This window comes from Oryctolagus cuniculus, chromosome 8 (assembly GCF_964237555.1).
Source record: "Oryctolagus cuniculus chromosome 8, mOryCun1.1, whole genome shotgun sequence".
NCBI classification, from domain to species: domain Eukaryota; kingdom Metazoa; phylum Chordata; class Mammalia; order Lagomorpha; family Leporidae; genus Oryctolagus; species Oryctolagus cuniculus.
The window spans coordinates 139,855,255-139,927,343 of record NC_091439.1 but is presented as its reverse complement, the minus strand read 5'-3'; the positions used below and the strand labels follow the sequence as shown (position 1 = coordinate 139,927,343).

The following is a 72,089-nucleotide window of genomic DNA, read 5'->3' as shown; positions in this document are numbered from 1 at the left end:
GTGTACCAATGCCACTACTATCCCCAATGACTAGGCCAGTCATATTGAAAGATATTTAAAATTTTCTTAAGGTATAAAATTGGAAATATAGAATGCCAAACTCTGTGAAGGCAGTCCAAGATGGAAGTTGATAGCAATAAACATCCACACCAATACAAAGATTACAAAAAACTAGAGTTATACCTCTTATGATGCTTCTGAAAATATTCTTTGACTTATAAGAAGCAAAATATTTGTTAACAGGTAAAGGAACTTATTAGAAACATGAAAAAACAAATAATTTGAGAGGGCTTCATTTTAGATTCAATGAATGTCAATAATTTTTATGGTAGAGCAAAGGAAATACAGGATACATTTGATGAAGAGAAAGATGCCTTAAGGACAAGAAAAATTAAATGTTAAAAAATATAAATGAGTTGTAAGAAATAATTACCGGGGCCGGCACCATGGCATAGTAGGTTAATCCTCCGTCTGCAGTGCCAGCATCCCATATGGGTGCCCATTCTAGTCCTGGCTGCTCCTCTTCTGATCCAGCTCTCTGCTATGGCCTGGGAAAGCAGCAGAAAATGGTCCAAGCCCTTGGGCCCCTGAACCCACGTGGGAGACCAGGAAGAAGCACTTGGCTTCTGGCTTTGGATTGGTGTAGCTCCGACTGTTGTGGTCATTTGGGGAGTGAACCAGTGGATGGGGGACCTCTTTCTCTATCTTTCCCTCTCACTGTCTGTTGCTCTACCTCTCAAATAAATAAAATCTTTTAAAAAAATAATTACCAATGTAAAGTAAAAATTATGACATTTGTATTAAAGCATATCATTCTTGAGCTTAGAATTGGGTAAGTGTGCAAAATATGACACTACCATATTTTGTTTCTAATAACCAAGTAAATGAATATAATATTTAAAAACAGAATTATAGTTTGGAAAAAAGACTAGAGAAACAAACCAAAAATACAAAGAGAAAACAGGAGAGAAATCTATGTCATCAAATGAAATATAGGGGGACAAAAAGGAATTCAAATAAAGTAATATATAGGAAGAAATAAGCTAATAGCCCTGAATAAATTAGGTTGTGCATTAAGAATAAGAGATCCTCATAGAACTGGCATGATGATGCAGTGTGTTAAGCTAGTGCTTGGGACACCAGCCTCTTACATCAGAGTGCCTGGTTTGAGACCCAGACAAGACATTTCTCTGATACAGTTTCCTGCAAATGAACATGAAAGGCAGCAGACAATATTCAAATTCTTGGGTTTCTCTTGCCAATTCAGGAGACCTGAATGGAGCCTTTTGCTCCTGGCTTCAACCTGGCACAGCCCTGGCTGTTGCAGGTATTTCAGCATATATAATATATGTCTTTCCTTTTGTCTCCATCACTGTGCCTTTTAAGTAAATAAATCATTAAAAGACAAGTGATCTTCAGATATTATGAAAACCATATATAGTTATACAAATTCTAAAAGGGATCCCACAAAAATCACATTACAAGTAAGTGCACATACAGACATTTTGTTATGATTCATTTGTTGAAAATATACGATCAAAATTCCTGCTATCATTCAGTGACATAAAATTTGTTACAAGAAATCTGTAACTAATTCTTGTGTAATTAATTGTGATGTCATAATGGTGAATTGTAAAAACCATTGTGATATTATAAACCTACCACTGTGATGTAATAATTATGATGTCATGAACAACTATTATGGTGTCCTATTGATTATCATATTATAAAACTACCACTATGATTTCATAATCAATTGTGAAGCCATTGAACCAATATGTCATAATAAACCTACCATTGTGACATCATCATCAATTGTGATATGAACCTCCATGCAATATCAGAACCAAATATGAGACCATAAAATATTTACATCATAAAACAATATTGTAGTGTTATGAACATTCTGATGTCATAAATATTTTCATGTCACTAACTACCCTCATCATTTATAGTTAATTTTGATGTCATAGAAATTATTATTCTTTTTTAAAAAATACAGTGAACTTTTTTCCAAAATAAAAACAAATTTGAATTATGTCAGGGCCATATAATACAAGGCATTTGTTGGCATATGTCATCTTTAAACTGCATTGCACAGTCTATAGTTTTTTTGGAACATACAATAGAGTAACAAAGTCTTTTCTCTCTTTTTTATAAAAAGGGGTGAGTTTCCAAAGATCAGTGTGGAGTGTTACAGAAATAATTAAAGAAAAGGAAATCATAATCACAGAAGTTATAATGCTTGTTTGAGGCTCCATAATAATAATTTAAAAATAAAAAGCACTTGTTCCATGCTTATGGGTACACACCTTGGTGTGTTCTGTGAACACGTTTCAATATCAAACACAGAGTAAAACATTTAGTGCAGTCCGCATTATTCCTTTCATGACTTTCAACTTTTTTAGCATTCCTTTTTTTTAACTTTTAATAAATACAAATTTCTAAAGTACAACTTTGGGATTATAGCGGCTTTTCCCCCTCATAGCTTCCCTCCCACCCGCAACCATCCTATCTCCCACTTTGTGCAGGCTTCTGAAGATTGATTGGCCAAACAATGAACAACAAAGATTTTTTGAGAGAATGCAAGGTGGACTTTTCATCTTGTAAGTAAATACCAGTGGTATTGTTGGATGAAAATAATACTGTTATCTCAGTCTTTTAAATCAGCACTAATGTCTGTTTCCTTCCACTGACAGCTCTTCTAGTTTCACTGAAAAAAAGATGTTAGCATTTGCATCTTGGACACTCTTCTAGATCCTTAACCAGCTCCTTTTCTTTATATTCTGCCACATCCACCTCTAAACAGGAGTTGTCTTCCATTTGCCATGGTGCTTGAGATAATATCACCGGTTGTGAAAGAACTTGATGATGGTGTACTAGGGAAGGTCAAGTTGGGCAGACAGAGTCTGGATGACCTCTTATCAGGGTATAGGCTTACATCTTGGATGCACTGGAGGATTCCCAGGGCTTGTTTGTGGTTTTCCTGCTCTGACTCAGCAGACGAGGCTACTGTGGGCTGCCGTGCTGGGAGTGGGGGCCTGCCTGTGGCTGCTGCTGTGGTTGTGGGGGTGGCAGTGCTAGGCTACTGAATCCGCTCTGGTGGAGCATTGCTGAAGTGGGAGGGCCTGTCGCCATGGTGATGCACCCCATTGCTCTCCTGTTTATAAGCGGCATTCCATTCTGGCTGAGGAAGACTGAGGAACCTTCGGATCATGGAGAGGTTCTCCCACAAGGTCCTATTTTCTGGAGAAGCATCTTCTTTCCAGCATAACAGCTTACACACCATCCCTGGCTTTTGGTTGCCACAACCCTTGCAAACATTGCTTGGGGCACTGTGGCGCTTTCATTTCCTGGTGAATCTCATCATAAATGAAAGCATTAATGTTCATGGTATTGTTCTCTGGCTTCCCAATCCCCCTCCTCTCTCTTAAGATTTATTTATGGGGCCAGTGCTGTTGTGCAGTTGGTTAAAGCCCTGGCCTGCAACACCATCATCCCATATGGATGCTAGTTCGAGTCCTGGCTGCTCCACTTCACATCCAGCCCCCTGCTAATGTGCCTGGGAAAGCAGTAGAGGATGGCCTAAGCCCTTGAGCCCCTGTACCCATGTGGGAGACTTGGAAGAAGCTCCTTGCTTCAGATCAGCTCATGTCCAGCCCCACCCATTCATCTGGGGAGTGAACCAGCAGATGGAAGATCTCTCTGTCTATGTCTCTATTTCTCTGTAACTCTGACTTTCAAATAAATAAAATAAACCTTTTTTAAGATTTAATAAGATAAAAGATAAAAGACAAGATAAAAATAATAAATAAAATAAAATTTCATATATTTAATAAATAAAAATAAATCTTAAATCTTTTTTAAGATTTATTTGAAAGAGTTACACAAAGAGAGAGGGAGAGGGAGAGGGAGAGGGAGAGGGAGAGAGAGAGAGAGAGAGAGAGAAGTCTTCCATCCACTGGTTTACTCACCAATTGGCTGCATGGGCTGGAGCTGTGCTGATCCAAAGCCAGGAGCCAGGAGCCTCCTCCCAGTCTCCCACGTGGTTGCAGGGGCTCAAGGACTTGGGCCATCCTCTACTGCTTTCCTAGGCCAGAGCAGGGAGTTGGATCAGAAGTGGAGCAGCCTGGATTTGAACCAGTGTCCCTATGGGATGCTGGCACTGCAGGAGGCAGCTTTACCTTTCATGCCACAGTGCCCCCTTCCATTCCTCTCAGTAGCAATGGTATCTGTTTTCACCCAGAGAGGATGGCTGGGTGCTTATCAGGGGGCAGGACCCATGGCTGAGGCAGCATTCAAACGCCTTTCCCTCTCATCTTGGTGTATTTGGTTGCTTTCAGCTTCTGGTAACTGTAAGAAGTTCTGCATAGCCCCAGGGTTTACCAGCAAAGACTGGGATGCAATCTTGGGGTCCTCTTCCTTTTGGAGGATTTCTGAAAGCCAGCCCTGAGTTCTGTTAAAAGCCATACATGCAAATACTGCCTGGGAGTGTCCTGCACCTTCCAGTTCATCATGAACCCACTGGTAGATTTCAGAAAACACCTCTGTGTTGGTTGAAGCCTGTTGCTCCAAAGTCTTATTCATAGCTCTACTGACACGGAGGATGGTTCAAGTATTGTTGATTTAAGGACTGCTGGACTAACAGTCTAGTCACTGCATACTGCTGTTCAACAGTTGTGCCATCACCAGCTGATTGTTGATCAACTGAGGACTGATAGGTATTGATACAAGTCCTGGATGCAGGTTTGGAAGAGGGGTCTGGACAGAGGGTTGGCTGTCATTGGAAAGCTGTGTGGGGGACGCAGGCTGCTGGGCTGTGTTCCCTGACTGGCCACAGGCCAGAGTTCACATGGTTGGCACTTCCCTGGGATAGTTCAGAAAGACTATCCATGTTGACCATTTTATCTTTTGCTTGCTTGAAATGTTTGTACCACCTTCTAAATTCTTGACATTTGCTGCTGTTGAGACATTTGAACACAATGGAAGAAATCATACTCTATGAAAGGGGGCACGCCTTGGCCAATGAACTCTGATTCATGACTTTTAGCAAGCCCTTCAGACCATTCCTTATTGTGGTGTGTGACCATTGTTTGGGAGGCAAATCTAGTTTGGGGCGACTGAATTTTCAGTGTGACTACATGATACATGCCTTGAAGCGTATCTGCTACTGTGGTATCAGGGGCATCTGTCACATAAGAGAGTGGCCCTGATTCTACTTTCCAACCTGGGTGAGCCCTTTGGCCTGGGCATCAGAGCTTGGTAATGGCCTAGCGACAGCAATGCCAAAACAAAACAAAACGAAACAAAAACAGCCAGCAACAGACCTGAAGGTGACTTCCTCTGAAATTGTATTAGTTTCTCTTCCCCTACCCCCGCCCCCCTAAGCAGGGAAAGGACAGAAAAAAAATGTCTTAAAAGAGTAGTCATGGAGGGCAATTCGAAAAGCAACATACATGTCTTGTAAAATGTCTAATGTCAGGAGTCAGGGAGAGTGGGAAGGAGGGAGGAGGGAAGAAGATAAAATTGATCTGACAAATGATTCGTTGGGGGAAAATCTTAACAACAAACCAAAATCCGTTTTGAGCCAAACACGTTGGCGGTGCTGGGGAGGTGAGGTGGTGACTGAGGATTCTCTTCAAAAGTCGGGGGTGAGGGGGACAAGGACTGTGGACAAGGTCTCCAGGAAGGGACAAGGTCCCCTGGAGTCCATGCCTCTGTCCTGTGGGCCTGGGCAGCAGGCCGGAGAGAATGTCTACTAGGGGCTGTCAGTCGCAGCATTGTTCCCCCCAGCCTGGGGAACGCAGAGGGAAGCCCCGCGACCCCTCGCCGCTGCCCTCTCCCCCAACAACTGTGACTGCTATTAACAAGCCCCCAATTTCTCCCCACAGACTTGCACCCCTGACCACTGCATCTACCAGGGGATGGCGAGAGGGCCGGGCAGGGGGTCGCGAGCGCAGCCCCGGGAAGGCATGGAAATGCCACTTTTGATTCCACCTTCGCCAACCACAGCCTCACGGACCTTGTCCCTGCCCAAAGACGCGGGGCTGGAGCGTCCGGGTATCCTGGAGTGAGCACGGGGGAGGGAGGAGATAGAGGGCGGGAGGGTGTGTGAAGGCACCCCCAAACACCTTGCCTTCTTGGCAGCCCCCTCCCCGAAAGTCGCTCAGCCAGAGCCTGGGTCAACAAGGAGCAGCACAGTGGACTAGCACTTGGAGGGAGCGCAGCCCAGGAGAAGTTTCCCGAGCGGCTCTGTGGTGGGGTCGCCTGGCTCCGCCACGGCCCTGCGCCCAGGGCAATCGCTGTGCTGCTGAGTGGCGGCTGCTTGGCGGGCGGCCCAGGGCAGGTGTGCGCGCGTGTGTGTGTGCCTGTGAGCGGAGCCTCCGGACAGGGCCGCTGCTCGCTCGCTCGCGTGCCCCCTCGCTGCCACCTCTGCCCCCACTGAAGGGTCAGTGACTCATCCTGGCCGCCGGCGCCGCTGGCGCGCCCCAGGCCCCTCGCGTCCACCAGGGCTACAGTCCTCCGGGCCACTGCTGCCGCCCTTCCTCCTCCTCATTTTAATACTGGGAACACACTCCCAACCCCAGCCCAAACACACAGCCCCCTCCTGGCTGCCCGATGCTGCTTCCCGCAGCTTTCCCGCGGGCAGCTCCTCTGCTGCGCCCAGGAGTGGGAGTGAGCATGCGTGGTGGCAGTGGCAAGGTGGAAGGAGAAGGCAGCAGGGCAGGGTGCACCCTAAAAATTATTGTGATTACATGTAAAATCTGTGATTTTATAAAATTACCATTGTTATGGAATCAACCATATTATCATCAAAACCCTGTTGATGTCATAATCATTCAGGATTTCATAAGCCACCAGGGTGACATCATAAACCAACCACTATGATGTCAAATTATAAAAGTCATTGTGATGCCACAAATCCAATGTCGTTACATCATAATCAATTAAGATGTCCTAAACCACCATTGTGATACTATAATGAGTAATGATGTCATAAAACAATATGATGTCATAAATCAGGATTTTGTTGGCATAAAATATTGTACTGCAATAAAACTGCCTTTGATATGTCATAATTAATTGTGATGTCCCAAAAATACTTATAATGAAATAAACCAACCATTCTGGTATCATAAAACTACCATTGTGACATTATGGTCAATTGTAATTTCATAAACAACCCTAGTGATGTCATAGTGACCATTGTGATCTCATAAAACTACCACTGTGTTGTCAAAATCAGTTGTGAGGTCACTGAAATAATTGGGACACCCTAACCTTACCATTATGACATCATAATATCATTCAATTGTTAAATCATAAAAACCATTGTGATGTCATAAACCTATGATTATGATCTCTTAGTCAATTACTGTATCATAAATCATCACTGTTATGGCATTATCAACTGTGATGTCATAAAACACAAGATTGACATTATAATCAATTCTGATATTATGAAAAAACATTTTGATGTTATATAAAAATATTGTGCTGCCATAAATATGTAGTTCTAATATCATAGGTCAAACATTGTGTAGTCATGATGACAAATTAAAGCCATGAAAATCATTGTGATGTCCTAAATCTGCCATTGTGAGATAATAATCAATTGGATGTCATAAATAAGCACTGTGTGGACATGAATTTCCATTGTGATTCATCATTTGTGAAGTCATGAACCAATATTTTGATATTATAAGCCTCTATGTGATGTCATAAAACTGCCAATATGTTATAAAACATTGAGGTAATTAAAATAATTTTGAAGTCAAAAGCTGTTATGATATGAAAGACCATGTTATATATGACATAAAGCTATCAGTTAGTCATAATCAATTGTGATTTCATAAAAATCCTTGTAATTTCCTAATCAATAATATGTGATGATTATATACTTACCATTATGATGTCATAATCATCAATTAACATAAAAACCATTGTGATGTCATATCTACCAATATGAAGTCATAATCAGTTTGTGATGCCATAAACCACCATTGTGATAACATAATTAATTATAAACCATTTTGATGTCATCTCAATTGTGATGTTATAAACCATCATTATCATGGTGTAACTGTGATGTTGTAAAATCTATTGTGATGCCATAAGCCAATATTGTGATGGCATAACATACCGTTGTGTTGCCATAACATGACACTGTTATGTCATGATCAATTGTGATGTCACAAAATGCCATAAAAATCATTGTAATGTCATAAACCAACCATTTGATGTCATCAATATTGCAGGCTTAAAAGCCACTGTGATGTTATGAACCTATCATTGTGACATTATAATCAATTCTGATGTGAATAAAACAATATGATGTTATAAAGCTACCATTGTGATATCATAGTTGTGAACACATAAAAACCATTTGTGATGTCACAAATCTAACTTTAGGGAGTCATAATTGTGATGTGGTAAAATGCCATTGTGGTATGATAATCAGTTGTGACATCATGAAAACCATTGTTTGGCCACCAATATTATGATACAATGAACCAACAATTGTCGTGTCACAAACCAACCACTATGATGTCATAATTAACTGTGAAGCCATACATACTATTGTGACATTATAAACCTTGCATTGTGATGTCACATTCTGATTCCCTTGACCATCATTGTGATGTCATAATAAATTGTGATGTCATGAAAACCACTGTGATGACATAAACCAGTATTGTGATAAATACAAAATTGTGATCTCATAAACTAGCTACTATGTTGTCATTATTAATTGAACTTTGAAGCCATAAAAGCCATTGTGGCATAACAAACGTACCATTGTGATATAAAAATCAATTGTGATATCATAAACAATCATTGTGATGTTTTAAACTTCCATCGTGATGCCATAAAACCATTGTTGTGGTATTATAATCAATTACGATATCATAGAAATCATTGTGAAATCAAAATCTATTGTGATGCTGCAAAAGATTTTCATGCCCTAACCTACCATTGTTGGCTCATACTCAATTATGATGATATAAAAACCCTGGTGACATAATAATTAATTGAATGTAATAAACCACCATTGTTATATAATATTTTTTAATAAGTTACCAGGGGAGTGATGTTACATTTTTGGGCAATTTACATATGTGTGTGAATTTTAAGAAACATGACAACAGCAATGTTCCAGAAAACTTGAGTGTAAACCATATTTTAAATAACATCCAATTTTGAAGACTATGAGGGGTTTTTGGATCTTTTAATAAACACCTGTACCAAATTTTTCCTAAAATGAACATCTGTTTGTAAAATAAGTAATATCATCTGATTTGTCTCCTGAATAAGCTTCTTTTAACTTAAAGTTATCCTAAATCAAGATATCCTTGTAGATACCTTAGAATATTCTAAGGAGGAATGTGTCTATGTGATCCCCTAAACAGGCAATATGTTTCTGGGTCCCCAAACAGTGTACCTGAGTTATAAGATTCAAGCTGACCAGCAAGTATATTTCTGGACTTCATGTTTCTATCATTAAGAATGCTTGGGGTGAGGTTCTGAAATCTACCTATTGGATAATTTCTGTGTGTGAATCCTAAGCACACTAAAGTTTGGGAATCACTATCCTTAAAGATTTTGACACCCTGTCTTACTTCAATTCCAATACAGTTCCCTGGTAAGACATCTGCAAAAGTGGTGGAGGATGCATCAAACATTTGAGTCCAAGTCACCCACAAGGAGACCCAGATGGAGTTCCAGGCTTTGGCCTGGCCCAACCCTCCTGGCTGATGTCATCATTTGGGGAATGGATCTCTCTCTCTCTCTCTCTCTCTCTCTCTCTCTCTGTGTGTGTGTGTGTGTGTGTGTGTGTGTGAATCTCCTTCCCTGTATGTAACTCTGCCTATCAAATAAATAAATAAATCTTAAAATATAAAAATATAAAAAGCTATTATTTATTAATTGGAGAGGCAGAAAATGTATGAGTACCATAAGCTGTGACTCAAACCAAGTGGAGACAGAAGTATTTCTCCATAGCCGAGCAAATTGGTCTTTTGTAGCAAAGCTTAAATATTCATATAAAGTGTGAATAACAGAAGTACATCAATCCTCATATTAGGTCAATTTCACCACGAAGAGTTATTTGAAAAACTAGATTTCCTGGGCTTTAAACATTTATTTATTTTCATTTTTATTTTATTATTTATTTATTTAGAGAGAAATCTAGAGAGGTATTCCATCTTCTTTTTCACTCCCCAACTGCCCATGGCAGCTGTGAATGGGCTTATCCCCTAATGTACACTACAGCTAAGTTATGCTACAAGAAAGATCATCTGCTTCCATCAATGAGGTGTACCCAAAGTTCTTCAAATTCTGGAGGGTGGAGCCCAGATTACACTCTCTCTAGCCTGAGACTTATCTCTCTTCATTCCAGAATTCTTTCTCATGGATAATTTTTAGCATCTCAATGGCAGCATTTTAAAATCCTTATTTATTTATTTGACAAGCAGCATGGAAGAGAGAGACAGAGAAAGAGATAACTTCTATCTGCTAATCCAATCCCCAAGTGGCCACAACAGCAGAGACTTGGCCACACAGAGGTCAGGAAACTAGAACTTCATCTGGATCTTCCACATGAGTGACAGAGACCCAAGTACCCGAGGTATCATCCACTGCTTCCTGGGCACATCCACTGGAACCTGGACTGTAGCCAGAATTTGAATGACACTCCATTATGGGATTCATGCATCTCAAGCAGCACTTAAATCTGCTGCATCCTGATGCCTGTTCCCTGGGAGCAACTTTTTAAAGGTTCTGTTTATTTATTTATTTGAGTGGAAGAGTTATAGACAGAGAGGGAGAGACAGAAAGATCTTCCATTCGCTCATTCACTCCCAAAATGGCTGCATTGGCCACCGGAGCTGGGCTGATCCAAGCCAGGAGCCAGGAGCTTCCTCTGGGTCTTCCACACGGGTGCAGGGGCCCTAGCACTTGGGCCATCCTTCACTGCTTTTGCAGGCCATTAGCAGACAGCTGGATCAGAAGAGGAGCAGCTGAAACATGAACTGGCCCCCATATGGGACACTGGCACCCTAGGCAGAGGCCCAGCTAACTACGCTACAGCACCAGATCCTGGGGGAATCTTTTAATAGGTACACAGACATGGCAGCATTTCACCAAGGTCAAACTACACATCTTGCTGCCCTGATACCAGGTCATATGAATATGAATACTTTCACACAGAACTGATCATCACAGTCTCTGTAATTTAAATATAAAGACCCTAATAGGTGCTTGTATTTGGCTCTCATTAGCCAGAAGTCCCCAATGGTTAGAGTCAGCAGTCAGCTCTGGGACACAGCAACTCAGGTGGACAGCCTTCCTGTGACTTTGCATTAATGAAAAGGAGAGTGGCTCTTTCTCTCTGTCTCCTGATCTTTCTGTCTCTCTGTCTATCTCTCTCTTGATCTCTCTCTTATGCTCTCCTCTCTCTCTTTATCCTTATTTGCCCCTTCCCTGCAGTCTGTTGGATTTCCCCCAATAAACTCTTTCCCTTACAAAAAAAAAAAAAATAGAAAAGGAGAGTGGCTGCTAATTCCTCAAGGGGGTCTAGAAGAAAGGTGTCCCACTGAGAAGTTTTCTTTTTCTGGAATCCACAGTTCAGGAAAATGACAAGACAGGCACTCAAAATGCAACCACAAAAATTGGGCAACTTAGGTAGAGACAGAGAATAAGGGTGGAGTACAAAGACTTAGAGCCAGATTACGAGAAACTGAAAGTTTACCACGGCCCATCAGGGTGTACTGGGTAAGAAACATAAAGGAAGTATTTGACCTGGCCTTAGAGGCCAGCCTGACCAAATAAAAAAGAAGAGAAAAGCTAGGCATCCCTGACAACTTCCTGAACCACAGATGATAACAAGAATCTCAGTGCCTTGGAGGGATCCAAACCTTTGCTTTCTCATGGGATAAAACCGCCAAGGGGACTTAAACTTGCTAGTGCAGCCCTCCTCAGATTGGCTAATCAAACTAAATGCCAGGGCATTGCTTTATCTAGCTGGTGGGGGTCTTTAGATTCCAGAGGCCTGGGATGAGATGACTATTTCTAGACCACTCTGAGATATAACTAATAGCCACCGAATGGAGGTCAGTGGCTCTTACCTCTGCTGAGATTTCTTACAAGCAAAAATGCTCAGCGCAGCCACTAGGTATCTTTTTATAAAATTCTTACTTATTTATTTGAGAGGTAGAGTTACAGACATACAGAGGAATACACAGAGAGAAAGGTCTTCCACCCTCTGGTTGACTCCCCAAATGGCCGCAATGGCCGGAGCTGGGCTGATCCAAAGCCAGGAACCAGGAGCTTCTTCTGGGTCTCCTGGGTGGGTACAGGGACCCAAGCACTTGAGCATCTTCCACTGCTTTTGCAACTGGGTATCTTGAAGGGTACAGATACAGCACCAGTGGCAACAGCACCAAGGCAGGAGCTACCTCAGTGAGGCCTGAAACCCAACTCTGAGTAGCGTGAATGAGTTAGAATAGGCTCTCTGCTGCTGTCTTCTGGAGAATTAGAAGACTAGGACCTCTGAGGGAAGAGGTCCCATCTAGGCCACCAAATGTTACCTCGTCAAAATTTCAGTCCCAGTTTCCAATGTGTTCTAAGGACGGCACCAAGAGTTGTGAAGCAAAGTAATGTGTTGCAAATAAGACAGCCATGACAAATAATTTTTGAAGCCGCAATCTCCTGCGCAGGGGACACTGACATCTTTCAGGGAGAAATGAACATGTCAGGGAGGACATTCTTGTCATCACATATAAGGGTGTGTGCAAGCGCTGTGCAGCATCATGCCCCTGCATAGGCTGTGTGTTAGAGCATGGAGGCAGAATCGCTCCCTCAAAGGCAGAGCTCAACATTATCATGAAGAGGGATCACTGACATCATTGTGACCCATCTTCTCAGACTTTTCTTTTTCAGTGGGCTCTGGACCATTCCACAGTGGCTGCTGATTTCATGTCTTACTGCAATGTGATAGAAAAACTGAAGACAAGCTTGGAGATCATCAGGTGCTTTCACTGTTTAAACACTGAAAATAATCAAAATAAAAGATTTTGATCTGCTCAGAGCATTAGCCAGAGAAAGCACCCTGGTGCTATCTGCTTTTCTGTATTATAAGTCTGCAGGGGAACCTGAAACCTCAGAATTAGTGAAACTTTTCTTTAAGATACAGTCTCAACCTCACGCAAGGTATTGTGAGGCCAAATTCCAAATTCCATTTGTTGAAACTGTATGGATTCTTATGCTGGTGGAAATAAGCATAAGCAAGCCAGCATCTCATTAAGAACGCTGTGACTTTGTGCCTGGTTAGAGAGTCAGGCTCTAGATGTTCCTGGCAGTTGAGGGCAGTTGCAACTGTCAGGGAATGGCTTCCCTGGAAGCGTTTGCCCTACTGGCCGTGAGTAAAGAATGCATAATCAGGTTAAGTCACCACTTGCAATGCCAGCATTCCATAGGAGCATTGGTTCACATCCCAGCTGCTCCATTGCTGAGCTAACTCCCCACTAATGTACCTGGGACAGCAGCAGAAGAGGGCCTAAGTACTAAGCCCTTGTACCCATGTGAGTTTCACCCATTTGGGGAGTGAAACAGCAAATGGAAAATCTCTCTCTCCTCTTTCTCTTTCTCTGTCACTTTCTCCTCTTTCCCTCTCTAATTCTGCCTTTCAAATAATTAAAATGGTACTCAGAGGTCCTCCATCCACTGGTTTACTCTACAAATAGCTACAATGGCTGGAGCTAGGCCAGGCCAAAGTCAGGAGCCAGAAGCTTCCTCCAGGTCTCCCACATGGGTACAGGGGCACACACACTTGGGTTATCCTCTATTGCTTTCCCAGGGACATTAACAAAGAGATTAATCAGAAATAGAGCATCTGGGACTCAAACCAGTGCCCACATGACCTATCAGCATTGCAGGCAGCTGTTTAACCCACTATGCTACCACACTGGCTCTAATAAAACAAAATTTACGATAAAAGAACAAGAGACCCTGCTTGTCCTTCTCATGAATGAATGAATGTGTAAGTTTCTTATTTCATAGGTTTTCTTAGGCAATGATTATGCTGCATATTTACTGCATTGTGTGCATGGATTTAATATAGTAACATATCTACATCTCATTGGAAAATATGTATGCATATATAAATATACAATGGACATTCTTGTACCTATGGAATTAAAATTCCTGAATCTGAGGTGCCTCACCATATAAAATAAAGGAAGGTAATAAATACAGATTTATATGTAAATTTGTACCTACATAAAGACATATATTCCTTTGAAATAAATTATATTCATATAAAGAAATTATTATACTTTCCAGATATAAGCATAGAAAGAAAATATACAGTCTACAAAATGTACAATCACTATAACATAAAAAATAGAAACAAAAGCTAGCACAAAAAGTAAACTAAATTTGAAATAAACATGTTTGTTCATTTTGGAGAGGTGCCAGTGAGTTCTCTTGTCCTCTACTCATAGCCACCCTGTCAGGGAATATCCAGGAAGACTTTGCAGCTGACCTCTGATTGACAGAAACATCTAGGGACTGGACCTTTAACCAGGGCTACTAAAGGTACAACATTTCTAGTGGGTTTCTGGTCTCCTCTACACAGAGCTGCACCAGGATAATCACTCATCTTTTGAATAAGTACTAAGATTTGGAGTGTGGCCTTGTGATGCTGAGGGTGGAGCTCAGGCTTCACCCTGAGGAGAACTTGAGCTAAGTAGATGTTGCCAGGGTGCCCTAGAGATGGTAGGAAAACACAGGGGAGAAACTGTGGGAAAACACAGGAGCTTTAGCACGGAGGCAATCTTGCCAGGGTTTGTAGCATCTATGGCCTTTTGGAAACATCCTAGAGCCAGACTACAGGCCCCTAACTCTGGTGACTCTTCATCCTTGCTCTGATAGTTTCTGTCCATGTCCACAAGGATGCAATCATTCCTTGCTGAATGAGTGGTTGACCTGCTCATTATCTAGACTCCACAAAGCTGAGGATCAAGGGGCCTTAAAGGCTCTTTTTCAGGTGCCTTGCAGACCTGAGGATGGACTAGATGTCTTTGTGTTTAGCAACACTTTGATGGATCAAAATCAGTGGTTAAATTCAGAGTGTCAACACCACACCCCATCCCAAGGTAAATGAATGAATAGTATGTTTAATGAGGGCTTCCACATTTCTGCCCATGAGTTTCAGTCTCATGCATTTGAGGTGTGGTGAGGGGATGTTGCTGTGCATGCTCAAAGCAGTGGACATGTTGTGCATGCTCAAGGTTGTATAGTTTATAGCTAAAATTTAAATCATATGATTTGGTGGTCTGACTTCAATTTTTTAAATTAATTAATTAATTAATTTGACAGGTAGAGTTATATACAGTGAGAGAGAGAGAGAAAGGTCTTCCTTCTGTTGGTTTACTCCCCAAATGGCCACTAAGGCCGGCACTGTGCCGATCCAAAGCCAGGAGCCAGGTGCTTCTCCTGGTCTCCCATGCGGGTATAGGGCCCAAGCACTTGGGACATCCTCCACTGCCTTCCTGGGCCACAGAAGAGAGCCGGACTGGAAGAGGAGTAACAGGAACAGAATCCGGCATCCATATGGGATACCAGTGCTGCAGGTGGAGGATTAACCAAGTGAGCCATGGCGCCGGCCCCCCCGGGCTTCAGATTTGTGAAAGTGCATCAGTGGCCTGTGGTCCTCACTTTATTGTGAAGAATATCACAAATTCTTTCTGCTCCAATTAAAAATGAAACAAAACATAAAAACATAACAAAACAAAAACATGGTTCTTAGATTTCCAAGTTCTCTTTTGGTGGTCTTCCATTTTCATCTGTTTTCTCCATATATCCATCTTTGGACTTGAGAGTTGTATAGTATTCCACAGCATTTAGGAAATGCACTTGATGTGATTCCAATATTTTTCTCTTTTTTTAAAGGTTTATTTATTTTACTTGAAAGTCAGTTTGGGGCCAGCACTGTGGCACAGGGAGTTAACACCCAGGCCTGAAGCGCCGGCATCCCATATGAGCGCCGGTTCAAGACCTGGCTGTTCCACTTCCAATCCAGCTCTCTGCTGTGGCCTGGGAAAGCAGTAGAGGATGGCCCAAGTGCTTGAGCCCCTGCACCCATGTGGGAGACCCAGAAGAAGCTCCTGGCTCCTGGCTTCGGATCAGCACAGCTCTGGCTGTTGCACCCAATTTGGGAGTGAACCATTGGATGGAAGACCTCTCTCTCTCTGCCTCTCCTTCTCTGTGTAACTCTGACTTTCAAATGAATAAATAAATCTTATAAAAAGGTCAGTTTACAGAGAGGGAGGAAGGGAAGAAGGGAGAGAGGGAGGGAGGGAGAGAGAGAGGGAGGGAGAGAGAGAGAGAGAAAGAAAGTCTTCTATCTGCTGGTTCACTCCCCAAATGGCTGCAACAGCGGGCACTGCACTGATCTGAAGCCAGGAACCAGAAGCTTCTTCAAGGTATTCCATGTGGGTTCAGGGGCCCAAGGACTTGGTCCATCTTCTACTGCTTTCCCAGGCCATAGCAGAGAGCTGGACTGGAAGTGGAACAGCTGGGACTAGACCAGCTCCCATATGGGATGCCAGCACTGCTGGCTATGTCTTTACCTGCTATGCCACAGCGCTGGCCCTGATGATCCCAATTTTCTAAATCTGGTTGATAGTTATTTTCTGAACTAACAGATGATTCTACCTGAAAAACAGCAGTTAAGAATATGTATTCTGGGATTGGTGTGAAGTGGGTTAAGCCACCATCACTTCTGTTACAGTTCCCTTCTAATGCACCAGGGAAAGTAGCAGAATATGGCCCAAGTCTTTGGCCCCTGTATCCATGTGGTAGAACCAGGAGAAGCTCCTGGATCCTGGCCTCAGCTTGGTAAAGGTCTGGCTGTTGTGGTCATTTGGGGAGTGAACCAGCAGACAGAAGATCTCTGTCTCTGTAACTCTTCCTTTCAAATAAATTACTAAATAAAACTTTCTTTTAAAAAAGAACGTGTGTTTTGATGCTTTCGGATGAAAAGCTCTTTATATGACTGTCAAAGAAGTTGATCTACGGTGTTGATCAAATCTGCTGTTCCTTATTGATTTTCTTTCTAGATGTTTTCTCTTTTCTTGGAAGTCAAGTTTTGACACCGCCTTCACGTATTGCATTGCCGTCTGATTTCCCTTCTGATGTGTCAATATTTTTGCTGAGTATTATTCATCATAGCATAATTCACTACAGCCAAGATTTGGAAGGATGTCCACTCTAAAGATGAATTTGTGAGGAAAATGTGGTGCATGCATATTTTATGCATGTGATTTTATGCAGCTACTTTACTGTCATTCCTTGACAAGGATGAATTTTGAGGAGATTATGATACAGAAATAAGCCTATCAAAGAAAAATACTATACGATTCCACCCAAATAAAGTATTTAAAATAGCCAAAGTCCTAGAAAGTAGAAATGTGGTTATGGATTGCGTAAAGTGTTTACTTTTTAGCAAAATGAAGTTCTAGAGCTCTGTTATACAACAATGTGTTTTTGTTTATTTATTTATTATATATTATTTATTTATTTGAGAGGTAGAGTCACAGAAAGAAAGATCTTCCATCTGCTGGTTTACTCTCCAGATGGCCACAATGGCTGCAGCTGAGCTGATCCAAAGCCAGGAGACAGGAGCTTCTTCTGGGTCTCCCATGCAAGTGCAGGGACCCAAGTACTTGAGCCATCTTCTACTGCTTTCTCAGGCCATAGCAGAGAGCTAGATCAGAAGTGGAGCATCCAGGACTTGAACTAGTGTCCATATGGGATTCTGGCACCACAGATGGAGGCTCAGCCCACTATGCCACAGTGCTGGCCCAACAATGTGTTTATATATGTGTATATGTCTGTGTATCACCACTGACCTGTACATATAGTTGTTAAAGATGGTAAATTTAATATTATATACTTTTAGCATAATTGTAAATGAGGGATTATTTTCCTTGTGAGATGCAGCATCTATGTCCTCTTCTACCTTACCCTAAAAAGATGAGTCCCCTTGTGGTCTTAAGTCACTCTGAGATTGCAGGTGGGCAGGGCTGGTGGCAGGTCACTCCCAGGTGATCTATGAATGGTGTGTCCAGAAATGTTGAGAAGCACTGCAATCCAATGTCTGCTTTATCTTCCCCTTATCATGTCTACTTAATGATCAGAATGTCTTTGCATGAGATTACAAGAAGCCCCAGAGCTCTCTGCTGAGTTCATGACAACACACTGCAATGGAGCAGGAACTTGCTCTGTTTTAGGAATTGGCCCTCATTTGTCAGTAAATGGGCAGTTTCTTTATCTTGTTCTAGGACTTCTAATTGCACCCTGAAAATATTAATTCCATTTTTACTTCACTAGGACTCTGGTAGATGTATATAGCAGTGTAGAAAATAATCAATAATGTTAGGCTTCCCCAGATTTACATTAACAATTTATTATTAAGTAAGTTCTTGCATAGAAGGAACAGAAAGACTGAGATTTTTCTCTTCTAGCCTGGCCTTGGCAAAGATATCATCCACTCATTAACCATGGCAATGACTGCAGTGAGCTTAGTGTTTGATAAGCACAGGAGACAGGCTGAGTAAGATAGAAGTACATAGTACCCTTCAGAGGCAGAGGCTTCCTCTGTGAGTTCATTAAGTACAGTAGCAAAAAGGTGCTTGAAGAGGGCCATGCAATATTGATGGAGGATAAAGGAGAAAAGTTAAACCAGGTAAAAGGAAAAATCATAAGTTTATGTTTACCAATTTTATATTTGTAAAAACTTTTATGGGATTTAATGGAAAATTTTTGTAATTCTTAAAAACACAAATTGATCTTCCCTTATTTCCAACAAACCAGTTTCTCTCTTAACTAGCTTGGGTTACAATTAAAATATGGTTTTTAATATTTATTTATTCTATTTGAAAGGCAGAGTTACAGAGAGACAGAGTCAGAAGCAGAGAGAGAGAGAGAGAGAGAGAGAGAGAGGTATCTTCCATCCACTGGTTCACTCTCCAAATGGCTGCAATGGCTGGAGTTGGGCTGATCCAAAGCTAGGAGCCAGCAGCCTCTTCTAGATAATGCCACACAAGTGCAGGGGCCCAAGTACTTGGGCCATCTTCTATTGCTTTCCCAGGCCACAGCAGAGAGCTGAATGGATAATGGAGCAGCTGGGACTCAAATTGGCACCCATATGGGATGTGGCAATCAGTGGTTTACCCACTTTGCCACAGTGACATGGCCCAAGTTCTTGGGCCCCTGCAACTGCATGAGAGACCTTGAAGAAGCTCCTTATTCCTGGCTTCAGATTGGCTCAGCTCTGGCCATTGTAGCCATCGAGGAGTCAACCAGTGGATGGAACACCACTCTGTCTCTCCCTCTCTGTTTGTAACACTAACTCTCAAATAAATAAATAAATAAATGTTTTTAAGTGTTCATCTGGGGAGTCAGGATCAGTCCTTTTTCTTTTTTATAGCGCCACTGTTTTATTAATAGATAATTTTTATTTAATAACTATAAATTTCAAAAATGCAACTTTTGGATTATAGCAGTTCTTCCCCCCATAACCACCCTCCCACCCACAAACCATCCCACCTCCTACTCCCTCTCCCGTCCCATTCTAAATTAAGATTCATTTTTAATTATCTTTATATACAGAAGATCAACTCTATACTAAGTTTCAAACAGTACTTTTTACTTAGTGTGTCTGTGTGGGTGCAAACAGTTGAAATCTTTACTTATTCTTTTTTCTACAGATTTATTTACTTACTCGAAAGGCAGTTACAGAGAGGCAGAGACAGAGAAGAGACAGACAGACAGCCATCTTCCATTCACTGGTTCACTCCACAAAGGACCACAATAGCAGGAGCTGGGCCAATCCGAAGCCAGGATCCTTGAGCTTCTTCTGGGTTTTCCATTCTGGTGCAGGGATCCAAGGACTTGGGCCATCTTCTATGGCTTTCCCAGGCCACAACAAAGAGCCAAATCAGAGGTGGAGCAGCTGGAACTTGAACCAGCACCCATATGGGATGCTGGCACTGCAGGTGGTGGCTTTACCTGCTACACCATAGCAATGGCCCCTAAATAAATATTTTTTGAACAGATAAAAAAGGCAGAATGAAAACTGATGTTTGGAAGCTCCTAAGAAGAGAACAGGAGGGAAGAGTCATGTTAGGACCACCCTTTCTATAGAGTCTCAGGGATCCAGGCCTTTTTCTGGACTGTGCCTTGTTCATTACAGTGAACACATGGCTGGTGTAGAGATGAAGGAAGCTGCACCCAATGATCCCCATATTCTATATTTAGACCATTTAACCTTCAGGATGCTATACAATGCTTCCTCATCCTTTGCCACCTTAACAAAAATAGACAATGGTTGGGATGTCAAAATCCCGTATGGGAGTGCCAATTTGAGTCCCAGGCACTCTGCTTCTGATCTGAATTTCTGATAATATGTTTTGGAGGACACCAAATAATGGCCCAAGTGCTTGTGTCTCTGCTACCCACATGGGAGACCCAAATGGAGTCCTTGGCTTCTGATTTTGGCCTCGCCTACCCTCAACTTTTGCAAGTTTTGTAGAGTGAAGCAGCAGACGGGAGATATCTCTCTTTCTCTCTCTCCATTTCAGGTAGATGAAAAATAAACATAAAACCAAAGGCAATGCTTTAAAAATATATAATTTTATTCTGGGGGCCAACATTGGAAAGGTGTTACTTCATGCCTGGCGTATGTGCCAGGCCCTGGGCCTCTTGTTAGTCCCTAAACACTGGAACAGACAGTGACAAGACTCTGGTTATTTTTCCACTGGCCCTGTTTGAACAACTGTGTTTTTGCCAGGTGTTGCATTTCTATTGATAATACTTGTATGCATATGCTGTATAGTGATATATACATTGATTTGTATACTCCTGTTTGGGAGATCTGAAAGTTATGTATGTCTATATAACTCATTTGAAAGTAAGGTATTTCAGTATATATGAAAGTGTAACCATATGTTTGAAGTGAACTTATGGATGTCTTACAGAGTATAGTGAATCATCCATTGAGAAATATGTGTTTGAATAAACATGTATTTCATAGGCTTGTCATGTACATGTATTTTCATTGTAATGTGTATATTTGTTACATCCATCAATAATACTAAGAAAAATGCATGTACATGTTTGTATCTTTGCTTCTTACTAATTTACAATTGATTGTGGGTGAGTTATTTACCCAAGAAGACCACTATCACTGAAGTCCTGAGTGATGTCTAAAACCCTCCTAGGGCTGAGAGCCCAAGGGTCTCTGATGGGCTTGGAATTTGTTCATTCAACAAATGTTCATTGCTTGTCAGACACTGTTCTCAGTGTAAAGGATGGGGCACTGAGAGACACATGGTCTCTCAAAGACCAGGTCAAAACCAGATCTGAGTAGCTGAATGAAAATTCATCCTGAGGCAATTGTAACTGCTATAAAAATATGAGTCTGGATACAGAAAGGGCATATATAGAGAAGGTACTGTGGGTACTATTTGAACAGATCATTCCATGCTGACAGGCTCATCCACAGGTATCAAGTGACTGACACTGTCCAGCATCACATCTGTGTGCACACCTTCCCCTGGGATATATCTATCAGGGTCCATTCTTCCTAGAAGTCTGTAGCCACATCATAAATGTCACTGGTTTCTAAATCATCATTCTGTTTTGGACAGAAGCAAATACACAGAAAGTTTCAGTAGACATGCTAGTGCTGGAGAAGGGGGAGTTTGTACGTTAATCTGTCCCTGTGTCATAGATTCCAGGCACAGAGCCTGTCTTCCGTGCATATTCACAGTGAGGCACATATTCTGAACACAAAATAATTCCAATTGTATAGGGAATCACATTAGGGCTGGCTTAAACTTACTTTGTCACTATCATTATCAGCTACTGCTGATTTCCTGAGACATGACTTTAAAATTTGTACTTGGGGTATATTTCATAACTAACACCCCAGGCAATTTCCAGTTGCTTTAGAGACTCATTAACAGGCAGGTAATATCCTAACAAGCAATTTATATCATCTTCTGCTTACCAAGTGTGAAAATGAACAAAATACTCATTTGCTTCAACCTCAGGTTTCTAATCTGTAAAATAATTGTTATAGTTTTTTGAATATTACAGCCTTGAGTAAACACAATTGATGGACCTATTCTTCATAAAATGTCAGATCACCATGAAGCAATGTCTAGCTTCATCCAGGACTGAACAGGTTTCACACAGAGTTGGTAGAGCAGATGAAGACCAATGGGGTCACAATCTAACCCAGTGGCTCCAGAACTGCTATAATGAGAGAAGGTGATGACTGCATTCTTCTTTTGCTATTGGGCTGCCATTTCCTCTTGTTTTCTTTGGGACCTCATAATACCATTTTTTTGTCATCTCTTCAAGCTCTTAATCCTATGTCTCTGCTCACAAAATAACAGAGACCCTTGATGGGTTCAGATTTTTATTATTTACACATGATGTCTGTGCACCCTACAGTTTACTGTAACTACTATTGTATTTCTCCTAAAGACATACTCAATTTTTTTGGTTTCTAATTTGAATAAGTATTTAATACAAAGGGCCTTGATTGTCTTTTTTTATTAAATGAACACAAAGAATGAATACATGAATGCTAAGGATAATTTATCTTGTTTGGTGTTTTTAAAATATTAAGTATATTGTATCACAACTTTAATGCAGTTAAATTATAGAAAATAAAGTGTGAAAATAGTTGCATCACTCTGGTTGGCACTAACTCACAGAAGTACAAGTGTTCTTTGCTCCTCTCAAGTCTACAGATGTGCTTTCTTAAGCCCATTGCAGTCACTAACTGGATTACTTAAGTTCTTGTGCTTCCTAACAACATTGATCTAGTGTAAGACAAATTCTACATTCAAAATAACTTTATTAACTTAGAATGCATCAGTGTAAATGTTGGAATTTTGAGTGATTGTGAATCTATTTATGATCCACTGAGCAACAGGCATCTGTTGATAAGGGAAAGAGGAGTTTTTTCTTTCCTTCTGATTAATTCTATGATCTATTGTTCAACTAGGATTATGTTCAGTCTTAATGTATGCATATTTTCTATAATTTGCTAAGTTGTTAGTTTCAGCTTTATTCCATTGTGATAAGGAAAGACAGATGGCATGACTTTATTTATTTTTTTTAATTTATTGAGATTTGCTTTATGGCTTATTAGATGGCCTATACTACAGAAAGTTCTATGCACTGAGGCAAGGAATGTGTATTCTGCATCTGTGGAATGAAATGTTCTATGGATATCAATTGTTCAAAGTCTAGATTAGCTTTATTATTTCTTCATTGATTTGTCATCTAGTTGATCAGCCCATTGATGAAAGTGGGCTGCTGTAGTCCCCCATTATTATTGTACTGGAGTCCATGTTTTCCTTTAGATCTATTAACATTTGTTTTAAATAGCCACATAGTCTAGTATTGTGTGCATATACACATTATATATCACATCTTCATATTCCTATCATTTCAAATGCCCTTGCCTCTCTTAAATTTTTTTACTACTTTTCAGCCTTTTAGCTCAGATCAAGTATAAATTTTTTTGTGTGTGTGTTAAAGTCTATTTTCTCTAAAACTAGGATGGCTACTGATGCTTGTTTTTGCTTTCCCTTAGCATAGAATAGCTTTTTCCATACTTTCACTTTCAATCTGCATGTATCTGTTGGTGAGTTGCATTTCTTGTCAGCAGCAAATAAATGGGTACTTTTTATAGCTTCAGAAAGTCTGTATAATTAATTGGAGAATTTAGGCTATTTAAGTTCAAAATCACTGTTGATAAATAGCAACTTGGTCCCATTATTTTCCCATAAATATCCCTATAGTTTGTTTTGGATTTCCTTTGTACTTTTAGTGAGAGATTTTCTGCTTTAAAATTATTTCACAGATCAGGCAATCTTCTTCTGAGTCTATTTGTAGCACATTGCTAAATATCATTCATAAGTCTGAGTCAGTGAGTGGTGACAAATTCAATTTGTTTTGGAAGGTCTTTATTTCACTTTCATTTATAATTGAGAGGCCTCTTTTGTCCAGTATTATGAGATAACAGCTTTTTTTTTTCTTTTAGGATATGGCCTCTGTCTCTCCATTCTCTCCTACCTCATTGGATTTCTAATGAGAAATCAGCTCCCAGTTCAACTGGAGAACTTTTGAAGGTAACTGGCACTTCTCTTATGCACATTTTAGCATCTTTTCTTCATATTTATATTTGAAAGTTTGACTATAATGCATGGCAGTGAAGATATTTTCTGATCATTTCTATATAGACATTCTATGTGCTTGCTATACATTGATTGCTCTATCTCTCCAGATTAGTGAAATTTGCTGCTATTATTTCACATATGGTCATTACATAGTATCCCAAAAATCTCAAGCATTATTTTTAATTTTCCTATTTCTTCTCCTCCTTCTCCTTTCCTTTTTTTGTCTGACAGGTATTTTCAAAGATTTATGTCCTAGCTTGAATACGCTTTCTTTGCTCACTAGTTTGTTGTTAAGGTTTTCCATTGTATTTTTATCTGATATATTGAATTCTTCATTAATAATATTTCAGTTTGTGTTCTCTTCAATATCTCCATCTTCCAGTAGAATTTCTCATCCATTTCATGTATACATTTCTTTAACTCATGTATTTGCTTCTCTGTGTTTTTCTGTAATCTTATGATGGTTCTTTTGAATTCCTTTTCAGAAATTTAATACATCTGTTCGTCTTCACATTCTAATACTGAAGTGTTGTTTTGTTTCCATCAAGGAGTCATATTGTCTTCCACGTTCATGTTTCTTGTAATTATATTTTTATTTTAAGGCATTTATGAAAACACTGGTTGGTTTTTTCCTCTGATGGCTTTTAGTTTTGAAGTATGCCTCTATGGCTTAGTTAAGTGTCTGTTCATTCAGTAGATATCCAGAGATGTGTGTTGGGTGGAGCCAGGGAACTCTGCCCTGTGCTTGATAGATCTCCTTTATTGTCAGTAAAGGGGAGGGTATAACCACATCAACTGTCATGATCACCCCATGTCTGCCAAGGTGACCAACTCTGAGGGTGAGCCCACAGTGGCTCCACACCCCACCCATGCAGATACATCAACTGCACAAAGGAGCTGTGTGCATGGAGCCCCCTCTGATGACCCATCCCAGGCACTCAGGGAATTATGAGCCTCTCAAGCCAGACACAGTGATTACCCAGAGACCCAGCCACACCCCAGATCCTATCATACAGTCACAGGATTCTCATAGTTATAATGCACAGGTCTTCCATGGTCATAGGGAATTGGTATCCATGCTTAGTGTTGTGAGCCTCCCTGGCCATGGAGAGAGCTGAGGCATTCCCAGAGCCAGCTGCCTGCCTGAAAGAAATTTGTTGGTGCTCTGCCTTTGTAGATTGAGCCCAGGTGCCATGATAAAATGATAGTAGGAGAAAACTTCACAGGCCTAAGTTGGTGCCTTAAACCCACCAGTCCTCCAGACCACCCTCAAAAAGTCAGTGGGAACCATAGGTTTATCCCTATGGTAAAATACCCCAGTAATGTGCATGAGCCATAGTGATCTCCACTCATCTTAATAAAATGGTGTTTCCTCCCTGCTAGTCACCAGGTTATTCTGCTAATCTAGGTATAGATATCATTGTTTGTGTGAAAATGCTTATATATGAACATGAGTCATACAAACTATACTTGGTTCAAGTGTTTTCAGGATTCTTTCTCATGACCCCTGTTTTTTTTTTTTTTTTTTTTTGTAAAGAAAAAAACCCTCACAGACTTTATTTAGACAAACATAAATCTGTTTTTATACTTTCCATATTGGTTTTTAACTGCTCATAAAGCCACTGATAATTGAAGCTAATTTCATGTTTGGAATTTCTAACATGTAAAACTGTATCTTCGAAATATTTTTATACAACAATGAAAAAGCTCAACTGTGACGTCTGGTATAAATTCATACTACCACAAAGTTAAACAATTGATTGCCCATACTTCCCTCTTCAGCAACTGCTATACATATTTTTCTATATACTTTATAATTATTTTTATTAAAATCAATTTTCTAAATCACTTATGCAGGTTACAGAAAAAAAGATTTGTAGCAAGTGATCATTAAAATTACCTTCCACATAATTCTATACTACACTCAACCATCCCTGCCACCACCAAAAATACTACTAAAGTGAACAGTGATGCAATGTAGTATTACAGGAGGCTCAGAACAATCTGTAATCTTAACTTCCTAAATATTCAATGATTTCAACTTTTTGCCCATATAAACAAAGACTCAAGAATGCCACAGGCATGACCAAAATCAGCAAGAAGGATAAAAGGAGCTGTGAAGCAGGAACCTTCAAGGACCTGCAGGCCATCAAGGCCCCTAGGAGCAAGCAGAAGCAGAATCTGATTTCTGGGGAAGGTGGAGATTGTGTTGATTCCCAAGAAAATGCTTCTGTGACTTCCAAGGGGGAATCAAAGAGAGACAGTGAAAGTTGTAGTGGCAAAGAAAAAGTAAAAGGGTCACCTGACTTTCAAGTATCCAAGGGCAAGAAATTAAGGAATTGGGGATGGTGAAGATTGAGAATGGAGGTCAAAGCAACCTGTAAACAAAGAGAAGCAATGTAACAAGGAAAAACAAAATACAAGGTTAAAATGGAAAAAGAATAATAACCCTCATCTAAGGACCCCCAAGTCATCATTCAGAACAGGAGAATTAGTGATCATCCCCATGTCACTGACCTCTGTCCACCATGGGCTAGAACTACATTTTTTAGATGATTCATTCATTTGCCTATTTGAAAGGCAGAGTTAGAGAGAAAGATAGAGATGGAGATAGAGATAGAAGTGGAGAAATAGAGAGACAGAGAGAGATCTTTCATCTGCTGGCTCATTCCCCAAGTGGCTGCAATAGCCAGTGCTGGGCCAGGACAAAGTGAACAGCTTCTTCTGGACTTGGGCCACCTTTGCTCCTTTCACAGGCACATTAGCAGAAAGCTGGATAGGAAGTAGAGCAGCCAGGAGTCAAACCAGCGCTCATATGGGATTCTGGTGCTGTAGAAAATGGCTTAACCAACTGTGCCACAGTGCCAACCCCATGGAACTACATTTTTCACTTCCTCCCCTCATAGAAAATGTTTGTCAGCCCCAGGGGCTCCATGCTGGGGCAAGCTAGTGAGCTAATAGGGAAGCTGGTCCAATGAGGAAGTTGGCCCACATGCCCTGGGCTAACTCTACTTTTTCCTAACAAAGGACGCTTTGTATAGATATGTACAGTTTGTGTGTCTGTGTGCACATTTCAAAGCCAACATGCCCAAAGTCTTCAGGACTTTCTATCACCCTGCTCTGCAGAAACAGCAAAACCAGCCTGCAGCTCTTCCTGTTCTACTTGATCTCTGAGTGATCCTGAGATTCACTCTTTTTTCAGCTTTACTAGTTGTGTCTTATTTAAGAATTTGGAAATAAAGAATCAAAATAAAAATTTTCAATACACTTGTCTCACTGAACCTTAGAGCTCAACAACACAGCACACTGTAAAGGACCAGTTTTTTTGCACTTGTGAACATATAGCTGATCAAATCTGGGGCTTGCTGCCATTACCAAGCACTGTAAGAGAATATCGTGGCACAGAACGATATTCTAACAAAAGAACACAATTAAAGATGCAAGTATGGCTTCTATTGAATATGTATCACTTTTTCATCATCATAAAGTGGAAAAATCTTTAACCCTCTTAAAGTGAGAATTTTCTGAATTGCATTTATTTCTCTCTCCTTAAGCCTCATAGTCCTCCAAATCGAATGAGTGGAAGTATCATACCACTCATGGGGAAAATATTATTCCTATCTTATAAAGACTAATTCTGTGACCGTCATTTCAACCAAAGTCATTATTGTCCTATTCTACTTGATAATTCCTAGCTACCATATCCAAATTTTCTTTAAGTTTTCCTTCCTATAGTAATGTCAATAAAAATCATCTTTTAGCCCAATATCCAAACCTAGAAATCATATATCAGCATGGCATTTTCAGTAAGTTTTATGAGGTGTTTCTAATACATTGTGAGTGAAGTCAGGATCTCAATTTCTCTATTGTTACTTGCATGATTCAAGAGGTCATTACCCTCTCTTGCAAAACTTCTATTCTCTCTGTATCTTAGCATTTACTCATCACATCCTACTATCCAGTCTCAACAAGTGGTCCCTTCCAAACATACAGGAAAAAAAAAAACCTCCAAACTTAAAGCCTACCAATACAATAAGCTGGGGATATTTTAAAATTTCTTTTGGAAAGCCAGCATAACATTGATGATGATGCAAGCTGATCAGAACTTGAGCTAATTAAGTATAAGTATCTCTTTCAAAAACAGATACATATATTCTTAGTAAAGTATTACTATAATAAATGAAATCGCATATGAAACCATAATGAATAACAAGTGAGATACTAACAAAATGCAAGAGTGGTTAACTTTCACAGACAAACCATAGAACTTTTCCAGATAGGTGAAAATTCCAAGAGGAAAATCACATGATCATTTAGAATAAATGTTGAAATACAGTTTAAAAATTCAATATCTAGTTAAAAACTGCTAATAGTGTAGTAAAAAAGCAGTGGCTTTCTTATTCGGATCAAGGTTGCTTAAGAAGATCCTAGAACAAACAACACAATCAATACAAGATCATGGACAGCTTTTTCCTTGAAAGTAAACCTACACCAGGATGCCTCCAACTACTTACTGCAGGAGTAGTCAGGAGTGAAAAAGAGTTAAAAAAAAATAAGGTGTAAAGATAAATTTCTAAACAATAAATTAATATATTTAAGGTATTTTATATAGATAATCCATAATGTCTAAAAGCAAATGATGAATGAATTTAATTTGATTGCTGGAAAGATAAACATAAAATCCGGCTGGCACCACGGCTCAACAGGCTAATCCACTGCCTGTGGCGCTGGCACACCGGGTTCTAGTCCCGGTCGGGGCGCTGGATTCTGTCCTGGTTGCCCCTCTTCCAGGCCAGCTCTCTGCTGTGGCCCAGGAGTGCAGTGGAGGATGGCCCAAGTGCTTGGGCCCTGCACCCCATGGGAGACCAGGAAAAGCACCTGGCTCTTGGCTTCGGATCAGCGCGATGCGCCGGCCGCAGCACGCCAGCCGCGGCGGCCATTGGAGGGTGAACCAACGGCAAAAGGAAGACCTTTCTCTCTGTTTCTCTCTCTCTCACTGTCCACTCTGCCTGTCAAAACAAACAAACAAACAAACAAAAAAAACAAAAACCCATAAAATCCACTAGATTATCAAGTACCAGCATGAAACAAATAGAAAACATGAAAGGATAAAAGGCAGACTAGAAGAGAACTATCAACATGAGAAAAGAAAAGCAAAAGGATTAAATTATGTGACATTCTTCAAATCAATATTAAAAGTAACACAAAGAACCCAACAGAAAAATGACCAGAAATACGAGGAAAAAGAAATGCGCAGAAGCTGATAAATAGAACTGTACCTCACTAAGGCAGGTTACAGCGAGTTCCAGGGAGGACCCGCCAGGGAGAACTGGGGCTACACAGGGTGATACCAGCAGGTGGCAGCAGCACGGAGGGGAAAGGCCCTCCTGCTGTGGCGAGGTGGAGCCCAGGAGGAGGCAGTTTCTGACCTGAACCCAGGCCTGGCCTGCCGCTGTTCTCATCCAGCACCACCTGAACTGAGGGGTCCATGCTATGGAGAATGCTGATTGGCTGTGTCTTGTGTGACACTGGGTACGCTCACAGCCATGCAAATGGTCCAATCAGGAATGGTGATGCTCACACCAGGAAATCATGCAGGTTCTTGACGTCACAATCATCCTTCAGTTCCGCGGGGAAGAGAGGTCCTAGGAGACGCCTCTGCTGCCAGGAGGCTCCCAAGACAAGTCGGGCTCTGCTGTTCTCCATCCTTGCTCACCAGGGGATGCCGGGCACCTAGGAAGCCAAAAGCCACGACATGGTGAGTGTGTGGGCCCACGTGTGCAGAGAGGGGGAAGGTCGCCCTATGGAAGTCGCTGAAGGGCCCTGGAGCCATGGGCCTCCCATCTCTGGAATCTATGGGCACTATGTTGGAGCTGGCATAGGGCTTCCTGTGATCCCCTCAGACCCATGTGATGGGGACAGAACTGGCATCCGTGACCCCTGATGTCCTGCCGCTTCCCTGCTTGTAGCGACTTCTCGGCCCCATGGCCATCTCTGGGCAGCTGTGTGGCAGTGGCCCCGTGTTGCTCCCAATTGTGCAGTGGGGACTGGGTGGTCACTGGGGAGAATGCAGGCTTTGTTTATGGAGTTCACACTGGACAGGAGCTGTCAGTTCCTCCTCCCTTTCCCTGGGACCTGATTCCCCCAAGTTTTCTAAGTATGTGGGCTCCAGGGTCTTTTCCGGGACTCTGACCTCTTCACATTGCTGATTCTAGGGCGTCTTGCTCCACTTTCTGTTTCCAGTAACACAGTAACATAGATTGAGTAAAGTAAAACCAGAAGTTTTATTTGGCTCGGAGTTTTTATCCAGGTTTTAGAGGGGCAGGGGACCCCTGTAATTTGGTACTTGGGTATCATCGTACCCCTGACAATTTCTCCTGACAGGCTGCCATCTGTATTTGCACGTTCAAAATAGAATTTTGCCTACCAAATTTATGAGTGTTTTAAAAATTATTTCAGCTCCATGAAAGCCTTCCAGATCCTGAAGATACGTCTAGTTTACTCTTATTTTGAATTTATTTTTAATATAGGATCCTGTATCTTTTTGCTTGTTTTAATTTTTTCAAGATTGTTAGAATATGATAGAAAAAAATTGTGTATATTCAAGGTATATTCAAGGTATGTAACCTGGTGTTTTGATATTTGAGAGGACTTTGTTGTAGAAAAATTTTTTTCACATTATCTTTTTTTTTTTTTGACAGGCAGAGTGGACAGTGAGAGAGAGAGACAGAGAGAAAGGTCTTCCTTTGCCGTTGGTTCACCCTTCAATGGCCGCCGCGGTGATCTGATGGCAGGAGCCAGGTGCTTTTCCTGGTCTCCCATGGGGTGCAGGGCCCAAGCACCTGGGCCATCCTCCACTGCACTCCCTGGCCATAGCAGAGAGCTGGCCTGGAAGAGGGGCAACCGGGACAGAATCCGGGGCCCCAACAGGGACTAGAACCCAGTGTGCCGGCGCCGCTAGGTGGGGGATTAGCCTAGTGAGCCGTGGCGCCGGCTAACATTATCTTTTTTTAACATTTATTTTGAATATAAATTTCCAAAGTACGACTTACGGATTACAATGGCTTCCCCCCAATACCATCCCTCCCACCCACAACCCTCCCCTATCACACTCCCTCTCCCCTTCCATTCACATCAAGATTCATTTTCGATTATCTTAATATACAGATCAGCTTAGTATACATTCAGTAAGGATTTCAAGAGTTTGCTCCCACACAGAAACATAAAGTGAAAAATAATAGATGATTTTTTTAAATGATGATGAAATAAGATCAGACCTATTATCATGTTTAATCCAAGTGAGAGTCAATTTGGGAATTGATAATTTCTTTTTTCTTTTTCTTTTTTTTTTTGCAGATCAGTTTAGTATGCATTAAGTAAAGATTTCAACAGTTTGCACCCCCCATAGAAACACAAAGTGAATATACTGTTTGAGTACTCGTTATAGCATTAAGTCTCAATGTACAGCACATTAAGGACAGAGATCCTACATGAGGACTAAGTGTACAGTGACTCCTGTTGTTGACTTTACAAATTGGCACTCCTGTCTATGGCATCAGTAATCTCCCTATGCTCCAGTCATGAGTTTCCAAGGCTATGGAAGCTCCTTGAGTTCTCCGACTCTTATCTTGTTTAGACAAGGTCATAGTCAAAGTGGAGGTTCTCTCCTCCCTTCAGAGAATGGTACCTCCTTCTTTGAAGACCTATTCTTTCCACTGGGATCTCACTCACAGAGATCTTTTGCCAGAGTGTCTTGGCTTTCCATGCCTGAAATACTCTCATGGGCTTTTCAGTCAGATCCGAATGCCTTTAGGGCTGATTCTGAGGCCAGAGTGCTATTTAGGACATCTGCCATTCTATGAGTCTGCTGAGTATCTCGCTTCCCATGTTGGATCATTCCCCCCTTTATTTATTCTATCAGTTAGTGTTAGCAGGTACTAGACTTGTTTATGTGCTCCCTTTGACTCTTAGTCCTTTCATTATGATCAATTGTGAACTGAAATTGATCACTTGGAATAGTGAGATGGCATCGGTACATGCCACCTTGATGGGATTGAATTGGAATCCCCTGGTATGTTTCTAACTCTACCATTTGGGGCAAGTCAGCTTGAGCATGTCCCAAATTATACATCTCTTCCCTCTCTTATTCCCACTCTTATGTTTAACAGGGATCACATTTCAGTTAATTTTCAACATTTAAGAATAACTGTGTGATAATTACAGAATTAAACCAGTCATATTAAGTAGAACAGACAAAAAAAAACTACAAAGAGGGATAATGTATTAAGTTGTTCATTAACAGTCAGGGCTATGCTGATCAAGTCACCGTTTCCCATAGTGTCCATTTCACTTCAACAGGTTTCCTTTTTGGTGTTCAGTCAGTTGTCACCGATCAGGGAGAACATATGGTATTTGTCCCTTTGGGACTGGCTTACTTCACTCAGCATGATGTGTTCCAGATCCCTCCATTTTGTTGCAAATGACTGGATTTCATTGTTTCTTACTGAGGTATAGTATTCTAAAGAGTACAGATCCCATAATTTCTTTATCCAGTCTACCGTTGATGGGCATTTAGGTTGGTTCCAGGTCTTGGCTATTGTGAATTTTGCTGCGATAAACATTAGGGTGCAGACCGCTTTTTTGTTTGCCAATTGAAATTCCTTTGGATAAATTCCAAGGAGTGGGATGGCTGGGTCTAATGGTAGGGTTATCTTCAGGTTTCTGAGGAATCTCCAGACTGACTTCCATAGTGGCTTGACCAGTTTGCATTCCCACCAACAGTGGGTTAGTGTCCCTTTTTCCCCACATCCTCGCCAGCATCTGTTGTTGGTAGATTTCTGAATGTGAGCCATTCTAACCAGGGTGAGGTGAAACCTCATTGTGGTTTTGATTTGCATTTCCCTGATTGCTAATGACCTTGAACATTTTTTCATGTGCCTGTTGGCCATTTGGATTTCCTCTTTTGAAAAATGTCTATTGAAGTCCTTGGCCCATCTCTTAAGTGGGTTGTTGGTTTTGTTTTTGTGGAGTTTCTTGATTTCTTTGTAGATTCTGGTTATTAACCCTTTATCTGTTGCATAGTTTGCAAATATTTTTTCCCATTCTGTCGGTTGTCTCTTCACTCTCCTGACTGTTTCTTTTGCAGTACAGAAACTTCTCAATTTGATGCAATCCCAATAGTTGATTTAGGCTTTGACTGCCTGTGCCTCCCGGGTCTTTTCCAGAAACTCTTTTCCTGTGCCAATATCTTGAAGGGTTTCTCCAATGTTCTCTAATAACTTGGTGGTGTCAGGTCATAGATTTAGTTCTTTAATCCACGTTGAGTGGATTTTTGTGTAAGGTGTAAGGTAGGTGTCTTGCTTCCTGCTTCTGCATGTGGAAATCCAGTTTTCCCAGCACCATTTATTGAATAGTCTGTCCTTGCTCCAGGAATTGGTTTTAGATCCTTGGTCAAATATAAGTTGGCTGTAGATGTTTGGGTTGATTTCTGGTGTTTCAATTCTGTTCCATTGGTCTATCCATCTGTTTCTGTACAGTACCATGCTGTTTTGATTACAACTGCTCTGTAGTATGTCCTGAAATGTGGTATTGAGATGCCTCCGGATGCGCTGAAAGCTCATTTATTTGGTACCTTTCCAATTTCTTGATATAGGCACCTATTGCTATAAATTTGCCTCTCAATACTGCTTTTGCTGTATCCCATAAGTTTTGATATATTGTGTTGTTGTCTTCATTTACTTCCAGAAAGTTTTTCATTTCTCTTTTGATTTCTTGAATGACCCAGTGTTCATTCAGGAGCATGTTGTTCAGTCTCCATGTGTTTGCATACTTTCTGGGGTTTCCTGAGTTGCTAATTTCCAGCTTCATTCTGCTGTGGTCTGAGAAACTGCATGGTATGATTCTAATTCTTTTAAATTTGCTGAGACTTGCTTTATGGCCTAGTATGTGATCAATCCTAGAGAGGGTTCCATGCACTGCTGAGAAGAATGTGAAGTCTGTAGATGTAGGGTTGAAAGTTCTATAGATATCCGTTAGATACATTTGGGCAATAGTGTCAATTAAATCTTCTGTTTCCTTGTTGATCTTCTGTCCGGATGATCTGTCTATTTCTGAGAGTGGAGTATTGAAGTCCCCCAGTAATATTGTATTGGAATCTAAATCTCCCTTTAAGACCCTTAACATATCTTTTGAATATACTGGTGCCCTGTAATTAGGTGCATATACATTTATAACAGTTACATCTTCCTGTTGAATTGAACCGTTAATCATTATATAGTGTCCCTCTTTGTCTCTCTTAACAGTTTTTGTATTAAAGTTTATTTTGTCTGATATTAATATGGCTACACCTGCTTTTTTTTGGTTTCTGTTGGCATGGAATATCTTTTTCCAACCTTTCACTTTCAGTCTGCATGCCTCATTGTTAGAAAGATGTGTTTCTTGTAGGCAACAAATAGTTGGGTTGTGTTCTTTGAGCCAATCATCCAAACGGTGTCTTTTAACTGAAGAATTCAGACCATTAATGTTTAAAGTGATATTGAAACGTAGTGACTTTGCCCTGCCATTTTCCCAGAGATAATTTCTAGTATATGCTTTGAGCTTCCCATGCTCTTTTACTGGTAGGTGTTCTTCCTTTACCTTCTTTCATATTGATGGCCGTGTTTCTGTGTTTCTGAGTGTAGCACATCTTTAAGCATCTTTTGCAGGGCCAGACGAGTGGCCACAAAGTCTTTCAATTTCTGTTTGCTATGAAAGGTCTTTATTTCACCTTCATTCACAAATGAGAGCTTGGCAGGATATAATATTCTGGGTTGGCAATTTTTCTCTCTTAGCACCTGTGCTATGTCTCGCCATTCCCTCCTAGCCTGTAGTGTTTCTGATGAGAAGTCTGCTGTGAGTCTGATTGGAGATCCTCTGAGAGTAATCTGACGTTTCTCTCTTGCACATTTTAGGATCTTTTCTTTATGTTTCACTGTGGTAAGTTTAATTACCACGTGTCGTGGTGAGGATCTCCTTTGGTCATGTTTATTGGGGGTTCTATGAGCTTCCTGTACTAGGATGTCTCTGTCCTTCTCCAAACCCGGAAAGTTCTCTGCTAGTATCTCACTAAAAAGGCCTTCTAATCCTTTCTCTCTCTCCATGCCTTCATGAACTCCTAGAACTCGAATGTTGGTTTTTTTAATAGTATCCTGTAGATTCCCAACAATATTTTTTAGGTTTCTAATTGCCTCTTCTTTTCTTTGGTTTGACTGTATGTTTTCCTGTGCTCTATCTTCTAAGTCCGATATTCTCTCTTCTGCTTCACCCATTCTGTTTGTAAGGCTTTTAATGTGTTTGTCATTTGATCTATTGAGCTCTTCATTTCATTTTGATTTCTCTTTACTATCACACTTTCCTGTTCTACTAGTTTCTGCATTTCATATTGATTCTTCCTTAAAATTTCATTTTCACGAGAGAGATTTTCAATCCTGACCAATAAGGATTTCTGTAGTTCAAGGATTTGCTTTTGAAAACTTCTAAATGTTCTTATCATAAATTTTTTGAAATCTGTATCTTGCATTTCTTCTATCTCATCATCTTCATAATCTTGGCTTGGGGTGTTTTGTTTATTTGGAGGCATCATAGTGTCATCGTTGATCTTGTTCCCTCGATTTCTGTGTTTTTTGCTTGGCATAGTTAATTCTTCTTTCGTCACTGTGCGTTTTTTTTTTTTAATTTTTTTTTTTATTTTATACTATGTCCGTGTTAAGTGGACTGCCTGCTGTTGGAGGAGCCTTGGAGGCTTGAGATGAGTGCGGCCTGAGAGCTCTGCTTGGTTCTTCCTGGTTACGGGTGTGCAAAGTGACACCCTCAGGTTATGCGTGGTAAATCTCTCTTTATTTATTTATTTATTTATTTATTTATTTATTTATTTAATTTATTCTGGGGGTAAGTAATACCGCACAGCACAGCTGTGCAGAATTGATGGTAATTAGCTTCCAGTCTCTGGCTTCTACCCAAAGAGTCTTGTGTAGGCTTCATTTCTCCTCTGGACTCCCACTGGGTTGCCTAGGCTACTGAATTGTAGTGACTCAGTTCCTTAGCTCTCCCCTGTTGATATGTAAATCCAGAGAGGGGGCCAGCTCTTTGTCTCTTGGGAACTCTTCAAGCCTTGCAGCTTTGCAACCTTTGCAAGGTTGGTGGAGAGAGAAACCCCCAAGCTTTTTTTTTTCCTTCTTTCCAGTAGTGAGTCTGCTGCACTTTCCGGCTCCCTCTAGATTCTGACCCCCATTTCTCCGCCAATGTCTCGGGTTATTGAGCTCACCTCCCCTTCCAGCGCCGATGTGTGGACTCGTAGCCCTGGACGTCCCAACTCTCCCCGCTGGTGTCTGTGTGACATGCACTCCCCTTCCTGCACTGGCACGCAGACCCTGCAGCTCCCGCAGCCCCCGCAGCTCCCGCCGCTTGGCTTCCGCATGGTGGGCGACCTTGTTCTCCCAGTAGGTCCTCCGATTCACAGCCACTCAATCCAGAAGAGTTTCCTCTGCAATATTTTCCTCGTTCTTTTTTCTGAGGCTACCGTAACTCCCCTTTTATTAAACTAAATTTTCCCGGACTATCGGTGCGTGCCCTCACTATTCCGCCATCTTGGCTCCGCCTTCACATTATCTTTTAATGACACTTTTTCATAAATGTTTTGGAATGCTTGTACAATACACTATGCAATGGGGGGCAATTGGAAAAGAGAAGTAAGCACTCTGAAGTTAGCCAAACTCTATAATACTAAGTCCAAACTTCAAATATCGTTTTGATGTACCTGGTAGGGCTCTCATAACAAAATCCCACACACTGAGTGGCTTAAAACACAGAAATTATTGTCTTACAGTTCTGGAGCCCAAAGTCAGAGATGAAGGTATCAGCAGGGTGAGTTCCTTGGAGGGCTATGGGGGAACTGGATCCACATTTCTCCCTGGCAGCCTGTGGTTTTCTGGCACCTTGGGCTTGCTTTCACCTTCATATAGGTGTCTCACTATATGTATGTCTGCCTCCAGATTTTCCCTTTTTTATAAAGATGCCAGTCATACTGGCTCATGATCCCATCCTAATGAACTTGTTTTGTCTTGATTACCTCTGCAAAGATTTTATCTCAAATAACATCACATTATGGGGTCTTGGGATTGGGACTAGAACCTATGAATCTTTGGGGTGACACAATTTGAACTGTACAGTAGGATTACTTCTTCTGAACTCCTAAAGGTGAATTTTCCCCTTAAATGGCATCTTAAGAAACAAAATGTCATTAATTCATGAGACATTCTCAGGAAAGAAATTTCACCATTTCTAAAATGAAGTTCATTGTCACACCTCACACCGAGTACATTCCAACCTGACTGTGGATGTTATGGTAAATTACATTTGGGAACTAAATCCTGTCTACCAGATGAGCTCACAAGTTCTTAGGGGAATTTAGAAACCAGTCCATTTTTTAGATTATTTATTCGTGAGGCAGAACTGCAGACAAAGAGAGGGAGAGACAAGGAGAGAGATCTTCCATCTACTGGCTAACTCCCCAAATGGCTGTAATGGCAAGAGCTAAGCCTATCCAGAGCCAGGTACCAGGAGCTTTGTCTCAATCTCCCATGTATGTGCAGGAGCCCAAGCACTTGGACCATCATCCACTGCCTTCCTAGGTCAAAAGCAGAGAGCTGAATCAGAAGAGGAACTGCTAGGAACTCAGATCAGTGCCCATATGTGATGTTGGCAACCACAGGCTTAACCTGCTTTTCCATAGCACCGGCCCCAACCAGTCCAATTTTACATGTCAAAGAATTTTTTTTCAGACTAAATTCATTTGCATGAATGTCCTAAAATAATTCCAATTTCATTGGAGTTCAATGTTTAATATATTGGTAAATTTGTCAGCAGGGAGTGAGGTTCCCTCTAATTTTTTATCAGGAAGGAAGACCAAGTTGGGGGTGAAGGATGATTTCTTAGACAGCCAGGGCACTATTCAGTGATTAGAAGACATGTTTTCTATTTGGCTCACACCTTTGAATAGCCTGACATGAATTTGAAACTGCTTAGATGTTTATTGAATGAGTAGAAGTGCCCAAAGAAATTGGACGATATGGGAAAACCTAAAATCCTATACGTTTTCAGTAATTTGCAGTACACTCAGCTTTGGCTGGAGGCTGTGGGAGCCAGTGCTCTGTTTAAGAATACTGATAGCAGTAGCCATTTATTGTGCTTCCTATGAGCCTAGAATTCTGTACAAATTTGTTTTTCATTCTCTCTGCTACACTGTGGGTTGGGCACAGTGGTTTTATTTTATGTATAAGGAAACTGAGGCCAAATGAGATCAAGCAGCTTGACAACACAAAGTAAGGTGTACCCTTAAGCACTGTACTCTAATGACTATTTGGAAGAGAACATAATTAGGAAAATTTATAAACAGCATTTAAGAGGCTAATTGTATAGTATGTCTCATTTCCTATGTATTTCTGTTCTGGAAGCATTTCATAAAGGGTGGAGTTATGTCATGGTTAAATATGTATGCTCTGGAGTTACATGTTGGGATTGGATCCATTCCTATGTGCATAAACTTGGGCATGAACCTTTCACAGAAGAGAAAATAATCAGTGTTTTAATTTTATCTAAAAAAGTATAAAATATCAAAACATATATATCTAACAATAACATCTAACAATAATAATATCTAACAATAATACTATCTAACAATACTAGGAACATGCTGTCTGTATGTTAATTTTCTTGATCCGACCAGCCTATGAAGTATTAGTATAATAATTGTCTTCATTTTACAGATGAAGGAAACTGACATGTAGTTTTACATTTTGCCTAAGGTAACATAAATTGTAATTGGTAGAGCTAGAATTAGAAGCTCAAAACCTCTCGAGTTTGGCTTGCAGTATCTGATAGAATATACCACATGTTCTTCCACCTCAGAGCTTTTGGCCATACCCTTTGCAATAACACACTTACATCGCCCTCTTCCTTTGATAATTCTTGCCCTCTCCCTTTGATAATTCTTACTCATTTTGAAGTAGAGTATCACTGTCTGTTTTCCGGAGCCATTTTTATACTCTGTTGGTATAGGACAGCTTCTCACCATGCAGTGCCCTTGCACCTGACCTCTGCCTTTCAAAGCAGCCATTGCTTGTGCTTACACCATCATGTTCTTATTGATGGCCCACCTGCAGGCATAACAACAGCAATCTTATTCTTCATGCGTGACCAACACCATGCCTAGTATCTCATACTTACTGTTTACCCAGCACTATCTGATCTACACTTGCATCAAGCAGGAGTTAGTGAACAAGTAAGTTTAGTGCTGGTTGGTAAACGCCATCTGTGGATCCCTTATTTGTGCATTTCTACCAAAATCTTAAATGTCATTTTCTACAATCAAAATAAATTCAAATAGAAATATAACTTATAGCAGTTTTATTTGAGATCTGAGGTATAACTAAATTACTATCTTAATTTGAAATATGTCTATACATTCATGAATTATTAGAAAAGTGTATTCTCTTGCATACTTGGAAGAATGAAAAGCTGTAATCAGAAATTACTTCCTTTCCCACTATTTTACATACATATTTGTTTCCTCTTTTTTCATATACATGAGAGGTCTTCAAAAAGTTCGTGGAAGTGCATATTATTAAAAAGTTATGTATGAATTTAAAAATATTCATAGCAAAATAAACGTATCTTTGAAGTCCATTTTCCACAAACTTTTTGGAGTACCTTCATTTTTATGTGAGTCTCATTTACAATTATAAATTGTAGCACTCTTACATATCTTTGGTTAAATTTATCCCAGGTATATACGTTTTTTGAAGCTAGTATGAATGAGTCTGATCTTACTATTTATTTCTCAGCCATGAAATTATTTGTTTATATAAAGATTATTTGTTTTTGTTTGTTGATTTTATATCCTGCACCTTTTCAAAACTCTTCTATGAGTTCCAGTAATCTCTTAGTGGAGTCTTTTGTTCCCATATGTATAGGATCATATCATTTGCAAGCAAATATAATATGACTTTCTCCCATCCTCTTTGCATCCCTTTGATTTCTTTTTCTTGTGCAATTGTTCAGGTTAAAATTTCCAGAATTATATTGAGTGGTAATGGTAAGAATGAACATACTGGTTGGTTCCAGATTTTAGTGGAAGTGCTTCCAGCTTTCCCCTATTGAATGTGATACTGGTTGTGGGTTTGTGATATATTGCTTTGATGGTGTTAATGTGTAAATTCTATGCTCAATTTGCTTAAGTTTTTTAATCATGAAGGGATTTGTGTTTTATCAACTGCTTTGTTCACATCTTTTGAGATAATCATAAGCTTTTTAAGATTTATTTATTTATTTGAAAGTCAGAATTACACAAAGAGAGAAGGAGCAGCAGAGAGACAGAAAGGTCTTCCATCTGCAGTTTCACACCCTAATTGGCCTCAACAGCTGGAGCTGCACCAATATGAAGCCAGGAACCAGGAGCTTCTTTTTGGATATCCCCAGTGCATGCAGGGGTCCAAGGACTTGAGCCCTCTTTTACTGATTTCCCAGGCCACATAGCACAGAACTGGTTCAGAAGAGGAGTAGCCAGGACTGGTGCCCATATGGCATGCTAACACTGCAGGCAGTAGCTTTACCTGCTATGCCACAGTGCTGAGCCCAATCATGTTTTTGTATTCTTCAGTTTCTTAGTATGATATATAGCATTTGTTGATTTGTATATGTTAAACCATCCCTGCACACTCAGGCAGTAAATCCCACTTGGTCCAGGTGAATGATATTTCTGGTGTGCTGTTGAATTCAATTAGTTAGTTGGTAGAGCTAGAAACGTGCCATGGGACTCAAAATCCCATTAAGTAGGCATGTACCAATGCCATCTTACCAGTTAAAGTGATCAGCTTAAGTTCATAATTGATCATACAGATAGGATTGCATGTCAAAGGGATCACATAAATAAGACAAGTATCCACTAATAATACTTGATAAAATTAAAAAGGATAGACCAACCCAACATGGGAAGCGGGACACAGAGCAGACTCATAGAATCAAAAATGCCCGAAACAGCATTCTACCTCAGAATCAGCCTTTAAGGCATTCGGATCTGGCTAAAAAGCCCATGAGAGTTTCTCAGGCATGGAAAGCCAAGACACTGTGGCAAAAAAATGACCTAAGTGAAAGATCTCTGTGAGTGAGATCCTGTAGGAAAGAACAGGCCATCAAAGAAGGAGGTACCTTTCTCTGAAGGGAGGAGAGAACTTCCACTTTGATTATGGCCTTGTCTAAATAAGGTCGGAGTTTGTGAACTCAAGAGGCTTCCATAGCCTTGGCAGCTCATGACAAGAGCCTTGGGTGATTACTGACATCATAAATAAGAGTGTCAATTGTTAAATCAACAGGGGCTGGTTCCGTGGTGCAGTGGGTTAATCCTCCACCTGCTGTACTGGCATCCCAAATGAGCACTGGTTCTAGTCCTGGCTGCTCCTCTTCCAATCCAGATCTTTGTTATGGCCTGGGAAAGCAGTAAAAGATGGCCCAAGTGCTTAGGCCCCTGCACCTGCATGGGAGACTTGGAAGAAGCACCTGGCTCCTGGCTTCGAATCAGCTCTGGCTCTTGCAGTCATTTGGGGAGTGAAACAACAGAAGGAAGAGCTTTCTCTCTGTCTCTCCCTCTCACTGTAACTCTACCTCTCATATAAATAAATAAAAATCTTTTAAAAATTATTAAATCAGCTGGTGCCGTGGCTCACTAGGATAATCCTCCACCTGTGGTGCTGGCACCCTGGGTTCCAGTCCTGGTTGGGGCGTCGGATTCCGTCCCAGTTGCTCCTCTTACAGTCCAGTTCTCTGCTGTAGCCTAGGAGGGCAGTGGAGGATGTCCCAGGTCCTTGGGCCCTGCACCCACATGGGAGACCAGGAGGAAGCACCTGGCTCCTGGCTTCAGATCGCCGCAGGGTGCCGGCCGCAGCGCGCCAGCCCTAGTGGCCATTTGGGGGGTGAACCAACAGAATAAGGAAGACCTTTCTCTCTGTCTCTCTCTGTCTCACTGTCTAACTCTGCCTGGCAAATAATTAATTAATTAATTAAAAATTGTTAAATCAACAGCAGGAGTCACTATACACTTACTGCTCATGTAGGATCTCTGTCCTTAATGTGTTGTACTATGCAAATTAATGGTTAAACTCCTATTCAAGCAGTACTTTATACTTTGTGTGTCTGTGTGGGTGCAATCTGTTGAAATCTTTACTTAGTATAGAGTTGATCTTCTGTATATAAAGATAGTTAAAAATAAATCTTAATCAAGAATAGGGTGCAAGAGGGAGTAGAAGTGGGATGGTTTGCATTTGGGAGGGTGGTTATGGGGGGAAAAACCACCATAACCCCAAAGTTGTACTTCAGGTATTTATATTTATTGAATAAAAGTTTTGTAAAAAAAGAATTCACTTAGTATTTTGGTGATGATTTTTTCATCTATGTTCATCTGATCCCATCATCTGTAGTTCTCTCTTTTTTAAATCTGTTTCTGGTTTTGGAATTCAAGTGACATGGTCTTCATACAAGCAGTTTAGAGGATTCTCTCTTTTTCATACTTTTTAATAGTTTGAGAAGAATTAGAATTATTATTCTTTAAAAGTTTTGTAGAATTCAACAGTAAAGTAATTGGGTTCCAGGGTTTTCTTTGTTGGGAGAGTATATTTCTGATGAAATTTGAAATTTTTATGTTGGTTTTTGTCTGTTTACATTTTGTATAGCTTCATGAGCTGGCATTGCTGTGCAATGGATAGATCATTGGACCTCTATGTGCCTTCCTGACTCAATTATTGTAGGTTGTATGTGTCCAGGAATCTATCATTTTCTTCCAGATTTTCCAGTTTGTTGGCATATAGCTGTTTGTAGTATTGCCTGTTGATTTTTTTTATTTCTGTGATAAACATTGTAACATCACTTTTTGATTTCTGATTTACTAATTTGAGTCTTCTCCCCCTTTTTTGGTTAGTTGGGCCAATGATGTATCATTTTTTTAATAAAAAGCTCTTCCTTGATCTTTTGTATCTTTTTTGCTTCAATTTTGTTATTTATTCTCTAATTTTTTGTTATTGCTTTTCACCTACTAATTTTGTATTTGGTTTGTTCTTTTTTGGAGATGCTTGAGAGGCACTGTTAGATCATGTAGCTGACACATCTTCAATTTCTTGATGTAGGCACTAATTGCTATAAACTTTCCCCCTTAACACTGCTTTTACTGTATTCCATATTTTGAAATGCCATGCTGTCATCTTCATTTGTTTCTAGGAATTTTTTGATGTCTCTTGATTTCAGTCTCCATTTGTGTAATTTTTGGAGTTAAATTCCAGCTTCATTCCATTGAGTTCAGAAAAAAAAAACACATAATACGATTTCAGCTTTTTAAAAAAAAATGTTGAGACTTACTTTATGGCCTAGCACATGGTATATCCTAGAAAAATTCCATGCACTGATGAAAAGAATATGTATTCTGCATCTGTGGGATGAAATGTTCTGTAAATATTAATTAGGTCCTTTTGATCATAGTGTGGATTAGCTCTGTTGTTTCTCTGTTGGTTTTTTGTCTAGTTGATCTGTCCATTCATGAAAGTGGGGTGTTGAAGTACATCATTATTATTGCTTTGGAAACTATGTCTCCCTTTATGTACATTAACATTTACTTTAAATATCCAGTGCCCTAGCATTGGGTGCATATATCTTCACTATATTCACATCTTCCTATTGCATTGATTCCTTAATCATTGCATAATGCCATCCTTTGTCTCTTATAACAGTTTTTGTGTTAACCTTGTTTGTATTAGGATGGCTACTCCTTTTCTTTGGCTTTTTAATATGGAATAACTTTTTCCATCATTTCACTTTCAGTCTGTGTATATCTTTGTTGATGAGGTTTGTGTTTTTGTAGAGAGCCAACAGATAGGTCCTTTTTAAAATTGATTCAATCAGTTTGTGTGTTTAATTTTAGAATTTAGGCCATTTACATTCAAGATTATTATCAATAAGTATCAATTTGTTCTTGCCATTTCCCATAAATATTCCTATTATTTGATTTGGATTTCTATTATACTTTTACTAGATTTTCTGCCTTCACATTCTTGTTTGATGTGGCTATCTTTTTCTGTTTCTGTGTGTAGTACATCCTTAAGTATCATTTGTGAAGCTGTTTGAGTGCTGACAAATTCTGTTTGCTTTGAAAGGTCTTTACTTCACCTTCATTCATAAATGAGAGATTTGCAGTGTACAGTATTCTAGATTGACAGTTGACAGGTTTTTTTAAGTACTTGGACTATCTCTCCATGATCTCCTAGGCTATAGATTTTCTGAGGAGAAATCAGCTGTCAATCTAATTGTAGATCCTTTCAAGGTAATCTAGTGTTTTTCTTTTGTACACTTTAGGACATTTTCCTCATGTTTTACCTATGAAAATTTACAGTGTGTTAAAATATTTTCTGATAATTGCTTTTAGGAGTTTTTTGTGCTTCTTGTACTTGGATGTCCCTATCTTTCTCCAAATTAGGGGTTTTTTCTGCTACTATTTTACTGAATAGGCCTTCTAATCAATTCTCTCATTCCACACCTTCAGCAACTCCTCAGACATAGTTTGGTTGATTGAAGTCTCCCATAAGTCTCAGACATTATTTTCAGTTTTTATAATTTTTTTTCTTAACAAGCTAGCTAATTACATTCAACAACACATCAAAGAGATCTTTACCTAGACAAAGTAAGATTTATCACTTGGGATGCAGTGATGGCCCAACATATGAACATCAATAAACATGAAGCATATTAACAAATTGGAAACTGAAAAGCATAGTATGATCTGAATAGATGTAGAGAAAGCATTTTTTCATTTCATTTTTTTACCTGGAAAATATTTATTTAAGGTAAACTTCATGGGTTTCATAAACACAAATTTAAGAATATAATTTCTTTCCATCCTACCCTCCTCCCCTTCCACACTTACACCCTTCTTCTTCCTCCCTCTCCTATTCCCATTCTTATTTTTAGTAAGATCTATTTTCAGTTAACTTTATAAAATTTTTAACCCTATACTAATTAAAGAGTTGAACAAATAGTATGAAAAAAAAAACTGTTTCTCAACAGTTGAGACAAGGTTGTTCAAAGTGATCATATCCCGATGTGTCAATTTCACTTCTATAGATTACCTTTTAGATAGTGTGTTAAATTTATCTTTAGAAACCATGAATGAAAAGCCAGGAGGAGCGGGTGTGTGTGTGTGTGTGTGTGTGCATGCACACATGCATTCATGTGTATATGTTCTCATTTCCATGTAATTGCATATGCAAGTCCTAGGAGATCTATGCCTTCTTTTCAAGTATTAGGTCCTCCCTCTTAATCAGGTTTCCGTGTCAGTGTCCTGCCCTCATATCTCCCTGCCCCCATCCTATTTCAAAAATTAAGTCAGGAGGGCCGGCGCCGTGGCTCAATAGGCTAATCCTCCGCCTAGCGGCGCCGGCACACCGGGTTCTAGTCCCGGTCGGGGCGCCAGATTCTGTCCTGGTTGCCCCTCTTCCAGGCCAGCCCTCTGCTGTGGCCAGGGAGTGCAGTGGAGGATGGCCCTGTGCTTGGGCCCTGCACCCCATGGGAGACCAGGAAAAGCACCTGGCTCCTGGCTCCTGCCATCGGATCAGCGCGGTGCGCCGGCCGCAGCGTGCCAGCCGCGGCGGCCATTGGAGGGTGAACCAACGGCAAAAGAAGACCTTTCTCTCTGTCTCTCTCTCTCACTGTCCACTCTGCCTGTCAAAAAAAAAAATTAAGTCAGGCTTATCAAGACAGAAGAATGGTGAGCAGAGCATAAGGAAATCCTTGCTATAAATCAGTGATAGTCCTGGCCCTAGCCAGCTACGCTAGCAGTGGGGCAGGTCTACCATGATTTCATGGTCCTCACTATTCCTTTATTTTCTGAAATTGAGAAGATTTCAAGTTAAATTACTCTAGAAGCTGGGGGAACTAATATTCTGTAATTTCAAAGGTCTGGGACAAGTGTCTATGTCTGTTCTACTTCCATACAGGTGATTTCAGTAGAAACAGATGTGAGTTGTAATTATAAATTTTCTGGTAGTATTATTAAAAAAGTGAAAATAAAGAGATAAAGTTATTTAATGCCATTCTCTTCAGCTAAATATATAAAATATATTTCAACTTATTAAAAATTATTGGTGAAGAATTTTACATTCTTTTTTCAACACCAAGTCTTTGACTCTGTTGTGAGACTCACACTGACAGCATATCTTGGTTAATGGTAGCTACATTTCAGGCACTGTGTAGCAATAAACACACTGAACATTGCCACTCTAAATCATCCAAGACAGTTTTTGTCTGAGAGGAAATCCACATTGTATTTTCTTTTAGGATTTTGTAAGGACATTTATATAAGATACATACTTATCATTCTTATTGTTTCAAAACATTTTTATAAGTAGGTGCTCTCATTTTGTGTATATAATTTGCTTCTAGTGTGACTGCACTTTTTTCAAACTTGCTGTTCAGTCTCTAGCATACCACACACCTTTACCTTCTCATGGATAACCCTTACTAGGGTTTCCAGAGAACTTGAGCAAGGAATCATTTCTCAATCTGTAAATCTATATTTATGTATATCTGAGTGAATCTCTACTATAATGTAAATAAATCTATTGATATAAATGTATACATTTATAAGTGTATGTATTTCTCAGCACTCCCAAGGACTAATGAAATGTTATGTTCATTAAGCAGTGAAAGAGTCATTTTATATGATATTTGAGATGGTATCTCAAGGTAGATATGTACAGAAGCAGCAGAAAGTTGCTCCCAGGTGAGAACAGTGGAATTAATCAAGCATGACATCTTAAATGGAAAATAAAGAACATTTTTATGAAGAGTGATGAGAGCAAAATGTTTGAAGTTAAATAAGAGAAATTAAGCATAAACTGAAATCCTTAAAAGAAGCCCCAATTGCTAGTGCATTTAGATTTTATGTTATAAATTCAGGGAATTCTCTTAATATTCTAAGCAAGGGAGAATCATAGTCAAAGCTGTTTGTTAGGGGAATTAAATTTATACCAGTGCAAAATAAATGAGGTTTTCATATTGAAGAGTTCTGAGAAGAAAAATTGTCTTACAGATTAGACATACTATCCAAAGTGTAATAATTAATTTTGCAGTTGATACAATGAAGGAAAACAAACACAAAAATAAAAGCAGAGATGTATATTTTCTGGGATAAACCAGGCCACAGTAAATAAAAGATTCAAATGTGTGATGGTTCAATGTAGTAGAAGTTTGTTTTTCACCCATACAAAATGGACCAGGAATATTCCAGGGAATTAGGTGGGGTGTTGGGCCCACTTTTAAATATTAAATCATCTATACTAATGTCTTTCTAGTAGGCTTCCAAAATCAGTGCAGGGGCTAACTTTCTAATCAGCCAGTACTGAAGAAATGCATGTGGAAATATTTAATGCCTCAGGTTTGGAACGTTTGTTGGTGTTCCTTGGTTAGAATTTCGTCTAACATCACAACAGTTAATTACAAGGGAGCCTGGGAAATAGGTCTAACTGTATCTCTGAAGAAGAGTAAAAATATTCTGGCAAATGTCTTAAAGTCTTGGCCGCATATATCATGGGGAGAAACTTGGACAATTCCAACTCTACGGATAAGAGGAAAGAAGGAAAACCAGTCAGAGAAACAGTCAGAAAAATCTATAATGAACACTGATTAATTTCTCATTCCATACATTGGGCTTTAAGCACTTTATATTTAAACATCAGTCATTCTCTGAGGGAGCTACACTATTTTTTGTTTTTATTGATGATTTTTAGGGGTGTGAGAGAGGCCCTAAGTCATATAACTAATGTAGTAAGTCATAGACTCTAAGGCTCATGTTAAACATCTGAGAAACCTAGGGGAAAAAACAAAATAGTTCATTTGTCTACTTCATTCTGCTAGTACCACCTGGGTTAGGTGACTTTATGTAGACTTCAGGAAGCTGAAGACTACTCTCACTTCTTTTTTTATTTGAAAGACAGAGTTACATAGAGAGGTAGAGATGGAGAGAGAGGTCGTCCATCTACTGGTTTACTCCCCAGATGGCCGCAACAGCTGAAGTTGCACCAATCCAAAGCCAGGAGCCAGGAGCTTCTTCCAGGTTTCCGACATGGTTTCAGGGACCCAAGCACTTGGGCCATCTTGTACTGCTTTCCCAGGCCATAGCAGAGATCTGGATAGGAAGTGGAGCATCTGGGTCTTGAACTGGCACCCACATGGGATGCTGGTGCTTCAGGTTAGGGCTTTAACTCACTGCCCCACAGTGCCAGCCTCAACTACCCTCACTTCTGGCATCAACTGCAAGTTCAGGAATATCCAGGATTCCATTCAGGTTCAATAATATACCAACAAGACTCATAGAACTTACTGAAAGTTGTTATACTCACATTTGTGATCTCTCACATTCCTCTCCCAGTGGAGTGGCAAGCAAACTAATTTCTCCAGAAACCATGTTTGACAATACACACGGTGTGTTGCCAAACAAGGAAGCTCATCTGAGCCTTAAGGTCCAGGATTTTAATTGGACGTTGGCTGTATCACAGAGTTGACCATGCGGTTGATCACAGCCTCTCACTTTTCTGGAGGTCAAGCTGATATCCTACAGCACAAGGCCACCAAGTAAGGAAAACATTCTTATCATGCAGGAAATTCCAACTACCTAGAAATTACTTTCTTGGAGCTCAAGGCAAAAGAGCTAGACCTCTCCATAGGTAACTTTCCTTCTTTACTTGACTTTGTTGAACATCAGAAAAGGCAGGCATGAAAGACAAGGGTGGGTCGGAGGTAAATGTAGTCTAGCAAAATGTTATGCTTCATCTTTTTATTGCATGCATCTTTAAAGACTGCTTCTTTTCCTAATTTAAAGGACTACCACATCTTTATTAGGCACCCATATTTCTCACAGTTTTTTCCTCTGTACTCATTGGAATAGGGCATATAGTGGTTTTTAGCCTTCTTTTTAGCTTCAAAAATTTATTAATTATCTACTGTTTGCCAGGCACTCTTTTAGGTAGGTGCTGGATATTCATTGTCTTAATGGATCTTAAAATCTAGTATAAAAATAAAATATTCATGCCAAGATATGAATAACTACCAACTTGGGTAAATTTGGGGAAATGTGTATTGTGTGGGAGAAACTAACAAATAAGTTGACTTAGATTTTGGGCTTAGTGTTACTTGAGGAAGTGTCACTTGATGAGATGAACAAAGTGTGAGTTAAAATTAACCATTTAGAGACAGATTGGAGAGTTATAAGCAATTTGGATAAAGAAATAATATTCAGTGAATCATCTTTGGCGTGGGGACATTTGAACAGGCCTGAATGAAGTTAGGATTGCAAAATTCTGGTATTCAGTGGAAGCAAGTTTTAGGCAAAGGGGTGGTAAATTCAGTGGAATTGAGGATTGAGGAAATAGCTTACTTAGACTGTTTGAGAAGTATCAAGGAGACCAGGGCAACTATAAGACAATTATTGAGTGTAAGTGTAACAGAAGGTGAGGTAAAGGAGATGGGAAATGATTTAGAAAAAGAACTTAGAGAAGGACCCAGAAACTAAATAAATAAAGCCTTAAGATTCTCCCAACAGCCGAAAAAGCCACTGAAGAATTTTTTTAAAGATTTTATTTTATTTATTTGAAAGTCAGAGTTACACAAAGAGGGAAGAGAGGCAGAGGGAGAGATAGAGATCTTGCATCCACTGGTTCATTCCCCAGATGGCCACAACAACCAGAGCTGTGCTGATCTGAAGCCAGGAGCCAGGAGCTTCCTCCAGGTCTCCCACATGCGTGAAGGGGTCCAAGGACTTGGGCCATCTTCTACTGCCTTCCCAGGCCATAGCAGGGGGCTGAAGCAGAAGAGGAACAGCAGGGACTAAAACGATGCCAATATGGGATGCTGGCATTTCAGGCCAGGGCTTTAACCCACTGTGTCACAGTGCTGGCCCCAAGGTTTTGATTTTAACAAGGTCTTACATTTGGCATGACTCTGTCTATCCCCAGCACTAAGATTCTTACACCTACACCTGTCATTTTGCTGCTGTGAACTCTATTCCCGTTCTCACGTCATGGTTGTGGTGGTGCTGCAACTGAGTGTGACAAGTCAAAGTAACTCCTAACGTTTCAAAGATGGTCTTACTGGTGGATCAGAAGCCTTGTTGTCTGTAATGGGGTATTATAACATGTGTTCCTGGTGGTGCTGGCTGTGTTCTTGGATTCTGGATGAAATACTTAAGAAACAGTAGCTCTCTGCCCTGTTTGAGGGAAACTTCCTGCTTTCAGCTTTGTGCTTTTAAAATAAAAATTACTCTAAACCTATTTCTACCCTGTCTGTTCATGTCAGGAAGGTTGGAGAAGAGGCAGCAGAATATATATAAACACTAGTCCATAAGAAACTGTGTGTTGTGGGTAGGAAGAGGATAAAATCAGAACCATGCATGCACTGCTGGGGACTTTCTGCCCATCTGTATGCTAGGGTCTGGCAGATGTATACCACAAAATACCAGCATTGGAATCAGAACACAAGATCTGTCTGTATATTGCTTCTGTTCTGTTAGCCTCAACTGCTTGTTGTCCAGAATAGCAAAATCAGCAACTGAGGGGCCAGTGCTATGACAGTGGGTTAAGCCACTGTCTGCAGTGCCAGTATCCCATATGTGTGCCAATTTAGTCCTTGATGCTTCACTTTTGATCCAACTTCCTGCTAATATGTCTGGGAAAATAGTGGAAGATAGCCAAGTGCTTCAGCCCGTGGACCTTCATGGGAGACCTGGAAAAAACTTATGGCACCTGCCTTTGGATCAACTGAGCTCAGGTTGTTGTGGCCATTTGGGGAGTGAGCCAGTTGATGGAAGATTCTCTCTCTATCTCTCTCTCTGTCTCTATCTCTCTTCCTGTCTCTGTGATCTCTGCCTTTCAAATAAATAAATTCTTTAAAAAATAGAAAAAAAATCAGCAACGGAAACTGTTTAGCTTCCTGTGAATGCCCTCACATGATACCTCAACAAATTGAAGGTCAACATCAGGAAACGTCTTGCACAGATGTTCCTTTGCCAGAAAGTCTAATTCTTTTTAGAACTTTAAAAATAAAACACAGATCACATTACTTATTAGATAATGCTTTTTTCAAGTTACTCATCTTACAAATAAACTCTTCTGTGTCAAAGTTAATGTTATTGGACTGAATGAAGGACATCTGTCACTCAGTTCTCTCTATAGTCCAACTTAGAGGCACTGAGGTAATGGCTATTGCTCCAAACCTCATCTCTCCCTCTAGTTCAGGGAAGGGCTTACCATAGGAACAGAAACAGAACCTGGGGGACATTCAGGAAGGCTTGAGTTTTGGGAAATGGCCTTGGTTCATCTCTGTTCTTGCTATGCACCTGTATAGCTTCAGATTGTTTGGCCTTGGGACCATCAATATCATGTATCTTTCCAATATGAGGTTACTTTTTAAAGAAACAGTAAAAAAAATTTGCATGTGGTTACTAATGGTAACAGAGTTGAGGAGATTGGTTTTGTTTTTGCAGGCAGGCATGCAAAAGGACCTGTAAGAGAAGAAATAGGTCTTTTTTCATTTTGAGGAACCTGCTAGAATATTACTTATTTTTTTACTTTTATTTAATGAATATAAATTTCCAAAGTATGGAATATTGATTACAATGGCTTTTCCCCCCCATAACTTCCCTCCCACCTGCAACCCTCCCCTCTCCCACTCCCTCTCCCCTTCCATTCACATCAAGATTCATTTTCAATTATCTTTATATACAGAAGATCAATTTAGCATATATTAAGTAAAGCTTTCAACAGTTTGCACCCACACAGAAACACAAAGTGTAAAATACTGCTTGAGTACTAGTTATAGCATTAAATCACAATGTACAGCACATTAAGGACGGAGACTAGTTTTACCATTAATTCTCATAGAACAACACATTAAGGACAGAGATCCTACATGGGGAGTACGTGCACAGTGACTCCCATTGTTGATTTACCAGTTGATACTCTTATTTATGATGTCAGTAATCACCCGAGGCTCTTGTCATGAGCTGCCAAGGCCATGGAAGCCTCTTGAGTTCACAAACTCTGACCTTATTTAGATAAGGCCATAATCAAAGTGGAAATTCTCTCCTCTCTTCAGAGAAAGGTACCTCCTTCTTTAATGGTTCCTTCTTTCCACTGGTATCTCCCTCAAAGATATCTTTCATTTAGGTTATCTTTTTGCTGCAATGACTTGGCTTTCCATGCCTGAAATGCTCTCATGGGCTTTTTAGCCGGATCCAAATGCCTTGAGGGCTGATTCTGAGGCCAGAGTGCTGTTTAGGGCATTTGTGAGTCTATGAATCTGCTGTGTGTCCAGTTCCCATGTTGAGGGATCCATCTCTCTCTCTCTTTTTTTTGACAGGCAGAGTGGACAGTGAGAGAGAGAGACAGAGAGAAAGATCTTCCTTTTGCCTTGGTTCACTTTTTCAATGGCTGCCATGGCTGGCGCACTGCAGCCGGTGCACCACGCTGATCCGATGGCAGGAGCCAGGTGCTTCTCCTGGTCTCCCATGGGGTGCAGGGCCCAAGCACTTGTACCACCCTCCAGTGCACTCCCTGACCATAGAAGAGAGCTGGCCTGGAAGAGGGGCGACTGGGTCAGAATCCGGCACCCTGACCAGGACGAGAACCCAGTGTGCCAGTGCTGCTAGGTGGAGGATTAGCCTAGTGAGCCGCGGCGCCAGTTGAGGGATCCATCTCTTTTAATTCTACTCTTAATGGAATGGCAGAAGCCACTTGTCCACTCAGCTTTGTGCTGCAACTTCCAAGTTAATTCAACTGAGGACACTTGGAGGAATCCTTTCCATTTCAGGCACTATTGTATTTGCAATAAACCCACAATGTATAGGTATGTGGATCTAAATTTTGTCTGATTCAGTTTATTAATGCCACTAACTTACATAATGTTCCCTTTCTAACATGGAAACACGAGATTCTGGCAGAAGCAGAATGGAATGCGTTCACATCTTTATCCCTGTTCCACAGGTGAAAGACTACAGAAACCTCTTTGTCTCTTCTCTTCTGATGTTCTCTTTATATCACATCTCTTATTAGAAAGGTCTTCCTTATGAATATTTAACACTGAAGATAAGGTTCCAGTATTTAGCATAAATTTAACTTTGTCTCTAACTAGATTACCTGGAGACCCTCATTGGAGATGAAGATGTGGTCAAGGACTAACTGGAGAATCTCATTGTGTTGTCATCTGTTTTAAGCCAAATGAAATTGGCATGACTCAGTTCTTTCTGATTCTTTACCTCTTTGTAGATATTTCAAGCATTTTGTTTCCACTGTTTTTCTTGTTTGCAATAACCATACTGATAAGCCCCAGTATTGTTGATGTCCTTTTTATGCCATTAGTGAAGGATATAGTTATTCATACATAGCATCTCTTCCTCTCCCCCAGTTATTTCCAGCAGAGTGGGGAGTCATGGCTCACAGAATTTTGTGATCTTTGTATCTTTTTGTCTTCTTTCCTCAGAACTCCTTAGTTGTTAAACACTGAATAGTATCTTGAATGAGTAAGGTTAGTATCAGGGCATATCATCAATTATTGAAGCTATCTCCAGATGTGTGGGGCACTCTGAGATATGAAGTACATATTTAGGACCACTTCCCTGGGGCCATATTTTTGGTACAATGTAAAGCTGTTGCAATGCCAGCATCCTAGATGGCAGTGCTGGTTCATGTCCTGGCTGTTTTAGTTCTTTCCTAGCTCCCTGTTAATGTGACTGGGAAAGCAGTGGTAAAAGGCCCAAGTATTAGGCTACTGACACTCATGTAGGAGACCTCAATTTAGTTTTGGGCTCCTGGTTTTGGCCTGGTTCAACTTTGGCCATTGTGGTCTGATAGTGCATCAGTTGATAGGAGATATTTCTCTCTCTTTCCCTCTTTCAGTCACTCTGCCTTTGAAATCAATAAATAAATCTCTAAAAACAACCACTGCACTGCTCAGGCCTCAGACCTCTACTTTTCAGATTTTCTGAGGCAGTCCTGCCACCTCTGCAAAAGGTGATGTGGTTTCTCCAGGGCCCTGCTGGACCTCTCTCAGATAAAGCAGTTGTTGGGAGGGTGATTAGTAGCCACATTGCCTTCAATAGGAGACTCCAAAATGTCCTAATTTCTCTTGTCCCTCAGGATCTTGTGGATCTTGTTTAGGGCAGATCCCTGGCAGATCCTCTTCACTGAGCCTCCTAACTCTTTACCCTAGCTTGTATTTATCATCTCCAGCAGAAAAGCCAACTTCTCCACAGGGAGGTGAGCAGGCACCAGAATTTGAATATTTATGCAAGTTGGACTGTGCATAGAGAAAATCCTTAGGTTTATAAATTTCTCTGACTCAATTTTGTGCCCTGTGATGTGTGCCTTTCTTTTTAAAAAAATTTATTTAACTTACATGAGTTTCATGTATTTCAGATACACAGATATAGGAAAGTTATGATACTTTCCACCCTACTCTCCCTCCTGCCCATACTCCAGACTTTCTTCCTCTTCCCTCTCCCATTCCCACTCTTAATTTTTTTTACAAAAATATATTTTCAATTTATTTAATCATCATAAAGTTAACTCTACACTAAGTAAAACTGTTCAACAAATAGCATGAAGAAAAAAAACAATTGCTGTTCCTCAATAGAAGAGACATGGACTATAAGGAATGATTGAATCTCAAAATGTCCATTTCACTCCACTACATTATTTTAGGTATTCTGTGAGTTATTTCAGATCAAGATAAGCATATGGTATCTGTCTTTTTGGACTGGCTTGTTTCATCAACTATAATGGTTTCTAGTTGCATCTATTTTGTAGCAAAAGACAGGATTTCTTTTTTTTTTACAGCTGAGTGTATATATATATATATATATATATATATTATAATTTCTTTATCCAGCTAACATCTGATGGACATCTGGGTTTATTCCATATCTTAGCTATTGTGAACTGCAATGAATATGAGTGGACCAATAACTGTTTCATATGCTGATTTGTTTTGGTTTGGGTAAATTCCCAGGAGGATGGCTGGATCACATGGTAGGTCTATATTCAGATTTCTGAAATATCTCTATACTGTATTCCATAGGGGCTGCACCAGTTTACATTCCCACCAACAGTGGATGAGGGTACTTTTCTCCTACATCCTTGCCAGCATTTATATTTTGTTGATTTCTTTATGGCAGCCATTCTAACTGGGGTGAAGCGAAACCTCACTGGGATTTTGATTTGCACTTCCCTGATGGCTAGTGATCCTGAGCATTTTCTCAAGCGTCAATTTGTATTTCCTCTGTTGAACAATGTGTGTTCAATTCCTTTGCCCATTCCTTAACTGGATTGCTGATTTTGTTGTTGAATTTCTTGAACAGTGTGTGCCTTTCAATTATGTAAATCAGCTCTGGATAAGGGGTCATGAGCATCAGAAAGTCTCCTCTTATCACCAGGCCCCTGCCTTTGCAGGGCCATTCTAGTCTTGTTGCTGATTCTTGATCTAGTGGAGCTCTGTGTGAGAGAATGGTAAATGATTTGGGGCTGTTGAGGAGACAAGCTCACAGAAGAGTGACAAACCCACTGGGGTTAGAGATTTTGGGCTCCTGATGCCCTGCTCTAGCAAGGGTATATTCTGGTCCTTGGGCCTCTCAGGGCTGACCAGCTGGCTCAGTGATGGGGTTAAGGCTGAAGTTGTGAGCGGGGCCTATCCTCATGTGCCCTTTTCATTACTTCCTAGCCTGGAGGAGCAATTCTTCCTCACCCACAAAACTTGTAGTATGAGGAAATATTTTCAAGTCTAAAGTTCAACATTTTCAGTCTATAAATTTTCCATTTTCTCCCCTGCACTCGCATGGGAGACTGGGAGGAAGCACCTGGCTACTGGCTTCAGATCAGAAGTTCTGGACATAGTAGCGATTTGGGGGGTGAATCAACAGAAGAAAGACCTTTCTCTCTGTCTCTCCTTCTCACTGTCTATAACTCTATCTGCCAAATAAATACAAAAAATAATTTCCATTTTCTGTGCAATCCCTCATTCTGACAGTCCACTGAACATGATGGGATTTGCTCCCAACTTCTAGGCATTTTATAGTGTAAGTCCAGTTATAATGTGGTGTTCAAATGTGGATCATCATTTCATATTTGCTAATGAACGCTGCAGTCAGGATGTGCTACAAGAAAGATCATCTGCTTCTAGATCAATGAGGTGTAACCAAAGGCCTTCAAACTCTGGGAGGTTGCAGCCCTGTCTACTCTCTCCGGCATGAGACTTGCCTCAATGCATTCTATAATTCTTTCTCAGAGTTTTTAACATCTCAAAGGCATTTCAAAAGATTTTTTTGATAGGCAGCATGACAGAGAGAGAGAGAGAGAGAGAAAGAGAGAGAGAGAGAGAGAGATCTTCTGCCTGTTGATTCAATACCCAAGTCACCACAACAGCTGGGATTGAGTCATGCAGAAGTCATGAAACTAGAGCCTCACATAGGTCTTCTACTTGAATGACAGAGACTCAAGTACCTGAGATATAATCCATTACTTCCTGGGCACATTCACTGGAACCTGGAATGTAGCCAGGATTTGAATGACACTCTAATATGAGGTGTGTGTGCCATAATCAGCACCTTAATCTGCTGTACCATAATACCTGCTCCCTGATCTTTTAACAGGTACACAGATACATCAAAATTTTGCCAAAATAAAACTATAAATCTTGCTGACCTGAAGCTAGGTCATATAAATATGACTACTTTCACATATTTGGTTATCCCAGTCTCTGTAATTTAAAAATAAAGATCCAATTGGGCACTTGTACTTGGCTTTCAGTAGGCAGGAACTGACAAAGGTTGAAGTCAGAAATAAGCTCTGAGATAGAACAACTCAAGAGGACAGCCTCCCTATGAGTTTGCCTTATTGAAAAGAGGAAGAGGGTGGTTTCTCATTCCTCATGGGGTTCGAGAAGATGAATGTCTCCATAAGGACTTTTTTCTGAATCCACTGTTTGGGAAAATGACAAACCAGATACACAAAATGCAATCACAAAAATTGGGCAACTTAAGTAGAGACAGAATAATGATGGAGGTCAAAAATTTAGAGCTGGGTTATGAGAAAGTCAAAGTTTACCATGGCCCATTAAGGTGTACTGGGAAAGGAACAGAGGAAAAGAGTTTCATCTAGCCTGAAATCCAGTCTGATCAAAAAAGAAAGAAGGAAAAAGTGCCAGACATCCCTGAAAACTTCCCAAACCACAGGCAGTAACAAGGATCTTGATGTCTTGGAGGGAGTCAAACCATTGATTTGTCATGGGCTAAATCTGCCAAAGGGATGCTAACCTACTTGTGCCGTACATCTCAGATTGGCTAGTCAAACTTCATGCTAGAGCATTGCTTGATCTAGGTGGTGGGGGTCTTCAGATTCCAGAAGCCAGGCATTATGTGGACATTTCTAGACCACTTATAGCCACACAATGAGGGTCAGTGGCACTTATTTCTACCAAGATATCATACAAGCAAATATACTCAGTGCAGCCACTGAGCATCTTGAGGGGCAAGGAGGACCAGTGGCAACATTTCCAAGGCTGGAGCCACCTCAGTGAGGCCAGAACCTCAAATTACAGTAGAATAAATGAGCTAGGCTAGCCTCTCTGCCACTGTCCTCTGCACTGTTCATGAGAAAATGGGGAGTTAGAAGACCAGGAACTCTGAAGGGTGAGGTTCAACTGGGCCACAAAATGTTACCCAGTCAAAATTTTGGTCTCATTTTCCAGTGTGTTCTAAGGAATGCACCAAAAATTGTGAAGTAAAGGAAGATGTTGCAAATAAGATAACCCGATCTGAACCAGGAGCCAGGAGCCTCTTCTAGGTCTCCCATTTGGGTGCAGGGGCCCAAGGACTTGGGCCACCTCCACTGCTTTCCCATACCATAGCATAGAGCTGGATACGAAGTGGAGCAGTCAGCACTAGAACTGGTGCCCATATGGGATGCCAATGCTCCAGGCCAGGGTGTTAACCCACTGCACCACAGTGCTGGCCCCAGTACTTTTTGATCCATCTACTCAGACTTTTCTTCTTCAGTAGGATGTGGGCCATTCCAAGGTGGTTGCTGGATTCATGTCTTCCTGCAATGTGACTGAAAAGCTGAAGACAAATTTGGAGATCATCAGGTCTAAACATTGAAGAGTCAGAATAAAAATTTTTGATCTGCCCAGAGTATCAGCCAGTGAAAGCACCCTGGTGTTATCTACTCTTCTGTATTGTAAGTTTGCAGGGGAACCTGAAACCTCAGAATTAGTGTAGCTTTGCTTTAAGATAGAGTCTCAACTCCACCCAAGGCACTGTGTGGCAAAATCCCAAATTCCGTTTTTTTGTCCACTAGATGAATTCTTATGCTGATGGAAATAATAATAAAGAAGCCAGTATCTCATTAAGAATGCTATACCTTTGGTTGTACCTGGCTAGAGGGCCAAGTTCTAGAAGTTCCTGGCAGACATGGGCAGCTGCAATTGGCTGGAAATGGCCTGCCTGGAAGTTTTTTTCTCTACTTGCTGTCAGTAAAGATTAAGCTACCCCGTGCAATGCCATAATCTCATATGGGCATCTGGTTCACATCCCAAACTATTCCACATCTGATGCAGCTCCCTGCTAATTTGCTCAGGAAAACTGTAGAAGATGGCCTAAGTACTTACGCCTTTGCACCCATGGGGGAAATGTGGATGAAGCTCTGGCTCCTGACTGCAGCCTGACTCAGCCCTGAATATTGCAGCCATTTGGGGAGTGAAATACTAGATGGAAAATCTCTCTCTCCTCCCGCCTCTTCACCTCTCTCTCTCTTTCCATCTCTCTGTAACTATGCCTTCAACACAAATGAATTGATACACACAGAGAGGTACTCCATTCATGGGTCCAATTCACAGATGGCTGCAATGGCTGGTGTAGGTGGGGCCAGGCCACAATCAGGAAGCAGGAGGTTCCTTTAGGTCTCCCGCATGGGTGCAGGGGTGCAAGCACTTGGGCCATCCTCTGCTACTTTCTCAGGCATATTACCAGGGAGCTGGATCAAAACTAAAGCAGCCAGGACCCAAACCAGGGCCCATATAGGATTCCAGCATTGCAGGTGGCTGTTGAAGGCACTATGCCACAATACTGGCGCTAATAAAATAAATATTTATGATGAAAAAACAACAGTCTATACTCATCCTTCTCATGAATGAATGAATGAATATATGAATTTCATATTTTATGAATTTCCTTAGGCAATGATTATGTTGTATATTTTATGCATGTGTGTGCATAGATTTAATATAGTAACATTTTACATCACATTGTGAAAAATCATATATGTAATGAACATTGCAGAACCTGTACAAGTAAAATTCATAAGTCTGAGGTGCTTCACCATAGAAAATAAAGAAAGGGCATGAATACAGATTTGTATATAAATTTGTACCTAAATAAACACATACATTCTTGTGAAATAAATTATATGAATATGGACCAATTAATGTATCTTCCAAATATAAGAATAGAAAGAAAATATACTCAAATCTACAAAATGCTTGACCACTATACAAAAAAAACCCCAAAACCTAGTATGAACAAACCAAATCTGAAACAAACATGTTTGTTTGGAGAGGGGCCAGAGAAGCCTCTCGTTCTCTGCTCAGAGCCACATTTCCAGAGAAAAGGAGCCTTTGCTGCCTATTGCAGGTGACTTATGACTGAGAGAAACCACTAGAGCCTGGCCTTTAACCAGGCCTACTACAGATACAAAATTCCCAGTGAGATACTGGCATCCTTTATATAGAGTTGCTCCAGGATAAGAACTCATGTTTTAAATAATAAGATTTGGAGTGTGCCTTGGCAATGCTGAGAGTAGGGTTCAGGCTCTGCCTTGAGGAGAACTATAGCCAACTCTGGGATCTCAGACAGCCCTGAGAACAGTAAGAAAATACAGAAAGGAAGAGAGCTTCAGAATGGGGGGAAATGTTGCCAGGGTTTAAAGCAGCACCTATGGCCTTCTGAAAATATCCTAAAGCCAGACTAAGGAACCCTGACTCTGGGACTTCACATTCTTGGTCTGATAATTTCTATCCATGTCCACAAGGAGGCAGACATTTCTCTTTTGGTGGTCTGTTGTCTGCTCATTATCTAGACTCCACAAAGCTGGGGATCAAGCATCCTTGAGGGCTCATTTTTTCAGGTGCCTTGCAGGTGGAGAATAGATCAGATATCTTTGTGTTTAGCAAGACTTGTGATGGAGCAACAATTGGTCAAAATTAGAGTATTAGCCCCACCCCCATTTCAAGGCAGTTGGATGAGGAGTATATTTAATGAGAGATCCCGTATTTCTGATCATGCATTTCATTCCTGTGTTTGAGGTGTAGTGTGAGGATGTTTCTGTGATGTTTAAAGCAAAGGACATGCTGCAATGCATGCTCAAGGCAGAGGACTCAAGCCCATCTGAGCACTTGGGCTTTTAGCCCTAGGAAGATTTCAGACAATATTCAGGAGTTTAGCAATAGTGAGTGATCTTTATGTGGTTTTCTTGGGTAATTAAACTCACAAATAATCAATTGTAAATTAAGAAGTAACAATGACACACATCTGTAGGTATATGTTTGTTAAAATGTATAAATAAAGATAACAAATGTACACACTACAATGAAAATACCTGGAGAGTCTATGAAATGCATGTTTATTCAAACATATTTCTCACTAGATGATTCACCATAACATGGAAGACACTCATAAGTTCACTCCATTATGTATGGATAGACTTACACATATACTGATATTTCTTACTTTCAAGTGAATTATATAGACATGAATAATTATTAAATCTCCCAAACAGGAGTATATAAACACATGTATATATAACTCTACAGCATATGCATATAAATATTATCAGTAAAAATGCAACACCTGACACAAATACAGTGGTTCATTCAGACAGGAGCTGCTGAGGTTCTAATGGAAAGCTTACCCTCTTCTGAAAACTTCCAGTGGAAAAGTGACCAGAGTCTTGTTGCTGTCTGTTTCATTCTTTAAGAACTAACAGTAGGCTCAAGTCCTGGCACAGCGCTAGGCACAAAGTAATACCTTTCCAATGCTAGTCCCCAGAATCAAAAACATACATTTTTAAAACACTGTTTTTATGTGTATTTATTTTTCATCTACTTGAAAGAGAGAGAAAGTGAGCGAGTGAGTGAGGAAGAGAGAGAGAGATCGTCCATCTGCTAGTTCACTCTACAAAACTTGCAACACCTGGGGGTAGACAAGTCCAAAATCAAAAGCCAGGGATGGGGCTGGTGCTGTGGCACAGTGGGTTAATGCCCTGGCCTGAAGCCCTGGCATCTTGTGTGGGCACCGGTTCAAGACCCAGCTGCTCCTCTTCCAATTCAGCTCTCTGCTATGGCCTGGGAAAGCTGTGGAGGATGGCCCAAGTCCTTGGGTCCCTGCACCCAAGTGGGAGACCCGGAAGAAGCTCCTGGCTCCTGGCTCCTGGCTTTAGATCAGCACAGCTCTGTCCGTTGCGGCCATCTGGGGAATGGACCAGGAGATGGAAGACCTCTCTCTCTCACTCTCACTCTCTGCCTCTCCTCTCTCTGTGTAACTCTGACTTTCAAATAAATAAATATTTTTTAAAAAGCCAGGGATTCCATTTGGGTCTTCTAGGTGGGCCGCAGGGGTCCAATCACTTAGGTCCATTATCTGGTGTCCTCCCAGGCATGTCAGTAGGAAGCTGGGTAAGAAGCAGATTGGCTGGTACTCAAAGTGGCACTCCAATACGGGATGCTGGCATCCTAATCATTGTCTTTTTTTCTTATTGTTGTTAAGGTGGCAAAGGATGATGAAACAGTGTTCAGCATTCTGCAGATTATATGGTCTAAACACAGCATGGACATCAGTGGGTACAGCTTCCCTCATCTCTACAGCCATGTGTTCACAGTAACAAATAAGGTACAGTCAGAAGATAGGCCTGGAACCCTAAGACTGCTGTAGAAAAGGATGGTCATAACCTGACTTCCTGTGGTCTCTCCAGGAGGTGAGACCTCCTGTTCTCTTCTCTGGAGCCTCCAAATACCAGTTGTCATTTTTTTTTGTATCTTAATGTATTTATCTGTTAAATGGATAGAAGAAAATTCAATTCAATGTGACTTCACTAGTCATTCAAAAATTTTCACATTATCCCACTTTTTTTTGTTATGTACTAACCACATGACCAAAAGTAAGGAAACGATATTTGTCATAAACTTCACGAATTTTAAAAATTTTGAGAATAAAGGGTATCCATTTTGCTTAATAGTTAAGATACTTCCATCCTAACCATAGTGATTGGGTTTGATATACCTGACTTCAGTTTCCTGCTAATGCACACCCAGGGAGGCAGCCATTATGGATTAAGTAATTGGGTTCTGGGCATCAATGTGTGTTCCAGGCTCCCAGCTTTGGTATTGGCTCAGTCCTAATGATTGCAGACATTTGGGGATTGATCTAGTGAATGGGAGCTCTTTTTCTCTCTGTGTAATTGTCTCTTTCTGTCACTCAAATAAGTTTAAACTATATTATAATTGTAATAAACACTAATTACCAAGGGGCAAACAGGTTTGCTGGAAACAGGAAGGAAAGTTAAATTATTTTAAGAATTTATCAAAATGTTCCATTAAATCCTAAATAAAACTTTTACTGATTTAAAACTTGAACACAAACACATGATTCCTTCTTGTTGCCTACTCTAACCCCTCTTTTCTCCTCCATCAATGCTATGCGGCCCTCTTCCAGCACTTTTACCACTGTGTTTATTGAGCCTGCTGAGGAAGGTGCTGCCTCCACAGGGCACTGAAGTTCTCTCACTCAGCTGTCTCCTGTGCTCACAGCACACAGCCCACTACAGTCACTGCCACAGTTAATAGAGGATGATTTCCTCACCAAGACGATGGGATAGAAAAGAAAAATGCCAGTCTCTCATGTTCCTTTTCTGCAAAAACATTCTTAATGGAGAATGAAGTGTTAGTGAAAGTGTGGGGAACGTTGGCCGGCACCGCAGCTCACTTGGCTAATCCTCCACCTGTGGCACCAGCAGCCAGGGTTCTAGTCCCGGTTGGGGCACCAGATTCTGTCCCACTTGCTCCTCTTCCAGTCCAGCTCTCTGCTGTGACCCAGGAGTGCAGTGGAGGATGGCCCAAGTGCTGGGGCCCTGCACCTGTATGGGAGACCAGGAGGAAGCACCTGGCTCCTGGCTTCAGATTGGCGTGTTACGCTGGCCGCAGCACGCCGGCCCTAGTGGCCATTTGGGGGGTGAACCAATGGAAAAGGAAGACCTTTCTCTCTGTCTCTTTCTGTCTCACTGTCTAACTCTGCCTGCCAAAAAAAAAAAAAATGTGGGGAACGTTATACATACTTGATTCTTTTCTGCACTGCTATATACACTTACCAGAGTCTTAGTGAAGTAAAATTGGAATTAACATTTCCTGGGTGTACTTGAAAGTCTTCAGCCAAGATAAGGAAACTGTCCATTTACTGACAAATGGAAGTCCCATTCATAAGACACTGCAATTGCATTGTTATGAACTCACCAGAGTCCTCTAGGGTTTCCTGTGTTCTCATGAAAAGACATTCTGATAACTACACAGAAAAGATTGGGGGAAGAGAAAAGAGACATGGGTTTGCAGTGTTTCTCAATACTCCTAGACACACCAGTTGTGGATTGCCCAACATCCTCCTGGGAGTGACCTGTTACCAACCATGCCCACAAGCAATCTCAGAGTGACATAAGACCATAGGCAGAGTCATATTTTTAGAGTAAGGCACAAGAGGACTTAGATACAGCATTTCACAAGAAAAATAAAACTACACTCATTCATAATTATGATAAAGGCAAATGATATTAACTTTACCATCTTTAACATTTATATATTCAGTTGGTAGTGCACACATAAGCACATTGTTGTGCAAGGAATCTCTAGTATATTTTCTTGTCATTGAACAATAAATCCTTCCTGACATCCATAACCACATTTCACATTTCTGCTTTCTAGCATTTTGACTGCTTTAAATATTTTATTTGGGTGGAGTCTTACAATATTTTTCTTTGCTTGGCTTATTTACTTATTTCAATGTCTTAAAAGTTCATCCATGTCAAGGAATTTCTTCTTTCCTATGGCTGCAATAAATCCCACTGTGTGCATGTTTTCTTCACAAGTTTATCATTAGAGGGACATTTCTTCCAAATCTAGGTTGTAGTGAATTATTCTATGATGAGTAATAGTCAATGTAAAGATTGACACATCAGAAGGGGAATCAGATAGCAATGGAATAACTAGAAAGAGATGTCAAATCATAATTTCCGAGAAAAAGATAGAACTACCAGACAGAAAATCAGTAAGGAATAGTGTTGGCATTGCCTAAAATCTCCATTACAATATGGCACCTGGCAGATGTTCGAGGGGCGTGTCTGCAGCTGCTGATCAGACCACCGGCAGGGATAGGTCTGCTTTAGTTCTGGACATGTGGACAGTGCATGATACCTACACTTTGCTTAAGATGCCCCTGTGCATGGTCCACCGATGCCTGCATGACCTTTTCGCTGATTGGCTCCCCTACTGCCCATGTCTTTTGTAAGCTTTATAAGCCTGCATACTTCTTCAATAAAGTGGTTCCTGCTTCCACAGAACTCACGGGTGCTTGTGGTGTGTTCATCACCCATCGACCTTACCCCTCCCATTTGCCTTGTTGGGGTGTGCTTGCGCTGCCCCTGCTGGTCAGGGGCTAGCATCGGGCTTGAGACCCCAACAAGTGGTGCCCAACGTGGGGCACGATGGACTCGAAAGAGCCCTAAAGAAGGACTGACTCTGGCTGAGAGAAGGACTGACTCCGGCTTAAGTGAAAGTACTGGCGGACATGGCTAAGCGAGGCTCTCGAGGTAAGGTATCCCTGAAAGGATGGGGCAATATCATGCTAAATTTGAGGACCCAGTGCCTAAGGCACTGAGATACATACTAAAGACTCAAGGCTTATAGCCACACAAAAAATTTTGCACACCTAAGCTGGTTGATATGAAACAGATGGGCTGGGTGGCCTTTAATGAGGAACGTCAGAAGGCTCATAAATCCCCAGAGGCAGTTAAAACTCAGGTAGAGCCTTCAGGTGTGGTGGCAACCCCTAAAGGCCTAGTGCTGTCTCAACCCACCATGCCTCCAATTACAGAGGGGACATTTGGCCTAGTACCACCCCTGTGGTCACCCCTTTAAGGGTATTCCCCTCCCTTGGATCACCCACTGCCATCTTGTAAACAGTGTGCTTACCCAACCCCACAGCCTTCGCAGCAGTGTGCCTACCCAACCCCACAGCCTGCGCAGTCTTCCCTGTAAATGGGGGACCACAGCCTTTCTCTGCACTCTCTTCCAGTCAATGTGGCCTGCTGCACCCACGCAGGCATGGCCATAACATAGGGTCAGATATTTAAAGGCAGCCAAGGAGATTTCTGAGAATGGCACGATTCTGTGAACTTTGGACTCCACAATTTGGATCCCAAGCTTTCGCATGTAGCTTTAAAGATGCCCTAATGCAGTCTCCATACTGAAAAGGGTAGCTGCAAAGTTGTTCCAGAGAACTAAGGAGCTTCTAAATAAAAGCTCCGGTATTGGGAATTACTGATGGCAGGATTCTATGGAATTTGGATTCCAAAATTTGTATTTCAAACTTTTGTGTGTAGCTTTAAAGAGGCCCTGATGTAGACTTTGTACTGAAAAGGGTAACTACAAAAGTTGTTATGGAGTCCAGGATTTGTATGCTAAGCCTTGTGTTTGCTTAAAAGCCTCTGAAACAGACACTGTGTTGGACAGGGGAGCTGCAAAGGTGTTCCAAGGAATCAAGGAGTTTTTAACAAAAATTCCAACATTAGAAATTCCTGAGCAAGCCATTCATAAGAAGATCCTCTTCAGATCAGTTTCAGCTTAAATAAAAGGGACCTTACCAGGTGCTAGAGAACATGACTACCTCCGTGAAATTTGGATTAAACTTCTACCTCTTAAGTCCTCACAGGTGAATACGAAAGACATGCCTGACTGTTCCTTTAAGCCAATCAGAAACCTTAAGTCAAGATGTGTTCCCTGTCCTAAGCAATGGGCTCCTACACTGATAACCAGCCCTTCTCTGTGCTGCTATAGCTAACTTATCTGATGAGAGTTTGCACGTGTCTTGAAGGTTTCATGTTTTATTGGATTTGCCTGTCTTTAATGTTTGAGTGATTACCTTAAATCTGATCAGATCTAGCCCACAGCCTTGGTTAAAATGCTCAGGTTAAACATATCAAAAAACAAAATAAGATTATAAAAAAAACTTATAAAACAAAAAGGGGGAATCATACCCCCACAAGACCAGCTACTAATGGCCATGCTCATATTTTAAATTTTCCAAAACATCAGCCCTTGTCAGCCTTTCACAAACATTGGTCCCTCCAAGTATCCTACCCTTCAGTTAGGGTAAAATGGAAGGACCCACTGACAGGATTCTGGCAAGGACCAGACCCACTGATAAGTGTTAGTAAAGGATTTGGATGTGTCTTCCCTCAGGGGAATTCTAATCCCATATGGGTACCCTGCCAAAAAGGTCACCCAGGAGGACCCCCTCCTGAGGAGTGATTTTTCTTTTTCTCTTACAGGGATGAAAAGACCGTATTGGACTCTCTGCCTCATTGTGACTGGATCATCATGGTACATCAGGAGTGCTGCTTTTATGCTAATTGCTCCAGCATCATTAAGGACAAGATAAAGACCCTCCAAGAAGACCTTGAAGCTCTAGTTACCTGTGGTCGGGGCTTGGGGATGGCTTCCTTATCTCCTCCCCCTTGTGGGCCCCTTGGTCTCCATTGTCCTTGTAAATTTGTCCAAGATTGCATCACTGCAGTCCAGTTAATGGTGGTCCGACAACAATATGCCACTCTTTAAGAACCGGGTTATACTGCTCTTCAAGCACCAGATTGGAAACCCTATACATTTGCCCATGGCTGCTGCCAAGATGTAGAGGTATAATACATCATACTCTGAGTTGCTGAGGTGGTAGCCAATGATGGGTAAGATCCCCTTGGGGCAGCCCTTAATAGCTGGAGAAGTAGTCAAAGACAGGTAAGATCCCCAGAGGGGGACAACCTAAGGAATACATGCTCCCTAAAAGGCTGATACCAATCAGAGGGGAAAACCTAAGACAGGCACCCTATCCACTCAGTTCCTCTTCCTCTCTTTAATATAAAACAAAAAGGGGGAAATCTTGGGCATTGCTTAAAATCTCCATTACAATATGGCACCTGGCAGATGTTCGAGGGGCGTGTCTGCAGCTGCTGATCAGACCACCGGCAGGGATAGGTCTGCTTTAGTTCTGGACATGTGGACAGTGCGTGATACCTACACTTTGCTTAAGATGCCCCTGTGCATGGTCCACCCATGCCTGCATGACCTTTTCGCTGATTGGCTCCCCTACTGCCCATGTCTTTTGTAAGCTTTATAAGCATGCATACTTCTTCAATAAAGTGGTTCCTGCTTCCACAGAACTCACGGGTGCTTGTGGTGTGTTCATCACCTGTCGACCTTACCCCTCCCATTTGCCTTCCATTGGGGTGTGCTTGCGCTGCCCCTGCTGGTCAGGGGTTAGCATTGGGCTTGAGACCCTGACAGAATAGTCTATTTGAACAACAGTGTAGATCAACTTTTTGAGCAGTCATATAAGGAGCCTTCTACCTGACAGCATCAGAACACATACTCTTTAAAAAAAAAGTTTATTTAGTTATTTGAAAGACAGAGTTGCAGAGAAAGAGATTAAGAGATAAATTGATAGATCTTCCATCTGCTGGTTCACTCACCTAAAGGCCACAACATTCAGGAATGAGTCAGGCGAAAGCCAGGAGCTAGGCGCTTGTTCCAGGTCTCTGACAAGGATTCAGAGGCCAAGGAATTGAGGCACCTTCTGCTTTCCCATGCACATTAGCAATGAGCTGGAACAGAAGTATCAGTGGCTTAATCTACTATAACACAACACCCATCCCAGATCACATGTTCTTAACCATTCTCCAGGTGGGATCACCTGTAGTTCAGAAAATTCAGTTTCAAATAGTTTTAGAAACTTGGAATTGTACCAAGCACATTCCCTAAGTGTAATGGAATAAAAATGTAAATCAACACTAGAAGTACAAACTGGGCAAAATTTCACAAGTTGGTTTTCAGGGCTTTTTTTTTTTTTTTTTGACAGGCAGAGTTAGATAGTGAGAGAGAGAGAGAAAGGTCTTCCTTCCTTTGGTTCACCCTCCAAATGGCTGCTATGACCAGCACACTGCACCTACCCGAAGCCAGGAACCAGGTGCTTCCTCCTGGTCTCCCATGCAGGTGCAGGGCCCAAGCACTTGGTCCATCCTTCACTGCCTTCCTGAGCCACAGCAGAGAGCTGGACTAGAAGAGGAGCAACCAGGACAGAATCTGGTACCCCAACCGGGACTAGAACACGGGGTGCCGGTGTTGCAGGCAGAGGATTAGCCAAATGAGCTGCGGTGCTGGCTTTCAGGGCTTTTTTAATCATATATTTTTTCTTTGAGAATCAGGGAGATTGTGCATCTGTGGGCTTACTCCCCAAATTCCCACAATAGCTGGGGCTAGGCCAGGAAAAAGCTGGGAAGCAGGAACCCAGAGATTAAGATTGAGATAGCCAGAATCAGCCCTTAAGGCATTCAGATCTGGCAAAAAAGCCCATGAGAGTATTTCAGACATGGAAAGCCAAGACACTCTGGCAAAAAAAAAAAAAAAAAAAAAATGACCTAAATGAAAGATCTCTAAGTGAGATCCCAGAGGAAATAATAGGTCATCAAAGAAGGAGGCATCTTTCTCTGAAGGGAGGAGAGAACTTCTACTTTGACTATGGTCTTGTCTAAATAAGATCAGAGTTGGCGAACTCAAGAGGCTTCCATAGCCTTGGCAATTCATGACAAGAGCCTAGGGTGATTACTGATGCCATAAATAAGAATGTCAATTGTTAAATCAACAACAGGATTCACTGTGCACTTACTCCCCATGTAGGATCTCTGTCCTTAATGTGTTATTCGATGTGAATTAGTGGTATAATTAGTACTCAAACGGTACTTTATTCTTTGTGTTTCTGTGTGGCTGCAAACTGTTGAAATCTTTACTTAATATATGCTAAATTGATCTTCTGTATATAAAGATAATTGAAAATGAATCTTGATGTGAATGGGATGGGAGAGGGAGTAGGAGATGGGATGGTTGCGAGTGGAAAGGAGGTTATGGGGGGGGGAAGCTGCTATAATCCAAGGTTTACTTTGGAAATTTATATTTATTAAAAGTTAAAAAAATAAAAGAAGATGGCCCAAGCCCTTGGACCCCTGCACCCACATGGGAGACCCGGAGGAGGCTCCTGGATCCTGGCTTCCCATTGGCACAGTTCAGGCCATTGTGGCCACTTGGGGAATGAACCAGCAGGTAGAAGACCTCTCTCTCTCTGCCTCTGCCTCTGCCTCTGCCTCTGCCTCTGCCTCTACCTCTGCTTCTCTCTGTGTGTAACTCCAAGTTTCAAGTAAATAAATAAACCTTCAAAAAAGAAAAAAAAAAAGATTGAGATAGCTCCCATGTTATCCACTGGTTCACTCTCCAACTACCTGTAATGGGGAGAAGACAGGACCAGAAACTTAATCTTAGGCTCCTATATGGGTAGAAAGAATCCAATTAATTGTGCTATTATCACTGTATTCCAGGGTTTGATTTTGTGTTAAATTGGAGTTAGGAGTCACAGCCAGATAGATAATTAAATCCAGGTTCTCCATTGTGGGGGTCAGGTGTCTTAATAATTTGGCTAAAAAATTAGAGGTATGAGTGCTTCTAAAACTCCAAAAATGGGAAACTACATTGTGGCATAACAGGTAAAGCTGCCACCTGAGTTTCTGGCATCCCACTGGACATTGAATTGAGTCCTGGCTGTTCCCATGAAATTGAGATCTTAAAGAGAAATCAGAATGAAATCTTGGAAATGAACAATTCAATAGAACAGATAAAAATACAATGGAGAGTCTTAATAACAGAATCAGTTAAGCAAAGGAAAGATTATCTGATTTAGAATACAAAGCACAGGAAATTATAGTCAGACCAAACACAAGAAGAAGAAATTTAAAAAATAAAAAATAAAAAACACTGGTGGGAATCTATAGATCACTATCAAATGAACCAACATACAGGTTCTAGAAATTCCTGAAGGCATGGAAAGAGACGTAGGATTATAAGAACTTTTTAGTGAAATAGTAACAGAAAATTTTCCCCAATTTCAAGAATGAAAGGGACATCTAATTACAGGAAGCACATAGAACTAATAGATATGACCGGAAAAGATTGTCTTCAAGACACATTGTAATCAAACTCTCCACAATAAAACATTAAAAAAGATTCTAAAATGTGCACAAGAGAAATGCTAGATTACTTTCTGAGGATCTGAAATTAGACTCACAGCAGACTTCTCATAATTAACTCTACAGGCCAGTAGTTAATGGCGAGAAATACTCAAAGTCATAAGAGAAAAAAAAACTGTCATCCCACAATACTGCACCCTGAAAAGCTCTCACTTATGAATGAAGGTGAAATAAAGGCCTTCATGACAAACAGAAACTGAAAGAATTTGTGACCACCCATCCAACCCTGCAGAAGATACTTAAGGATGTGCTGCACACAGAAACACAAAAACATGGTCATCATTATGGAAGAAGTTAAGGGAAGAAAACTCCCAGTAAAGGTACAAAGGAAATCCAAAGTAAAAAATTGGAATATTTTTGGAAAAAGGCAGGGCAAGTCTTTCCTTATCAATAGTCACCTTGAATGAAAATTGCCTTAAATCTCCAGTTAAAATGCACAGACTGGCTGAATGGATTAAAAATCAAAACCCATCTATTTGCTGCCTATAAGAAACAGCTATCACCAACAATGATGCACACAGACTGAAAGTGAAAGGATGGAAAAAGATATTCTATGCCAAAAGAAACCCAAAAAGAGCTAGTGTAGTGTTGCTGTTGCTTTCTCAAGAATGTTGCAGTGTATTCATTTCTGAGAGGAGCAGCGTGGTGGGGGCAAGAGATGCGGAGTCAGCACACAGACCCCAGGAGTCGGGTGAAAGTAGGCTTGAGGCAAGCAGCCTGCAGACTTGTTTATTACGGTTGGAATCACATCTTATATAGTCAAGACCAGCCAATGTGGTCAAGGGGCAGTCTATGCTCCAACCAATCACAGCCTGTTGCCAGGCAGGCTCCATTGCCAGGTGGGTTTCAAAGCCATTCCTGAGTAACTGACACTTGCTTGCCAGTGGCCACCTTGGCATGGCCTTCTCATTCCACCACATTTCCCCCTTTTCATTTATTTTTGAGCAACGGGAGGCATGATTCTTGGCCATAACATTGTTGACCCCATTTCCATGTGGTCTCCGTACACAGCTGTGCCTGTCTTAGGTTGTTCCCCAGGGGATCTTACCCATCATTGACTAACCAGTGCTCAAATCGAGAGACCACAGGATTGCTTGCTCAGATAGGGGTAGGAATGAGGAATAATGGTTATCAGGAATGGCATGACCGCACACAAGCTGTGGGCCATTTGAGTGGCTGACCAGAGCTAGTGGGGCATAAAACAGTAACAGGTATGGCTATGGGAAGTTCCTCAGGTAGGATGATAGGGCAGGTATGTCTGCTAACAAGGTGGAGTCTC

The 72,089-nt window shown here is 40.9% G+C and overlaps 1 long non-coding RNA gene and 2 pseudogenes across 4 annotated transcripts; 1 reads left to right on the top strand and 2 right to left on the bottom strand.

The window, feature by feature from the left end:
• Positions 1-2,653: 2,653 nt before the first annotated feature.
• On the bottom strand, positions 2,654-3,673 carry LOC138843359 (DNA-binding protein SATB1 pseudogene; annotated as a pseudogene).
• A 415-nt stretch (positions 3,674-4,088) lies between these two features.
• LOC127482678 (uncharacterized) lies at positions 4,089-10,698 on the bottom strand (annotated as a pseudogene).
• A 19,209-nt stretch (positions 10,699-29,907) lies between these two features.
• LOC103345492 (uncharacterized) lies at positions 29,908-67,900 on the top strand. Of its 4 annotated transcripts, none has more exons than XR_011378124.1 (4): positions 29,915-30,021; positions 58,432-58,609; positions 62,191-62,313; positions 67,016-67,900. It is a non-coding gene; the product is annotated as an uncharacterized lncRNA (long non-coding RNA). The 4 variants fall into 4 exon arrangements; XR_011378122.1 differs by having other exon boundaries at positions 58,429-58,609; XR_011378123.1 differs by lacking the exon at positions 29,915-30,021 and adding an exon at positions 38,559-38,620 and having other exon boundaries at positions 58,429-58,609.
• The last annotated feature ends 4,189 nt before the right edge of the window (positions 67,901-72,089 follow it).